Raw genomic sequence first — 72,089 nt, 5'->3', positions numbered from 1 at the left:
CATTACTCTACGCGACACTGGCATGCTCAACGGAGATCTACATGAAACAGAGCTTAAATGTGACCCGGACAAGCGGATTACTGTGATATCAACTGCGTTACGGAACTACGACGATACTTGCTTCACACTTTAGCTTATATGCAACAGCGGCCCGCACTCGCCGCATCCTGTTCGAGTGTACTTTCACTAGCAAGAGCCCACATGCATGGAAGCCGACAGAAGCAACTGTCTTTTCGAGTTCAGATTGTTCCGAGAAATACGAGCAGCTTACTTTAGCACGTACTCGAATTCAAGTTCTCAGCCTGTGTGTCACGTACGGTGACGATGGCGTCGAGGACGAGCTTAAGAATCGCCTTAACGTGGCCGCAAAGCAGCCGGTATCCCAAGCATTCGTGCGCTAATTGTTGTTCACCTGTACTGCGAACGTGCGCTCAGTCGCAGGCCAGCCGCTAGCTGCTCGATTTGCCAGCCTTGCGAGTACAATTCGCAAGTTTCTGAGCCAATCTGTGAGCGAGCCGAGCTTTCAGCAATGACGCTGCTCGCGAGCGCGCCGCGCGACGAGCTTCGGCCTGCTCCCTGGCTGCCGTATTCGTAGCTAAGCCTAGGAGGTTTCACTTCGATGCCAGAGCTGAGAGCGCTTCGAAACTGGCTAGCGCTGAGGTGCTACTCTTTACATTGTAAGTACGTTTTATTGTGAACTATGTCTCGTAGTGAAATAAAGATATGCTCGGGTCCACCCGAACGGTGATGATGGCGTCGAGGACGAGCTTAAGGATCGCCGCAACGCAGCCGATATTCCATGCATACATGTGTGCTAAATTTGTTCACCTGTGCTGCAAACGTGGGTATAAAGGCTCGCTCAATCGCAGGCCAGTCGCTGCTCGATTTTCCAGCCTTGCGTGCGCGATTCGCAAGCTGCGGAGTGAATCATTGAGCGAGCCGAGCTTTCGGCAACGACGCCGCCCGCGGTCGCGCCGGGCGACGAACTGTGCGCTGCTCGCTGGCTGCCCTTGTTGTCGCTAAACCTAGCCGATTTCACATAGATGCTGTAGCTGAATGCGCTTCGAAACTGGCCAGCACTTAGGTGCTACCCTCGGCACCGTTTTACTCTGAACCCCGCGTCATAGGGAAATAAATATATGCTCGGTTTCCGCGACCCCTTCAGGAGCGGAGCTATAGCAGAGGCCAGGCGAACTCCAGAGCAGCAGCAAAGCGGCTATGGGAGGAAATTTGTATGGCTGTTATCGCTTCTACCAACAACTCGACATTGGCTAATGATACTCTATCCCAGAGCTTTCGTCGTGAACAAACAATACCAGTGCATTTTTCTGACGCCGGCAGCCGGCATCCAGGCTGGCAGGCCGGCCCCGAGAAGCTAGCGCGCCCTTACGATTGTATGGCCGTGGCGCACATCAAAACCGCCACGATATTCTCCTCTTCGCTCAGGTTGTAGCAGCACACTGCTAATAACGAGGAACCAGACCACTTTAAAAGACCGAGCGCGAGTGCGCAGGAGCCTGGGCCAAAGCGCGTGACTGACGTCATTCCCGAGACCTCATTTCACGTGAGAATCAAACGAGCAGGCGACCCGCAGCTCACCCTTGTAGGTGTGAGGAACGGTGTCGTGGAGCTGCTGCCTGGTCGCAAGCGACTGCTGGTCGCATGCCCTTTGCTACTTGCAAGTGTGAATGGGCATTCAATGCCCGTTTGCAGTAGCGAGTCCCTTAGTTCACGTAGTTCACGTATACGTATGTATACGTAGTTCACATATACGTATATAGTAAGTGCTTCCGCGAAAATACAGTTAAACGCAAGTTTGAAGGAATGCATGGCGAGCGCTGTTAGCAAAATGAACAACGCGTCCTCGCTGTAGATTATTATTTGCGGCATAAGAAAATAATACGAGTTGCTTGCTACGATGAGCAATGATATCTATTGTGCAGCCTGTGGAGCCGCATGAACGTTATCATTTGTTTGTTAATTCCGTTGGCGGAGGAGTAAAACAAGCACTGAACTCCCTTTGGGTATGCAGGAGTGGAAATGCCATTTTACTCTTTTGTCAAGGGGAGTGAACAGGACCTTTCACTCTTTCTCGTTTGTAGAGAGAGTAGATTGAGACCTGCAGGAGTAGCGAGGCTCTTTTACTCTTAATGCAGGAGTAGCAGTTCTTAGAGTGTAGTAAATGTTCGATAACGGTGGGCTCATTCCTTTCCGAACAAGTTTGATTTCTTCTGGCGTCGTCATTGCACAAGTGGCGGTGTGTTTTTGTTCCAATGTCTTTGTGCACCTTAGCAGTGGAAGTGAAATGAAAATGTGGGTATAAAGTATGAGTTATTTGCATATGTTAAATGTTGGCAGTGTGCAGAATTATTGAAAGGTCTGTGTCGAGCCAAAGTTTGTGACTTGGCATTTTACTGATTTCGCAAAAGTGTATGCCATGCACCTCTGGCAAGGAAACACATTTTTATTGAGGGCACATTGCAGTCGCGTAGCATTACGATCAGCGTCTAGAGCAGGCACTGTGTGTTTGCAGCAGACGGCAGCTGCAGCAAGGTAGTATTTTTTGTTTCACATGCAAGTGCTGAAGCCACCTGCACATGGTCATACATGTATGCATCATCAGCAGTACGCTAGCATAACAGTGACGCTTTTGTAGTGCTCAGTACAAACAACAGGCAGTCAGGCAAACATCATTCACCTTCATACTGCATGCAAACGTGAACTGACTGGTGAAGAAATGCACATGCACCACTGTTTGCATTGCTGTTCCAACTATGAAGGCTCTAATTTGCCAACTGCTGCATTCTCTCAGTACTACTGAGCTGTAGGTGTGAGGTGCACCGTTACGTTATTATCCACGTCGAAAACGCACATCCAGGGTTATAAAAAGGATGTCCGCGTAATAAGAACCAGGCCACCGCAATCTCTATGGAGTTTGCCCACCGAGAAACCCAACGGCAGTCATACTTCTTTGAGTGTCGAAGTTAGCGACTATGGCAGGAATGGGTGCACTTCTGCACCGCTTATATAATATATATATATATATATATATATATATATATATATATATATATATATATATATATATATATATATATATATATATATACAACAACAATATTAGAATAAATACAAATGGCACGCGAGATAATACAGGCGCCCAAAAAATTTTTTTGGGCGCCATTTGTATTTATTCTAATATTGGTGTTGTGTTATTCCTAAGCGGTGTTTCCTGTAATGAAATTTGCCTTTTTGGTACACTTTCTAACACTCTGGCGCTGCCTTTAACATAATTTGTGGGCTTTTACGCATTTCCCCACATATCCTCTGCTAAAGAATGCTACAAAAGTGACACAATTTTGTGTATATTCTGTGTATTCATGTCGCCTCTGCGTGTGTGTGTTTTTGTTCCTTTCGGCCATCGCAGTGCCATTTTCTGTCTTTATTTATACTTTTTTTCCCACTCCTGTAAAGAAGGAGCCTATCCATGTGGTTCTCACGTGCGACCCTCATGTGGTTTTGTTTCCTTCGGCCATCACAGTGCCATTTTTTGTCTTTACTTATTCTTTTTTTCTACTCCTGTAAAGAAGGAGCTTTCCATATGGTCTTCATATGCAACCTCATCTGGTTTTGGGAGTCCGCGTGCCACCCGTGGAGACACTTAGCTCAACCGCAACCTGTGCGTTCTCGTGCTTTCTTCTGGAGTCGCGCGGTGCCACACAGAGGTGGCTAGAGGCGATACTTACGCACACAATTGGCAGGCACTTGCCTTCTTTTGTTAACCACCCCTACGCTTTTTTTCCCCTTAACTAGTCGCGTGCCCGCCCAGGCCCACCACCCTCTTTCACCTCTTTCACGGCGGCGCCTTTGCTGGCGCAACTTGGCGTTTGGGTTTCGTGTCTCGGCTGTCTTCCTCTTTCCCCTTTGATTTTTTCTCATTTTTCTTTTTCAAGCCCTGTGTGTGCCATGTTCACTGCTATAAGAAGACCCTTCCATGCACTGTATGATAATTCTTGAAAAAGACCAGTCCCTGGTCGAAACGTTGAATAAATCTGTTAAGTTTTTCAATGTGACTTCCCCAACTTATTATATTTTTAATCATTTGATTTGAAGATTTTGTTATCCCTTATACATATATATATATATATATATATATATATATATATATATGCAGTCGAGCGAAGTTTTATCAATCGTACCCGTCGCAGGGATGGCATTTATTGTAAGGAATATTGTACGAAGTGTTTCGCCACTAGAAAATGTGGTGTTTTTTTTAGGCCGGTCATTCAATGCATGTACTTCGATTCAAATCACAACGGTATCAGGCCGCTTTTTAATCTCTCCCGCAAAGCCATGTTCTTCTTGCCTAGAACATTGTTGGCAACATCATGCTGCAGGACGCAACATATATTTTCGTGGTTAAAGAGCTCCCAGCAGCTGGCGGCAGGTTAGGCACCTCAATCAAATTTGTAGACGTAGAGGAGTGTTGTTTCTTCACATTCAAATGGTCTGTGACAGCGTCTGCGACGGTAGCGCACGTGCCAATGACGTCACCTCCGGCAGCATACCGACAGCGACGTTTTATTGGAGGTTTGCCACTAATTCACATGCTTCTAATGATGTCTGTTTCAGATAGCATTATGTCGTTTCTGCACTAATGCAGCGAGGGTGGTACCACAAACCTGTAATACCTGCTCTATGCAGGCTGACCCAGCACAGTAGGCGAACAAATGTGCACTGAGCAGGTGATGCATACTGGATGACCAACGCGGCCAGCTGGGCGTTCGAACTTTTGAGGTTGGTGCCCACAGTTGAAGCGAGACTATGTGCAGTGCTTCTGTTTTCGGCACTCCCTGTCTCACCCCTACCGTGCGTCTGCGTCCACTCTTAGATGCTTTATCTGGCCGGCACATGCATGCAGTGGCTCGCCTTGTTATCACAATGCGCTTTGCTGGCGTTCATGTAGTTTCGGTACCGCCTTTTTAAAGCCACTCTGAGCCTCCATTGTTATGGTGTCGAAGGCATGCTCAAGACAGGATACAAAACATTTAGTGCCTATAAAGCAAGCGGCTCTGCATTCACTCTCTGCGCATTTCCGTGTATCGCGTAACCTCAACTTCTGTCCACCGACTATGGTCTTTTAAGGTGCTGTAGGCGGCAGATAGATGATGTTCGTTCTCTGCGCAGGCTGGAAGCATAATTTTTTTTTACCTGTAGGGGTGCATTTACCACTCGTCCGTATTTGTTGTAGCCGGCTGGTAGTGGCCACACTTGTTCGTTGGAAATCAGAAAAGCTCACATTCCTGTCAGAAAACATGGTTTTACTGGTTTCAGCAAAGGCTAATTTTCTTAAATAGGCTCCGTGAGGTATGAAGACTGTTTTTGTCGCAGAATAGTACCAGCATTGACGAAAATAACAGTACAGGTGAAGAAAAGTAAACAGGAACGTCGAAATTCGGGCTTCTTGGTTCATGCTTTGAAACAATAGCGCAAAGAGTGTGTTCCTCCTCGTTTCATGGTCCCTTGTCTTTTTGCGTTACAGTTTTGAGATAATAGCCAATTAATTTCTGATAATCCATTTTTTTTAACTATCACAGGCACCTTGCTGGAATTGGAAATTTTTGGCCAATGGTTTATAGTAGCCATATGAATCTTCAGAATTTCGAAAGTGCAATTCTCAGCGCTATGGCCAAACAAATTTTGGCTGCATCTTGCCAAAATACACTCTTTTGAAAGACATGAAGGCAAAGCAACTCCTTCAGTGCACGTAACTAGTTGAAAGCTCAATTTTATTGAGCCACAGCGCGACGATAATCGTGCTATCGAAACTTTAAAACCCAGTGAGGCTCATATTAACGACTGGCTACTAATGATTAATTGCAACTAGGTGCCTTGTTCTCGTAATGAGTTAATTATCAAATGTAGTTATTCGGCAAACTAGTTAGCTTCACTGACCTGTTTTCTGATGCGCACAGACTCTGGTATTGTGCCGCAGAAGTCTTCTTCATACCTCAAGAAGCCTATATTTTTAAAAAACAACTTCATCTTCCCTTCATGTGTCCATTACAGTATTTCCAAGTGACCAGATTCACTAGACTAGACTAGATTCACTAGGCAAGTGACTAGATCAGACTCGTAGCAACAAAATTCCAAACATTAAAATACTTCCTCAATGGTACACTTCTATTATTTCAACTGTAATGTTTGAGGTCATTCCGCCTGAAGTAACACTCTCACGGCTGACGAAGCCCTCAGTACAGATGAATGCTCAGGGCACAAGATAGGAATAATTTTTACTGCGATATACCACACTGCTGTGACCCATTATTTGCAAAAAATTAACACAACAATGTATTCTCACTTTGGAACACACAGTGCAATGTACGGGCTTAAAGATAATCTAACAGTGGAATCCAGTGATCACAGACGAAGGATTTTAGCACATATCAAAAATTGGAGAAAGGTGAAAACAAAATAGCAGTAAGAAGCTAAAACAATGTTGGAATAAAGAACTTGAAGTAAAAGCGATCCAGCTTTGGGATAAGCTCCCAAAGGAAAAGCTCATCGCGAAGTACACTTATTATCACTGACTGCTTGGGTGAATACACATACAGGAGTGATCTCTGTAAATTTAGTACATAAAATGATACTTGTAGCTGTGTGTAGTACTGATGTGTTTTCTTGAGGTGATTACGTTGTCAGTGAATGTGAGATAGGGGAGATGGCACATCCTCAGTTTATAGTCCACAAATGGACAGTCCTCAAAAATTGGAAGTGCACTTTATCTCGATGAGCACTGTTTCGTCCCCAATCCTGACCAGTCCGTCAGGGCTACAACAGAGCCAAGGCTGCTGCGGCAGCACCACCAATCCTGTCTGCAAAATCCAACATGGTTATTAGTATTTCTAAAAAAATTTACAATACTCACATTGTTTAATAAAAGTGGAGGGCATGGATTGCAAAACAAAGCAGCTACACACCTGGACAATACGTGCTTCAAGTTTCTGTTCCAAGCTCTGTCGCGTTGCGCTTTCTGTCTTGACGCCTGTCAAATAGTAACGCATGATAGTTAAGTACTAAAAATTTAGTACACGGATGAACTCCAATAAGCGAACAAATCATGACTGGCAATAGGCTACCATACTTGAACATCATTTCCAATTTACCGGGTTATCATGGATTTAGGAAACCAACCGTAGCGCATTGCAGGACTTGTGTAGGAGGTCACTTTTGAAAGTTGGTGAGCAGCCTTGAGAACACCCTCATCACATTTTTTTGTCATGACTGCGTGAGCTTTAGAAGCGCTGATCCTGAGCCTCCGTTCCACATGCCACCTAGATAGCAAAAGAGAAGTACGCAATGTTGACGGTCTGATATTCACGCTTTGTGCAATTTCTCTGTTAAAATCCACTATACCTCGCACAGTTCGCCTGGCCCTGGGTAAGAATAGGCAGGTCGGCAAAACTCCCATGTACCAGTATTTTTTTGCTTGTATTTTTCTTTTTGATCCAAACTGAGGTCAGATAAGAAGTCCTGCGGTCTCGTCTTCTCGTCGTCTATAACTTCAAGGTGATGGTAGACTGGCCTCGTCAGCATCGGCGCCAGCAGGTCTTCCAGGAGCTCTCTTTCGACAGCTTCCGAAGCTCTCTCAATAATGCCATCCAGGACTTCTTTGCAGATCAATTCGTCTGTGTGTTGGGTCGTGAGCTCTAGCACTTCTTGTAGTGGACACACAATCTCTGGATACTTGAGCAGCACAGTACGTGTGGCAGGCTTCACATCTACGTACCTGGCTTTCTGACCTGTTTAATAATGCGAGGAAGATGAAATGACATCACACTTTGTGTCTGCAAACTAAAAGTGTTCAGAACACACCATTGGTAGAATGCACTAGCCTTATCGGAGGACTAACTATATAAAAGTCTATTTGACAAAATACGTATGACCAGCCACAGAAATGTGGTTAGAAGAAAATGAGGAACTTTTTGAAACGGGCTGGCTAAGCAAACTTACTAGGCAACAAGTCCATCAAGTTGTCTGATGAAGGCCTCATGTTCTTGCTGCTTGGTTTGCCCCATTTTTTGAGGCTGGCTTGTGCATGACTGCTCTTCATAAGAATTGATGAAAAAGCACACAGCAGCAGCGTGCTTACAGTGCCCCTTGATTCCAGCCTTGCAAGTGCACTTGGCACGGCAAATTGTAAGCTGGCGTTTTAGAGGACATGACCATGCAAGCTGCAAAAAAAAATTGCGGAGTGCACTTGAGACTACTTACATTCTCTAAGTGCGGAAGGATTTGTCTCATTGTGGGCTACTATATATATTTAGCTATATTTGTTTACTAGTTCGCAACTAATCACATTTTAAAAGCCTCAGCTTTTAGACCTTTCCACTAAAGGCCTTTATGTTAAATACCCTTAGGTAAAGGTCCTTAGGTCACTCATTTAGCATGAAAGCCTTTGTGTCAAAGGCATTTACGCTGAAATTCTCAATCTAAGGCCCAAGAATTCAGAGTGAATGCATTTGGCCCCACGGCCTTCATCCTAAAGGCATTTCACCTAAAGCTCTTCAACCGAAAGGCCTCCCTTTTCCATCGGAAAAGCTTTTGAACTCTTACTTCACGTGCCACTGTATCTAAGAAATGTCATCGATAGGAAAGGCCTCGACATAAAGAAGCAAGGCTAGAACTGACAAGGGAATGGAAACTGGTGGACATCGCACAAAAATTGTTCTGGATGGTCGTGCGCAATGATCATTTGTATATCGAAGTTCGGCACTGGTGCCCCTCACGAACACATTTATTTATTTTAGGTATCTAACAGTGCTCTTAAACCACATTTGTTTACTTTGTTTCTTCGCGTGCAACGACCGAGACACACATCGAAACTAAGCGCACCGAATGGTTGCGGTCGCCGTACATACAAAGCTGAACGTACTCTTGCTAAACTTCTGATGCTGAAAGGTAAAAAGATTTACCTCAAATTCCACGTCGTAAACGATGTTGTCAGTCACCTGTGACACACACTTCGCCTTTACGAGTACACTGTTCTCCTCAACAATTTGCTCAACGCAGTGTACATGGTGGCCGCCGCGGTGGCTCAGTGGCTATGGTGCTCGGCTGCTGACCCAAAAGACGCGGGTTCGATCCCGGCCGCGGCGGCTGGAATTTCTTTGGAGGAGAAATTCTAGAGGCCCGTGTACTGTGCGATGTCAGTGCACGTTAAAGAACCCCAGGTGGTCGAAATTTCCGGAGCCCTCCACTACGGCGTCTCTCATAGCCTTAGTCGCTTTGGGACGTTAAACCCCATAAACCAAACCAAACCAGTGTACATGGGCCACCAGCAGCTCTCCCTTTTTTATGTTCGCACTGCGAAAAAAGCACTCACTGTCAACTATTTTCTTGAAACCACATCTAAGTGTGTACATTGTTGCACACTCGACGCACTACGGTGTTCAAGAGCGAGCGAAAGAGCACGAGCATCAAGCGCGCGTGCGAAACAAGCCGCTTTCACAGAGGCGCGAAAGACCAAGCGAACAAAGCAGGAGCGCGAGCGCGCAAAAGAGATTTCGCCGACAACGGCATTCAAGCGCGAGTCCGCGCGCGCGAGAATCAAATTTCTCTCAACGACGGCATCTTCGCGCGATCGGCGCGTGCGGAGGAGGACGAGCGCGCGCGCGCACAGCTTTTTTTTTTCCGCGCGTCGACACGCAAGCGAGCAGGAGCGCTGGTCGTCCTGCCCGCCCAGTTACGAGGAGTTGCTCAGAGAGGGCGCTTTTCACTGGCGTCCGCGGCGCCCTCTGGCCGAGGTTGTGTCCCCTATACAATGAGCTCCTTTCTGGTGTCCAGGTTTGAATATTCGTGTTTGTTCACCGCAACTTTCAGGCGCGGTTGTCATTAAAATACGCGATACCAACTAGGTCAGTTCGTATTCTGCTGGCTTGATCGGTTTAGTTCAGAGAAAATGTTCGACACAGCTATGTCTCAGATATTCTATCAGTTCTACATTGCTTGGATAGTACTTCTGCACCTGCAGCGAGTAGGTCACTGCGCCGAATAGGTACCAGGGCCGATACACTCGGAAAGTTCGAAAAAGAGTGCGAGATGCGACATTCGTTTCCTCCAACAAAATAAGTTGTCGGAACTATTTACTTCTCTCAGTTCATTAAGACCTCGTGACAACAGGCGGTACGAGGTCAGCAGGACCACAGTGCAAGAACACTGAGGTGTTGACACTGCGCCCGCTCGAGCGTCCCAATTATGTTCGGCCGCGGCGGGGCGGGCCTTGCAGTTCGGCTGGAAACCGACAGATGGCGCCGATGTCAGCGGGCCCAGTTGAGCGGTGCTGGCGCCTTGAGTATAGCGAATAGCCTTGAGGTTTCGCTGCTCCAGCTCGATTCTCGCTATGGTGGCGTGAATTGAATTCAAAACTGTAAGGAAATTCCTTGGTTGAAATTAAAATCAGTAGTGTGCCAGTCTGAAAACTATGTTTGTAAGAAATTATCGTGTGTAAAGCAGTTAAAGATATGGACTCGGTCGAACAGCACTCGAAGCCCATTCACGTTTCGCTTCCTCGCTCGGTTCCTGTTTCATTCGATCTACTCATAGCTCTAGGCACAATGAATGTAAGTGGGGGTCCTGGTACCATTTTCCGCTCGCAATGGTAGAAAATTGCCGCACCGGAAATTTTCTTGCTCCATTCTTATCGGCCGCCGCGGTGGCTCAGTAGTTATGGTGGTCGGCTGCTGACCGGAAAGACGCGGTTTCGACCCCGGCCGCGGCGGTCGAATTTCTATGGAGGCTAAATTCTAGGGGATCGTGTACTGTGCGCTGTCAGCGTACGTTAGAACGGGCATAATTTGCATTAAGCTCCTTTCTACAGGAGGCTAAATGGCTCTTGAAGGACTACGTGTCCAGGGGTCAGCGTTCAGCCAAGTACGCTTTCGAAACTAACAATGAGTTGAAAAAATAAGAGGAAATCACCATCTCAGATGCTTGGACTGTCCTGTACTCTCACAATTTAAAAACAATAAAAAAAATTTCAGAACTTTATTAGACACCATATGCCCAGGGCAAACAAAAAATGCTGTATTAACACTTCTTCTTGGGCGAGTTGGAGCATACTTGATTTGAAGAAAATAGCGCCAGAGCATGCAAACCACGAAAAGACAAGGACGAGACACAAAGCGCTAACTCACAACTAATTTTATTTAAACCAGGCAGCGCCTTTATATGGCGAAGTTTCACTGAAAAAGAAGGAGGAGGGCAGGAAAGGTAAAGACATCGAAGCGACCATCACAGCGAGCACACATGAGCAAGCGGTAACCAAAACAAAAACAAAAAAGTTAACAAAGATTATTTAAGGGCGGCATCTAAGAATTCGAACTCGGATGAAAAAAGTGAAACAGATGGGGTGCTGACACACCCATTGCCAAGTTTCCTTATGTGAAAAGCCTCCAGACATTCACGTGCCTTCTTATCTGCGCTTTTCCCAAGAATCTTAGTCTGACTCAATCGTGCCTCGCATCCGTCGCAACCCATAATATGCGCTACCAAATGTGCATATTTATCCTTTAAATCTGATAAATTTCGGGCATGTTCCCCCAAGCGCTCGTTGATGCAGCGCCCAGTCTGGCCAACATAGGTCTTCCCACACGTTAAGGGGATAGCATAGACCACTCTTTACCTTTCTTGCCCTCCTCCTTCTTTTTCAGTGAAACTTCGCCATATAAAGGCGCTGCCTGGTTTCAATAAAATTAGTTGTGAGTTAGCGCTTTGTGTCTCGTCCTTGTCTTTTCGTGGTTTGCATGCTCTGGCGCTATTTTCTTCAAATCAAAAAATGCTGTAACTGGGTGCATGTTCAAGATATAATCAGTGTCACAGCGCGATAACAGCAGTTTTCGATGTCACCTAAACAGCAAATGTAGCAAAAATTGTGGCATGTTAAAACATATTAATGACAATTCCGGATAAAAGGAATTTTCTAGGTGGCTTCCGAGGTGGCTTTCTAGGTATCTCTTGCCGCGTGAGATACTTGAGACAGTTCAAACATAAGGTAGGAACTGCATTTCTGGAAAGCACGGGCCTCTTTTCCGCGTCAAGTAGCACTCTTCCATTGAACTCCGCGTAATATGCCCCGGATATCGCGTCCTGTGCAAAATGCTTGGCGCACACATGGTCAGTAGGCATTAAAGTCCGGTCTGCTCTAGGCATCGCACGGCGGCACTTCTCGGAACACTGTCGGAAGTAGCTTTGAGTAATGGCATACGCAGCGCACAAGTCCAGTAGCCCGAACTGCAGTTGGGCACGACGCACTTTCTTCCCATTGCGCAGCACTCGCAAGATGTGGGCTACTCTGTTGACGATAGCAAAACATACGGTCTTGTTGCAAAATAAAAGAACGCGTTTAAAACAGCACAGAAGTGCAGCCGCACACTCATAAATGTGGCAGGAACACATGCGCAGAGCCGCGCCACGCCGGACCGAGCCGCCAAGCGTGGGCCCGCCTTTCGCAGCGCCCTCTAGGTTAGCGACCGGTTGCCATGGCAACACCCGCTCCCTCCCCCGAACATATTGTGGCCGCGAGCAGGCGGCGCGCTCGCACGCGGCGGGAGGAGAGTGTCAACACCTCAGTATATTATTCTTGCACCGTGGCCAGGACCACATATACAAAGAGGACCTTTCCATGTCCTCCTTTCCACAGGCATGACGCCACCGCCATAAGATCGAAAAGTGATCGAGCAACAAGGAACACCGTAGCAATATTTTTCTTTTCGTACACGTGTGTTGCAAGCGTTGCGTGCATCTTCGGATATCACCTCGATGGAGTTCTCGGGGAGAAATACATCACAGCAGGCGAGCGAAGAGATTTCACATTAGACCTATTTTCGCGTCAAGCAAAGGCCTGGGAACGTGTTGTGCGTGAATGAGTGGTGGTTACTGAAACGAACTAAAAATTGTAAAATGTGTCCTAAAGTGCTAGCTTTCTTTCTGATGAATGTACAAACATTTCCGCTGCAAGTTGAATAACGCGGTTGGCAAAAACGAATGTGGTAATAGAAAACAGACAAAGCCTGAGCGCATCAGCGTCTGGCTGTCCGCTTTGGGCCATGTCTGTGCATGATTCTTCAGGAATGTGCAAAACGAAGTTCATATACTAACTACATTGCGAGCGTTGTTGTGTGGGTATACCGCGAATGCATCTTGTATAGAGCTTTTTATCGAAAACAAGCAAAATTACTATTTGTGAGCCATGTGAGGAGGTGCAACAGCCTCTGCTGCTATGCCTGTTCGCTGGACAGGTGTATGAACTTAATGAACTTATGAACTTAATGCCACGCATGGCGTTACTATCTGCGAAACCTGCGAATGTAATTCTGCGCCCCTAAGGTCGAAACATATATAAACACATGTCAGCTATAGGTTTTCTTGGGATCGACGCGCACTTGTTTTCTTTTATTTCTTGATCTCTCGAGCAATGTACAATTTGTATGATGGGGGTTTGCTAAAGGCACTGGGACCCCAGGAGAAGGGCGGCAACAATCCGTGGTCGGCGAAGGCGAGATCACAGCACGCGCAGCGATGGCAATGCTGCCGCTAAACAGAACGGTCGTCTTCGTCTTTACAATTGCCCCCGGGGAAAAGAGCCAACCTGGCGACTTAGGGCGCGGGCAGGATGGCTGGGTCGTAGAATGGCTTGAGGCGCTGGACGTGAACAGTCTCGCGTCCACGGCAGCGGCGGTCAGAAGACGGCACGAGAGGTTCGACTGTGTAATTAACTGGAGATGTACGCTCCAGGACACGGTATGGGCCATGGTATTTGGCGAGAAATTTTTTCGACAGGCCCGGAGTATTTGTCGAAATCCAGAGCCACACAAGGAAGCCATTGGAGAAGTGTGGCGTTGTTTGATTGAGGTCGTGGCGGGATTTCTCTCTGCACTGGGTGTCAGTCGTGAGAGCACGGGCGATGCGGCGACGTTCTTCAGCGTGCCGGGCGGATTCAGAAAGGTGTATACTCGGAAGCATCGGGTTGGTAGGATAGAATGGTGCCGATGGCAGCAGAACGGTGACGGCCGTAAAGGAGAAAGAAAGGAGAAAAGCCGGTAGTGGACTGCGTTGAGGTATTGTACGCGTAGGTTACATACGGCAGGACAAGATCCCAGTTTGACTGAACTGAAGAGACATACATAGACAACATGTCAGCGAGGGTACGGTTAAAGCGCTCGGTGAGACCGTTCGTGTGCGGATGATATGCGGAGGTGGTTCGACGAATTATATTGCACTTGGTGAGCAGTGCTTTCACGACATCCGACAAGAAGACGCGGCCTCTGTCGTTCAGGAATTCGCGAGGGGCGCCGTGACGAAGGATGAATCGGTTTAAAATGAACGAGGCAACCTGTGAGGTTGTGGCAGCTGGAAGGGCGGCGGTTTCGGCATACCTTGTGAAATGGTCAACCGCGACGATAGCCCAACGATTGCCGGCCGAAGTGTACGGGAGGGGACCGTATAAGCTAATGCCGACGCGGTCAAATGGGCTTGGCGGGCAAGGTAGCGGCTGCAATTCTCCAGCAGAACGATGAGGAGGTGGCTTGCGACGTTCACAGGTAAGGCATGACCACACGTATTTGCGGATGAATATGTACATGCCACGCCAATAATATCTTAGTCGGATCCGATCTAAGGTCTTGAACACTCCGACATGACCACACGCCGGGTCCGCATGAAAATGGGCGCAGGCTTCCGAGCGAAGGTGACGGGGAATAACTAGCAACCACTTGCGGCCGTCTGAGGTGTAGTTGCGTCGATAAAGGAGGTTATCACGAATTGAGAAATGGAAAGCATAGCGGCAAAGAGCGTGCAAAGGCGAAGCAGCCGTAGGGTTGGTGCGGAAGTAAATAAGAGAAGAGATCCATAGGTCGGCACGCTGCGAGGAAGGCATGGCGCTGATGTGAAGCATCGGTGAGGAGGCGTCGAAGGTGGAAAGACTGGAAATATTGGATGGAAGTGGGCAGCGGGATAGAGCATCGGCGTCTTGATATTTGCGGACAGTACGATACACGACGCGGATATCGTATTCCTGGAGGCGAAGGGCCCACCTCGCGAGGCTACCGGATGGGTCTTTCAGAGAGGAAAGCCAGCATAGCGCATGGTGATCGGTCACGACTTCAAACAGGCAGCCGTAGAGGTAGAGGCGGAACTTGGTAAGGGCCCAAACTATCGCTCGACACTCTTTTTCATCGACCGAGTAGTTCGGTTCAGGCTTTGTCATCATGCGGCTGGCATAGGGAACGACGTATCCGACGAAGCCAGATTTGCGTTGTGCGAGTACGGCGCCGATGCCTACCCCACTGGCGTCAATATGGACCTCGGTAGGTGCGGTTGGGTCGAAATGGCGCAGTATCGGTGGTGCGGTGAGGATACGGCGCAAGGAACCGAAGGCGTCGTCACAAACTTGGGACCACAGAGAAAGATCGGAACTGGCGGACAGAAGTTGTGTCACAGGTGCAGCATTTGAGGCAAAGTTTCGTATAAACCTACGGAAGTAGGAGCACAGACCCAGGAAGCTGCGCAGATCTTTGATAGAAGTAGGTCGAGGAAACGCAGCCACAGCACGAAGTTTAGCCGGGTCTGGACGGACTCCATCCTTGGAAACAACGTGGCCTAATATGGGAAGTTGGCGGGCGGCAAAATGACACTTCTGTAAGTTGAGCTGAAGGCCGGCGTCAGAGAGAGAGGTCTAAACGTGCTTCAGGCGGTAAAGGTGAGTGTCAAAGTCAGGCGAAAACACGACGATGTCGTTGAGGTAACAGAGGCATGTCTTCCACTTCAGCCAACGCAGAATGGTATCCATCACCCGCTCAAAGGTGGCAGGAGCATTACAAAGGCCGAAAGGCATCACAGTAAATTCATATAGGCCGTCAGGAGTTCCAAAGGCTGTGTTGGGGCGATCGACCTCTTTCATGGGTATCTGCTAGTACCCGGAACGTAAATCTGAAGAAGAAAATATTTCGGCACCTTGCAAGCAGTCTAACGCGTCATCTATACGTGGCAGGGGATAGACGTCCTTGCGCGTAATCTGTAGACGTCCTTGCGCGTAGACAGAAACGGATGGAGCCGTCTTTCTTTTTGACAAGCACAACTGGCGAAGCCCAAGGACTGCTTGAGGGCTGGATGACGCCGCTCTTGAGCATTTGGTCGACTTGATCTTCAATGACTTGGCGCTCGGTTGTCGCCCCACGATAGGGGCGTTGCCGTAAAGGAGCGTGGGCACCTGTGTCGATGCAATGTGTGACAGTCGAAGTTTGGCCCAGTGAGCTGTGATGGCAGTCGAAGGAGGCGCTGAACTGGTGGAGCAAGTGGAGAAGCTGCGTGCGCTGCGGCGGAGGAAGATCTGTGTCGATGGAGCGGAGAAACGTTTTTTTGTAGAGGAAGGAGTGGGTGTAGAAGATGGTGGGCTGAGCGCAGTGAGATTGATGTGCGATGCATTGTCAGTCTCTTCACGGGTTAGAATAGATGCGATGGGTTGGACACTGCCAACACATTCGCCACGGCGCAAAGCACTAGGGCAGGAGAACGGGTTACAGACTCACAGTATGGAGAGGCCAGCAGAAATAGTCAATACGGCGTAAGGCAGGGGAATACACTTGCGGTGGAGAAAAGTATGGGCTGGAGTGAAAATTAGTGTCATCACGGAGAGGGTCACAAGAGAGGCGCACAAAGACGGGAGAGGAAGGAGGCAGGTCAATGTCTTCGGCGACGAGGGTTTTAACACATGGCGACGAGAGAGAAGCGTCCGGCAGTGATTGGGGCAGAGCAGAGAACCCGACTTCAGCGCGAGCGCAATCTATGACAGCAGCATGACGACACAGGAAATCCCAGCCCAAAAAAACATCGTGAGAACAAAACGGTAGGACGACAAACTCGATCGTATATAGGACGCCTTGAATTAAAACTCGAGCGATGCAAGCTGCTGATGGCTTGATGTGCTGAGCGCTGGAAGTGCGAAGCGAAAGACCGGCAATTGGCGTCTTAACTTTCTCCAAGCGGCGACAAAGCTGTGCGTCTATTACTGGAATTGCGGCGCCAGTGTCGACAAGGGCCATGACAAATTCCCTCCACCGAAACGTCAATAAGGTTCGCAGGTGACACCTCAGCTCTTTGGTAGTTCGACGGGGACGCAGTTCTTGTGTCAGGAACTGCGGCATCTAGTTTTCCTCTTGAGAATTATTTAGGCGGCGACGCAGCGGGGAAATGGAGCGGCGTCGCGGTGAAGGGGAACGGCGGTTGGTAAGCGCTGAACGGTCGGGGGAGGAACGACGAGTCAACTGACGGGGCTCAGCAGACGCGGAGTACTGACGCGCTGGAGGCCAGTACCAGACAGGCGGTGCCGAAACTGGTAGACGGCGTTGTCAATGGCGGGCTACGTGCCATTACGCACGTGCCATTACGGCTACGGCTACGCAGGTGTAGCAAATAGGCCGGTTATCCGTTGTGCGCCAGCGATCTCGGTCTCGTGGAGAGGGTCGCAGATAAGGTGCCGGCGCCGGTACGGGCACTGACACTGTAGGGTACGTAGGCGGCTGAAGCATTAAGTCGGCGTAAGTCAGTGGACGGGCGAGAGGTCTTGGGACGACGTTGCCATAACTCAGAGGCGTGGCGACAGATCTGGGGGCGGCGTCAGCGTACGTCAGCGGAGCAGCGACATGTGATGGTTAATGGGCGGACGGAAGCGCCTCAGCAACCTGCTCTCGAATAGCATGTTGAAGAGCCGGGTCCAAAATGGTGGCGACCCCTGAGGGCTAGGCAAAAGAGAAAGCTGACGGGCCACCTCCTCACGCACAGAGTCTTTGACTTGCTGCAGCAAAGAGGAGTTTTCAGCTGCGGGTGTCAGTCCACCAAGTATGGGCAAGACGCCTAACAAACATCCCAAGCCAGAAGTTGCTGCAGTGGCTCAGTGGTTATGGTTCTCAGCTGCTGACCCCAAACGCAAGGGTCAGATCCAGGTTGAAGGAATCGCATTTCGATGAAGGCGAGATGTTAGAGGCCTATGTACTGTGCGATGACAGCGCATGGTAAAGAACCCCAGGCGGTCTAAATTATCTGGATTCCTCCACTATGACACCCTCATAGCCTGAGTCACTTTAGGTCATTAAACCCCATAAACCAAAGTTTTTCTCCAGCGACACTGGACTGAATCTGGGTTTACACAATACTGGAATCCAGTCTCTGAAATTTGGCAAAATGGAAAGGAGACAGGCAAACCTCTAAGAGCTAACCTGTGTGCAGTAGGGGTATAACTATCAGCTTCTGTCACAAAGGGGTCTGGGCTGCCTTCTTTGACAGAGGAAGCCTCACTAGCTTTTGAATGTTGTAATGTTGCCAGTGCTTTGTGTCGGAAACCTCAGACGCGACAAGGACACCAATATTGCCCGAATCGAATGGCTTTTCAAGGAAGTTCTCTTTGACCCTGTATTCATGGTTTTTCAAGGAAGTTCTCTTTGACCCTGTATTCACGGCCAATGATGCATGGTATCGATGTTGATGCCAGGCTTGCGAAATTGTCAATAACATTGGTTGTATCATTAACCACGCAACAGTTATCTGGAATCACAACCGTGAGCACAAGATTTGAAAACTGGGCTTATTTGTACCGGGGTGGCCTGCAAGCAATTGGAAGAGGGACGTCTGCTTGCTCTCTTCTGAAGGTGACACCTGGTGAAGATGAATTGGTCAGTGCATCTCTTCCTTCTCATTCTTTTAAGCGATTATACAACTGAGCAAGCGGGGTGTTGTGGCTTCTGAGGAGGCGTTTGAAGAATTGCAGGTTGTTTTCGTACCGAAAATCACTGAAGCAGTCAAGTGGCCCCTGATTTCGGACATCGTTCGCGAGATGCAATACACAGTGTATGTTGTATGATACTTGGTCTTCTCTGGGTTTATTGGAACGTTAAACCCCAATAAACCAAACCAACCAAAATTCAAGCAAACGTCTCCACAAAGTAGCAAAAAAGATGTTCTGCATAGTCAACGTGTTCTCCCCAGCGATTTGAAGCTGCAAAAAGAACAGAACTACAGTGCAAGCTGAGCAAATTGTTCTACAGTGCTCGAGGCAGGACTGATCTGAGAGTCACCACCCCAGCATAGAATAGAAAAAAAACCTAAACTCATCACCTTCCACCTCTCAAATTCTGCTCCGCTCCTTGTCTTCCAGACCGATTCACATGGAATATATGCAGCAAATGCAACATTTTGCGCTGACAACTCCCTCCACTTCTGAGGTCCGAGGCGCACATGCAAGGACCCACATAGCCAGAGATGTAGCAATGTCTTGGTGACTCCGAGACAGAGAAGGTACATATAATCAAGAGGAGCAGTGTTGATGTAGTCGATTGGAAGAGTCGTTAATACTGAAGTGTCGTTACGGTGATCCGGGTCAGTTTGCTGCCGAAAGGAATCATCTGTCCGTAATACTGGACTTTTTGAAGAGCAAACAAGCCGCCTGTTTACGTATGCACCTTCCGCAATGCACTTTGGGCACCCGGAATAGCCCATGTGGCCCTTAATGCCAAGCACGAAAGAACGGGCTGGTGCGTCAGAAATGAAGCTTTTCACAGACATCTGGAATATTTTCCCCTTCATGTCCATCCCACGTGACATCAGGTGCTTTAGTTCGGCCACAAATGGTCCCAAGAAATCTTTAGCCGAATCTGGCTTTGACGGCCCAGCAAGGACTCCAAAAACTAAAAGGGACATCTTCTCAATCTCAGCAATCCTCCACTGAGTAGCTCAAACCTGCATTCTAGAGCTTCTCGAAATAGGCAGTCCATCAATGTTAAAAGCAATGGTGATTTATGAGATTTTGGGAGCTGCCTGACCATGAATGAGGCTCAACTGATGCTCGAAACCAAAATGGCAGTAGCTACCAGGGGGCATTTGAGTTACTTGCGAGGTACCGTGTGTGTCGCAGGCTGTTTTCAGCAAAGTGCGAGCATCGCTCGGTAGAGTAGCTGGGTCCAGTGGGTTAGAGTTTACAGCGGCATCAAAGAACTGTGCGGTGTATTCTCATCAAGAGCCCAACGCCTTAAAGATGCAAACCCGTCACTGGATTCGGCAGATGAATCTGCATTCGCGCAATCAGCCTCGGAAACTTGGCAACATCTAAGCGGCGATGCAAGAAAACCTCTAGGAGCATATTTCTGGAGGCCTATTTGTCATGGAGGACGTTGTGTGTCTGAGATCAGATGCATGTGACAGCTCAACATCGATGTGACCAGTATCCAAGCTGTCAAAATTAGAGGCACTGTCACTGTCATCGGAAGAATCTAGATCATGTTGAGCTGGATCCAGCATTTCCTGCTCCTCTGCGGTGTTATGGCACGGTCGCCCAATGCTTTCAATGGTCGCCTTCGTCAACTTGTATGCCTTCTTGCGTATATGCAACTTTTCCTTGTACTTAGGCACGATGACCTGCGAGTGAAGGGCATGCGTTACCAAAAGGCTCCGAAACGTCAACGGGGTTAGTTTTTTTACAAACATTTTTATCACACTTTAATTAACTGCTTATTGACTCCTGGCAATAAATTCTTTTGATATTCAATTCACAGTTTATATACTTTTTGTGTCCAGTTTCAATTTACAATTGGCCATCATATTCCAATTAGCTGTTTATTAACTCAACTCGATAGACCGGCAACTCATATTTAGTTACATGTTTATAAACTTTCAGTTCACATTTAGTTGCATGTTTATTAACTGTCAACTCATCTTTAATTGATCTGCAGTTCACATTTAATTGACAGTTTATTTATAATGTAAATGCATGCAGTCGAGAGTTTATTAACTCTCAGTTCACATTTTGTTGTGTGAAATTTATTAATTCTCAATTCATATTTAATTGAAATGTAGTTCGCACTTCATTGACTGTTTGTTGATAGATGCAAATGCATGCAGTCGAGAGTTTATTAAATCTCAGTTCGCATTTTGTTGCATGTTTGTTACCTCTCAATTCATATTTAATTTCCTGGGAGTTAACATTTAATTGCCTCTTCATTCCAATTTTTATTTAATTGACCTGCAGTTACAGTTAAATGACTGTTTATGGATAGACCAAAATACATTCAGTCGAGAGTTTATTAGATGTTTATAAATTGTTCTGAGTTACATAGTGCATCCCCTATATGCATGTGCTGTGCTCAAAATCACAGTACAGTGGTACTTTTGCAAAAAAGGAAATTCACAAAATTTGTTGGTCTTATGTGCACACCTCTGCTCAAGATCACTTGCTGTGCAAATTTCACACAGCATTCATGCCCATAAAGAGTTTCTTTTCCGCGACTGTACACTTGCTGATTGAGCACATTTTACAAGCATAGCGAGTGAAATCTAGAAAGGTAAGCAAGAAACATTACAACAGACTGCATCTGTAATAAATTGCTAAAAAGTTTCCAATGAGGCAAACAAAGAATACAAGGAATGGACAAAGATGTAAACGAAAATCACATATCAGTTAGGAGCCACAACCATAAAAGCATTTTTTTCATACAACTCTGTAATATCAGTCAGTAATAAATGGAACAAAAAACGTGACCCTTCATGTTCTACCATATTTAGTAGAAATTTCGGGCAGCAAAAGCCATTTCATATACCGAAGTGCACATGTGGTACCATTTTAAATCTGAAAGGCGCGATGGAAATCATTTGCACATACCATGACAACACAAACAGCACATGATTGGGAAGAATGTCCACAGTGTATGATATCTAAGACTTGCTCGCGATATTGAGTAACGTAAGATTTATGGCAATTTTATGTAGGATGCAATTGATACATTTAGCTCACATCTAGACCTTAACCCCCAAATGTAGCACTATATTTGGTTTGAGCATTTGTACATCTTTTTCTTGCTGAAAAATCACATGAACATCAGAATGCATAGAGGCATATGCCAATAGAATGCAACCATTATACCACTTCCATCAGTTTGTCCCCCGGAATTAGGTATCATCAAAAGACAGATCAAAGCATTTCGCGGTTGTAATTCCAACAGATGGGTCACCCCTCACAGGCAGCTAGTGCCGTGAAGGTAAAGAAAGTGGCCTGACACAAAACTTTTATTGAACTTAAAACATTTATTTAACTTCCCTTGCCAGCAGCGTTGCTATACTGGTCTTCAGGCGAGCGGGATCACAGCCCTTGTACTCTCTTGCAGTGAAACCTAAAAAAATAGAGGTTGGCATCCAATTACAAACCAATCCGTTCCCTCAACAAACGCTTCAGTACACTGTTTCTATGAGTTTGATGGACAAGAATAAATTATATATTCAGCAGATTAGTTTTCAAATCACGACAGGACAATCCAGCAGCATGGTGTAAATGCCACAGATGTATAATTTAGGTAATTTTAACACAAATGCTATATCAGCAGTACGAATACTTTCTTTCCTGAAAACAAAATAAATGGAACAACCAAGTCATGTAACTATAAACACCTACACATGCCCAAAAAGTGCTCCACAAGAGCTGCAATGATAGTAAGTAGCTAAGGCCAATGATTGGTCAGTGGCAGCGCCACCGGCAACAAGTGAATGCATCTGAAACAAACTGATTTGTCAAAGAAAACATACACTCGTCAATGCTGCACAGGAAACAAAAGGAATTGACGCTTCGGTGCCAGTACGGGTGCCTTGATTACAGTGAAGCGAAGGAGAGGAAGGGGAGCTATATATGTTCGATTTTTCGAAGGGTGCGCAGGTATATCTCTGGGAGATTGAAACAGATCCGTTTAATCGTTTATGGCGTTGGCTGAATGTACAATGATTCTATGAGAAGGCTTTTTGGCAATGATTTTTCCTTTGCAATCACACATGCTGCGTCCCAGTCGATGATATGGCCAGTTTTCTGATGGTGTTGCACTAAACCGTTTCAGTTAGTTTTACCTCTGGCGACATCATTTTTGTGCTGTTTGAGCCTTGCCTTCAATTTTCCTGTTTATCCAATATTGGAAGCGTGACAATCACGACAAATGATCTTGCAGATCACACCCGGATAGATATCGAGGTCAAAAGGGTCCATGACTCGCAAGAGTCGTTGCTGAAGTTTCCATGAAGGAACGTGGGCCACTTGAACGTCATAATCTGAAAAGATCCGAGCAAGGTTCTCACTCACTCATGTGGGTATACGGAATCGGCGGCACCCGCTTCTTTGCACATTCCACAGTTCGGATTGCCAGAGCAGAGGCGCGTCGTTTTTGTGATCAAAGTGTTTGGGCTGGATAACCGTTCCGTATGACGTCTTGCCTGACCTGTTTTACTTCTGCTGCTCTGCACGTAGAACTTGAGGTTGAACAGAGACGCAGCGACTGAGCGCTTGTGCCCGATGGGATGGAATGACTGAAAGTTAGGTACCTTCCGGTGTGAGTGCGCTTATGATAGACGGTGGTTTGCAGAGAATGTGGTGAGCGTTCCACGAGGACGTCGAGGAAAGCGATGTGGCCACCCACCTCCTCCTCTAGGGTAAACTGAATGCTTTGCGTGTTCAGATGAGCTAGAAACCTGTGTACGTCTGGCCGGTTGATGATACAGAAGCAGTCATCGACATAGCGTGCAAAAAGCTGCGATGGAGGATCGAATGAGGAAAGTGCTGCAGATTCTATTGATTCTAAGGCAAGGTTAGCTCATACTACAGAAACTGCGGCACCCATGGCTGTTCCAAAAGTTTGTCTGTAGAAGTTCTCGTTGAAGGTGAAGTATTGGAGAGGCAGAATTCAACCGCGCTTTTAGGATATGCTCAAGTCCTAAGCGCAGAGCAGCAGAAATAAAACAGGTCAGGCAAAACCTGATACGGAACGGTTATCCAGCCCAAATACTACGATCACAGGAACGACGTGCCTCTGCTTTGAAAATCCCAACTGTGGCATGCGCAAAGAAGCAGGTGCCGATTCCGTATGCCCACATGGGTGAGTGAGAACTTTGCTCGGATCTTTTCAGATTATGACATTGTAGTGGCCGACGTTCCTTCATGGAAACTTCAGCAACGACTCTTGCTAGTCAAGGACCCCCTTGACCCCGATATCTATTCAGGTGTGATCTACAAGATTCCCTGTCGTGATTGTGACGCTTCCTATATCGGAGAAACAGGAAAATTCAAGACAAGGCTCAAGCAGCACCAAAATGACGTCGCCAAAAGGAAAACTAACTAAACGCTTTAGTGCAACATCATCAGGAAACTGACCATACCATCGATTGGGACGCAGCATGTGTGATTGCAAAGGAAAAATTATTGCCAAAACGCCTTCTCATAGAATCATTGTACATTCAATCAACGCACCACACGATTAACCGGACCCGCGGCAATCTCCATGAGCTGCACCTCGCACCCTTCGAAAAATTACCCATACAGGCGCCGAAACGTCAATTGCTTTCGTTTTCTGTGCATCAATGGCGAGTGTATGTTTTCTTTGACAAATCAGTATGAATTTCCTTCGCCAGACGGGATTCCGTCGAACCCTAGATTTCGTCTGACACAAAGTGCACATCGTTGGCTTGGCAGCGCTATCTGTGGATTCTGCAAAACTGTGAACTACCTGAATAGCTTTTCCTGAGCAAACTTCCAATTAAATATAGCACTTCCAATATTTCCCTCGCTTTATTACTGCTTTACTTTGTTTTTACTTACTGCTGCTACTCTAGCACCACCTGTCGGATATGGTCCCATGCTCACTACTCATCCTCACTGAAATTAACGTTGTGGCAGTGGTGTATCTCGATGGCCACCGAAAATTCCAATGGAGAGTGGCTCAGTGGGAATTGAGAGTGGCCGTGTGATGGGTATAAACACACATTTGTAAACTAGAGGAGAGTCTGCCATGTCATCCACAATGAGAAAATCATGAGGCATGGATGCCTGCTATTTCTGCTTGCATGCAGGCTACCTTAATTTTAGCTGTCCTCACCATTTATAAGGACTCAAAATCTAATTTTTGAAGTCTGCATACAAGTACGCCTAATGGCACCAACATTCAGTGCGCTGTTAAACAAGTAAAACAACCTTTTTACAGAATGAATACTACTTCCTATAGTCAACTGCAAGGCTAGTCTTATATAGTTTGACACAGCTTACCCTGCTTACATCATGCAGTTATTTGAGGACTGAAACATACCAAGAACAGCGCTCAGTCTGGCCGGATCCAGGGCCTCCTTAGGCTCAAGGTCTTTGCGGTCATTGGATTGTCGCCCGTAAAGTGATTTTCCCCGCAGCTCTTCTGCTGGGAAGACCAGGCGGAGCAAACCCCTGGCGAATTTCGAAGCGCTGCCAGGGTCATGCGCTAAGCAGCCGCTCCAGGGCACCCTCTTCCACTAGAATGCCCCCGCCAATGTCCACTTGTACAAATAAGTCATGGAGTGGTGAAACATGTTGATTTTCACATACACTTGTAAACCACAGTGTGCTAGCAAATGAAAAACACAAAATGGGACCAATCTTTTAACAAGCCATCATTACAAAATTAAAAAATTGCGTAAATGTTATCGGTTGTTATGTTTACCCAAAGCTGACCAATAAAAAATGCAGTAAATGTGTGCCTCACAATGTCGAGGACAGTACTATACGCAATGGCCACAGAGGGACACACTCTGTAATTTTTTTTTCGGTCACAAAATCCCATTGTTCGGCATTTGATGGCTTTGGTGTCATTAGTCCATTGCTAAAAGATGCATTTATTGTTAAGAGACTTCAATTCGAAGTTGAAAAACTTTTCCCCAACACTGATTCAAACTTGTCAATCTCTGATAACAATTGCCGAAAAGTGATGTAAACTGACACTAGCGTGGACACCGTGATTACCGGTGGCAAGTGGTGCAGCCTAGCTGAAAATGAAATGAAAACTACTTCCGGCCAGACGTTGAAGGCCTGAACAGCCGTCACTTCATTGATGCTTGCACCAGAAATACAATGGATCCTTTCCTGACCCCGACAATAACATTCTCACAAAACGATCCTGCCAGCACTTCAGTGACCTTAACCCCACATAGCGTGCGATACTTATTAGGGCTGAGGCAGCCAGTCTGGCAGGATAGCCCAAGCACACAGGAATCGGGAGCATTGACAGCAAGCCAGGCTACTGGTGCGGCAGCTGTCCCCGCCGAGCCACTGTCATGATTCATGAGTAGAGACTGGTATGTGAGGACATACTATAAGAATTTTGTAATAATAGTCATCATAGGGCTCGTTATGCAGTACAGTGTCTTGGTATGTTGACGAAGCAAATGTGCTGAGTGGTGCGTCTCGTGTAACATCAGCTAGCCACACTTGTTTTCATTGCTGTAGGTGCATGCTGCGATATGAACTTCGCCTGAGGAGCACCTAAAGGGGCACTTCTAGTTCTTCTGCTCCTCCGTACTTGCAAATCAAGGCGTGTAAACACCAAAACAACAAGGGCAAGCAACGCACCAGAACATAGAGAAACTCAGCTGGTTGTGCAAAATGGTGCAAACGGCACAGCTAGGCCACCACTGAACTGGCCAGGGCAGCAGTCGGTCCTATCATGCAACAGAGGGTTCCAAAAATCACTGGATCCAAGCGGGCTGCCATTGGAAACAGCCTGGCAACGTTTAATGGAAAGACCTTGCTGGGTGAGGCAGGCCTAGCAGTAGCGTTTGATAAGCGATCAATTATTGAATGAGATATCAGAGGGTTAGCAAAATTATGGGAACAGATGACACACTTACATCAATACGGAGTAGGCAAGTATTTTATCACTTTTTGCAGGAGAGTTGGGTTGTGTGAATAGTACGGAGTAGGCAAGTATTTTATCACTGCTTCCAGGAGAGTAGGGTTGTCCGAGTAGTACTTTTTTCGGAACTGAATCGAATACAAATAGCGAAGTCAAACTAAGAACCGAGTAGTGAAAGAACCAAATAGATACGAATAGAATATTTCTGTGATCATTCCATACTTGTGTGAATACTCGTACAAAACATATCCATGCGAAACAGTGAAGTACTAAGAGCGGCTAAGTCACAGGACTCTGTCGCTATCGGAAGATGCAATGGTGATCTCCGATTGAGGACACACGGCATTAATTAGGGCAGTATATTAAATCTGCAATCATCATGTCACATGCACAGGAAGCTTTCCTTTGGTATTAATTATGAGTGAACAACCTCGCACCAAATCCCGGTCAATGAGAAGGATGAGGTTTTAGCTATGGCCTCTGACATCAGACATGAATGCAGGGTTTGCTCAATCGGCCTGATGCCTGTCGCACTACTCAATATTAAAGCCATATCTATGAGTATAATAAACATCTCCACACAAATGGGCAAAGCCGCTCCGCTGAACCCTCCTTCCTGCAAAATTACCGTGGCTGCATGCTATGCGGCGTCAGAGTGAGCGCACTTTTTGAAACAGTCGTCAAAATAATAATAATAATAATAAATAAATAAATAATGGCGTGCCCATCCAAGCTTCCCCATACAAATTGAACTCGAGAAGCTCAAACCTGATTTGATTCATTTCCGAATAATTTTGAGCATGCACTATTTGAGTCACTATTTCAATTTTTTAAATGGCTGTGCGCCCCTAGCAGAGAGGCAAGAACTGTGTACACGATACTTGATCAATACAGAAGGCAAGGAGACGGCTGAAAGAAAGAAGATTGAGCACCGAAGCCACGATCACTAAGTTGTGGCTGAGGTTACAGCATTTTATGTCTCAACACGCCTATATTTAATGGGGGACGAAGGTCTTAAAACTAACATTTTTATCTATGGCTAGAATCTCATGAAATTTTGCACCCTGAGGCGTTTTTCTCTTCTGATTCCAAAAATGTAATCATAATTAAGCTGGTGCTCTTAGATGAAAAGTTATTCTAAATTTTAGAGTGTAATTAGGTAATTTCTTATGCAGCTTTAATGAACTTTCTAATTGCATTTTGTTGCTTTCAATTACATGAATTGATAGCCAGCGAATTCCCATACCCGATGACATTCTTACTTTTTTGTTTAGGCCACGTAAAAGTAGCAATTCACAATTAGCTTAACAAATTGCAGTGTAAAATACTGTGACCTTTTACTCTCGACACAATATATCACGATGACATGCCCTTAGAGAAAAACAAAGACTGTCAGCGGGTATGGGATCTCTCTGGCTATCAACTCATGTAAATAAAAGCAACAGAATGCAATGAGAAATTTCATTAAAGCTGCATAAGAAATTACTTAACTACATTCCAGGCTTTGTAAAATTTAAGACCATTAGCTGAATTGTGATTACATATTTGGAATCAGAAGTGAAAGATGCATCTGTGTGCAAAATTTCACGAAATCCTAACCATAAATGAAGGAGTAAGTTTTAAGACCCTCGTCCCCCATTAAACCAGGCTAGCATCAAAAGGTGTGGATGTGCAAAGCATCTAAAATTAACCAGATGTTAAACACCGCTTAGTGTACCTTGAATAAACCAGATTTCAGCCACGCCTTTATCTCCGGTTTCTTGGGCAAGCAGCTGCTATCATGTGCAGAGCGCTGCATTTATAATGAACTGCTGCTAAAAAATCACACCATCGTCAAATACCTAATGCAAAAAAATCTGCAAAAGCAGTTGGATTTACCCTCAATATGTAGTTGGACACTTTTACTCAAAGCTGAGGCATCACACGCGACAAAAATTACCTGGAGAGTGAAAGCGGGTCTAGAGTGCTGGTGGGTGGGTATCCCATCATGGTCGCAGCTGTTTCTAGAGGGCGGCTAGCTAACCCACTGTGTCCTTGAACTCAATTTGCCCATCAGTTTTTCATTCTGATGCTGCGTGGGCTTCAAGCTGATGTAGGAAGCAGGTGGGTTGCTGGTGAGTGGGGCGTTGGACCCTGCGTGACGATGGGTGGGTGGACAGCCCTTAAAGCCAAGGGTGCATGTGTGGGAGGTAGATGCTGCTAGTGGGGGGTGTAGGCTGCTCGCGAGGCGGCCAAGAGGGGAAGTGACACTAGCACTGCTTTCAGAGTAAAAGGCCTAAATTTAACTAATTCTCCACAGTAGGGCACACAGACTGGCTGCTGCATCAACAGGCATAAATTTACCTGTTTGGAGTGCAAGGTTGTCGAACACTTCCCCAGTAGCACAAGGTGGCGGGCCCCTGTGGGTCCGACATGGGCAATGAGGGCTGGTGGCTGCCCGCAGTAAACCCACAGAGGTCCCCTGTGGGTGCAGTGCTGGCACAAAACGCTGGGGCTGCCCACTTCGTGCCTGAATTGGACCCTCGTCGGCTAGGCATGGGCTTAAACAGACTGGGCAGCCCACCTAGGTCCCACCGCAGATACACGCGGGTTAGGATGTGGGCTCTATTATGGTGAAGCGCGGGCAACCCACAAAAGGGGCTGCCGTACACCCCCGTGAGGGAGCCGCAGTGTTTTTGTGTGGGCAAAGAGCTAGCATTCCCGCCTTCAGCCAACATGGGTCCCGCGTAGGAAATACAGGGGCTAAACTATGGGCTTCACAGTGGCGAAGCGTTTCAGGCATGCAGTTTGGGCAGTCTTAGCAACACCGCCGAAGGTCCCGCGTGGGCTGAGCATGGGCACATTTGCCATTCCGACGTCTTCACCGGCTGTATTCTAAATCGGGTGTGAAAGGGGTAAGCATGGGCTTCGTGCAGTTCGTTTGCGTAAAAGATGGGGCTACATGACGGTGAAGTGCGGGCACACCCAACACGGGCTGCCCGTGCAGTGCCCTGTAGTGCCGGCTCCCACATTTCGCTGGCGGGCCTGTCTAAACCAGCGCTGCGCGCCCGCCGGCGCTCAAAGCAGGCCCAGACTTTCTCGGACAAGTCGCAACATGCAGCGTAACTCATCCGCCGCCGCGGCGCCGACACGGACCCTTCCTCCTCTCCTCCTCTCCGTCGGTGCGAACTCCTCCGACGCTCGCCGGCTCTCGACCATTGGTCTAATTTGAACGGTGGCCAGTGATTGGAGGATTTGAACGCCTGGCTGCCGTAACCGTTACCAGCGGCTTTAAAAGCGGAGCCGCGCTGAACCCGACCAGCAGACGGGCAGCAGAAGAGCCATCACGCCGGAGCTACGCTCGCCGCCGGGGCCGCCTTCTTCTTTGTGCTCGCCCGTGGTGCTCTTGGCCCTTGTATCATGTAAAAGCCCTTGTACATACTGTACATAAAAGTCGTTTGACTCACCGTCGCCTCGACCGTTTCCTCGCTCGGACACCCAGTCCCAACAGTGGTGGCAGCGGTGGGAAGCCCCAGTCCCAACAGTGGATGGCAGCTGCGGGATCGACCGGCGTCAGCTACCTCGGCGCGGTGAATGCCTGATGTTTTCCCCTCAATTCGCCAGACTGCTCTAGCACACGTGATTGTAGTCTAGAGTAGGGCTGTGTGTGTGTTGCACTGTAGAGAGCTTTGCAGTTTCGAGCCAAGTCGGAGCGCTTTGAAACGAAAGCTGGTGCAGAGGGAGTAAACGAGGCGTTGTTGGAAAGAATTACTTGCGCGTGTCGTACTAGTAGCGCTATAGTAGTGAACGGCAAGGGAATTCTAAGAAAAGGGCAAACTGCAAGAGGCTATTGTGCGCGATGGAGGGCTTCAAAGTGAAAGAACTCATCGAAATTTGTGAAGAGTTGGGCATTGATTTGGGCCCCGCAAAACGAAAGCATGCGGTTCTTGAGGTCATGCGGAAGGAGAATGTAACGGCTGAGGAAGCCAATGAGGCCTGGGAGGAGATCACTGAACGCCGTGATCGCGAAGAGGAGATAAAACGGCGTGCTAGGAAACTGAGGGGCCTTGAGCTTGAAGCGCATGAGATCGAATATGATAGATATAAAACATTGTCCGCTCTGCATGAGACTAACGGTCAGCAGCCGAGAGACATGCCGCGGCCCTTCGTGATCGCCGAAGGTATGGCGAAATATCTTGCGGAGTTCGAGCGCGTCTGCGAGAGAAAGCGCGTTGAGCGGAATGGTTGGGCACAGAAGTTGGTAGCCCTGCTTTCCAGCGAAGCGTACGACGTTGTCAAGCGCCTGTTGGACGACGGCTTGGCGGGCTACGATGAGCTGAAAAGCTTCTTACTGGCGAAATATGACGTGTCACCGCTGGACCTTCGCCAAAGGTACCTGCGAGAGAATAGCACTCCATCGTTTTACGATTTTCCCTACCAGTTTAAAGCCGACATTTTAGAGTGGCTCGAAAATGCTGAAGGGTCGGAAGATCGTGACACAGAGGTAGAGTGCGTCGCTGTAGAGCAGCCCTGCCAGTGCGGCACAGAGGAAGGTAGTCCGTACGTGGCAGATGTAACTGCTGCTATAACAGTGGAAGTTGCCCCGCATTCGTCACCTGAGGAAACCTCACTACCTTCGGATAAGGTAGCCATTGCATCGGACGGCGAAATCACAGAGGTCTCGCCCGTTGACATTGTGGCGGAGTTACCGGAAAGCGGATCTCCTAGCGAGTCAAAAGCAGGAGAAGTTGCAGAGCAGGGCAGAGAGGATGTCCGTCTGGACCTTAATGAAAGCGCCAGTGCCAACGCTAGCGAAGTAAACTAGGATGACACACCGCGGTGTGCATCGCATTCAACAGAAATGCAGAAACCTGAGACTTCCGATCAACGGATGCGGACGCATATAGAGTTTGCGGACGCGGAGTTGTGCGCTAGTGTTTGCAGCGAGCGATGCGAAACAAGTCCCGTCCTTTCGCACTGCTCTGAGCTCGGCGACATTCCAGAAAGCAGCTGCAGTAGCGGGAACACCGCGACTGAGTGCACAGCCGACCCTCATCCGAAATTGGCTGAAACGCGTAAGGAGCATGACGAGAGCTGCGTGTCAGCAGTAAAGTCAGTAGAAAACACTGGTTCGTCTGCGCCTGAAGAAACTAAGGGGCTGGACGACAGTGGAGAACAGAACGTTCCAGACGACATAGGGGCGGTAGACGTCATTCCGTCCAAGAAAGATGAGGACGAATGTGCACTCGTAGAGGCTGACGAGGAAGAACGCAGTTTGGAGGACGCTAGTAAAGGCGCTAAAGACAGGTCTGATCTAGGTAGCGCACGTGAATCGGCTGAGAATCAGTTACATTGTCAGAGAGCAGAAACCTAGGCGACGGAAGCGGCATGTGCTTCCTCAGGAGAAAATGAAAGGAAAGCACAAGAAAGAAAGCTGCAACCGGAAGGAAAGTAACAGCAAGTTCCGAAAAGTGAGCTATCACCACAAGGTCATAGACAAGCAGTGCTGCCGCCGAAAGGACAGTAAAGGGAAGCTCAAGAGAGAGAGCTGTCACCGAAAGACGGGGAAAGGCAGGCAAAAGAAAGAGTGGTGCCGCCGAGAGATGAAAGGCAGGCATAAGAAAGACGGGCGCTGCCGAAAAGAGAGAAAGGGCAAGCGCGCGGAGACGGGTTGCCACCATCGGAAGCGCCAACGTCGCCGGCGAAATGACTCTAGTAAAGTCAGTCACGTGGTTAGCCCTGAAACTAACGTCAGAACCAGAGCTAGAGAAATGTGCGAGGCATCACTATCGCGCAAAGCGAAGCGCATAAGTGGGTCGAGGCACATAGATCTTGGCAGTAATATAAACTGCAAAAAGAAATCGTACGAACATTCGCGCGGGAAAGAGTATCTTGGGAGGAAACCGAGATACAAGAGAGCGCTGCCCGTGAGGCGAAAAATTAAGGAGCGGGATAAGTGTGAATCTTGCCGCCAGCACAGAGAGAGCGAGACGCGCAAAGGCGCGTGTTCTCAGCACGGCTCTCTCTTTCCGCTGCAGTCACGGGAGAAACCGCGCTCCCACAGAAAGCGGCACGCGCGCGCAGGGAAAACGTGAGGACGGCTCAAAAAGCGAAAGATTGTACGAGGCCGCAGTGACAGGGGCAAGAAAATTTGCAAGAAACCGTCTAAGCGCCCGGCCAAGCACAGTTATCGCGTTGAAAAGCCGCGTGTCAGGATAACGCTATTCGGTAGGCGTGAAATCAAAAGGCCGTGTAGATACGAACCTCACATTCAGCGGAGAGGCAAAAAGGTGCGCGAGAAATTGAAGACTCGTGGATCTCGCTTGCCACCACGAACAAAGAGAAAGAAAGAACGGTCCCATCGGAAGTGTTGCGCACTCGCTATGGGACGTCGCGACTGGCGCGCGAAGCGCAAAGAAAGGGACAAGTCGCGAGTGAGTGAAAGCGAATTGCTCTCGTACTGTACCTCCCCTGGAAACTGGAAAGACAAGTACAGAGAGAGAGAAAAGCGCGTATACCGCGAAAGAGGCAGAGATATTAGCTACCACGGTAGTAGAGAGAGAGAGAAAAGCGCAGCTACAGCGAAAGAGGCTGAGTCATTAGCTTCCGCGGTAACGGGTGCAGTTTAACCGAGTTAAACGCTGACGTGAACGCACTAAGCCGTGTGTTCCAAGCAAGGCTGCCTTCGCCTCCTCGTGACCTCTATTTTGTCACTTCGCGTGCGGTTATCAAGTTCGCTCGTAAATTGGGGCAAAATTGATATCCTCATTTGTGGCCTCAGCTGAGTGTTTTCTTGGCCGAGTGATCTCAAGAGAGCGAATTTATTTTGCATTCATTTCATTCCGAGTGTTTCATGCGTTTGACACTTTGTTTGAGTTTATTATTTTAAGAGTTCTGGTATCCCACATGTGTCTCTTGTTGAAGAGGGAGCGAAAAGGGGACAGAACTATTGCTAGCGCAGTTTTGTGACCTTTAAGTCTGGTGTATTGACGGGTGACAGAGGGCACTTGCTCGTGTTGGGTGTTGCCTGTTGTCGGTCGGTTCTTCGCAACATGCAGAATGATCAACGACCGATGCTGAGAAGCAAGCTCTTCCGAAGGACCGAGCGAAGCTGATCAAGTCACCTGGGCGACAAGGCTGCGGAGCAGTGATCCTGTCCTGACGAGCGGGACCCGTTCTCGGAAAGGAGCCTGGAGCTACCTGCGGCTGAACACCGGACGAGAACTTGGAGGAGCCTGGCGTACGAGCGCGCCCCGCATCCGAGCCACGCGGAAGTAGCTCGTCTTCGTGGCGCATTGTCTGGCGGCGGTGGTGCTGTAGTGCCGACGCCCACATTTCGCTGGCGGGCCTGTCTAAACCAGCGCTGCGCGCCCGCCGGCGCTCAAAGCAGGCCCAGACTTTCTCGGACAAGTCGCAACATGCAGCGTGACTCATCCCGCCGCCGCGGCGCCGACACGGACCCTTCCTCCTCTCCTCCTCTCCGTCGGTGCAAACTCCTCCGACGCTCGCCGCCTCTCGACCATTGGTCTAATTTGAACGGTGGCCAGTGATTGGAGGATTTGAACGGCTGGCTGCCGTAACCGTTACCAGCGGCTATAAAAACGGAGCCGCGCTGAACCCGAGCAGCAGACGGGCAGCAGAAGAGCCATCACGCCGGAGCTACGCTCGCCGCCGGGGCCGCTCTTCTTCTTTGTGCTAGCCCGTGGTGCTCTTGGCCCTTGTATCATGTAAAAGCCCTTGTACATACTGTACATAAAAGTTATTTGACTCACCGTCGCCTCGACCGTTTCCTGGCTCGGACCACCAGTCTCAACATTGCCCACCTGGCGCAGTGGGGCTATTTTCTTTTTCTATTTACAAGAATTTGTTTTTTTTCTGACGGGCGGAGCAGGGATTTCTCCTGAACGAGCTCCTTACGCTGTCGCTTAATACTGGCGACTCTCCAGTATACCTTTCCCGGAATGCATCAGAGCTCGTGTTTCTGGTTCGATGGGCAAAAAATAGCGCGCACCGAGGTGGCTCTAACAAGGAGAAGAAATTGGGCGGGGGAGCGATCGTCCCAAGGAAAACCGGTTGAGAAGCAAAAGTGGACTGTTTTGCCTGTGGAAGAAGTCCAGATTGGGCTAATTAGTGTATATTCATAATGGTGGTTCAACAGCGCGAATACACCATGACCAAGAAAGAGAGAGGACACACACACCAGCGATGAATTCAGCGCTGGTGTTGTGTCCTGTCTCTTTATTGGTCTGTGTGTGTTTGCCTGTGGGCCGAACTTAGGCTAGCCCAAGTCCGGTCCACGTGGGCTAGCCCATGTGGGCCGGACCTGGGCTAGCCCACGTGGGCCGGACTTGGGCTTGCCCATGTGGGCCGAGCATGGGTTAGCCCATATGGGCCGAACTTGGGCTAGCCCGTGTGGGTCCCCGCTGCACTGCCGCCTAAGCCCCCCTGGAGGTCCCCTCTGAGAAGCCCATTACTGCCCCTATGGGTCCCACAAAGGACCGAGGAAAGCCCCCTTTATCGTTTTTATGCATGCAGACCATAGGGGTCCCCTGCTGGTCCTATGTAGCAAGCCCACTAGGCTGCCCCTGTGGGTCCCGCGCGATGCCGAGTTACAAATCCCACACATATCCCACAGCGGGCCCCCATGGGCTGCCCGTGTAGGGCCCACGAGGGCCCGCAATTCCGAGCCCCGTTTGTGCTACTGGGGTTATATCTGCAGTTCAATCCAGCTGAAAATAACATGCATATCATTAAGCGCATAGACAAACTACCCAGCACGAATGCTTTCTGGTTTTCATGACATTGTTAAAGGACACAAGCTTCGCAGAATTGGTCATGCATGCCTGCTTACATCTATGAACAGTTTTTACTTTCTCAACACATTGTATTTAAGTAGCAAGTCCTCACTGAAGTGGAAAAGCAAATGCATTTTTTTCTATCCCCAGCCTGCGATAGGTTTACACGGCCGAACATGCAAACTGCTATGTTCGAGCTTAAAGAAGTCTAATGGAATATTCACTAACAGGGTGCGAAAATAATGCATAATCAATATGGAAAGCGGAAGCGTTCAGGTAGCATCTAGGGTATCAATATATAAAATGACTGCATGGGAACCAGCCCCAGAAATTATAACCCGCAACTCCACAGCAGAAGGAAAAGTTTGTTGCAGGGGCGCCATGTCGTGGCATCCATGCGGAAAATGGGCCACCTGCGTGGAGCCGTTTCTGCCTCTACAATATATTATAGTTCACTACTGCATACACTAAAAATACCACACTGAACTAATTGCCACCTGCGTGGAGCCGTTTCTGCCTCTACAATACATTATACTCACTACTGCATAAACTAAAAATACCACACTGTACTAATTGGCTACTGCACGTCAAAGCAGGCATAGGGTCCGCACCCTGGGGATGAGTTGCTACCACAATTTGCAGAATGATTAGTGAGTTTGCAGGTTGGAATGGCTGCAGCTGGTGCAAAACTGGGGTAATTGGTGATCAGCTGAAAGTCATCCCGAAGTGGATGCTGTTGGGCAGATAATGATAATACATTTCCGACATCCCTGTTGACAGAACTGCTTTGACATCACTAAACCCAGTCAAAAATTCCTTCAGCCTATCGGTCTGAAGGCTGAAGGAACCCGTAATTTGGGCCTGTTGGTGATGGGCCTGTTAGTGATGAACCTGATGGTGATGGACCTGTCGGTGTCAGACCTGTTGGTTCTAATGGCGTCGGCCTGTTGGCACAGATCCTGCTTGCAGGTATCGGGGTAGTGTTAGGCCTAATGAGGGACGGCAGTCCTAATGGCGCACCATAGATAAGTTTTTTCATCACTCAGAAATGTGTGCTGCACATTGCGCATGATAGCATAGCTTCTTCGATTAGTGCATCGCAAGCTGTTGCAAAAAGGCAGCGCCTGCTACTAATCATATTTTCCAATTAAGCTGGCCAAAAGGGTCTGTAATGCCCTACGATATATATACTGACAACCAGATTTAGGGCAAACGAAAGCTTTATTATAAAATAAATAAACCTGTAAAGAGGAAGATGATCAGCAGTCAGAGCAGCAGAACCGAGGCGAGGCGCGAGACGAGAAGACGACGATTGGCACCCAGCTGAAGCAGCAGAGCCAACGCGCGGCGCGAGACGAGAGCGTGAACTGTTCCGGGACCGGACCTGTCCTTGCCCGCTCTAACCGACCTTCACAACTATCAATGAAGGCCGTTACATCTTGGTGGAGGTGCGGGGTAGCGGAGAGACGTCTTTTCGGGTGATTTTGTTGAGGCGCCGGTAGTCAACGCAAAAGCCGATAGAGCCGTCTTTCTTGGTGACAAGGACGACGGGGGAAGCCCAAGGACTGTGTGATGGTTGTATGACGCCACGCTGCAGCATATCATTGACCTGGGTGTCGATAACCTGGCGTTCGGTGGCCGAGACGCGATATGGGCGTTGGCGCAACGGCGAATGGGCGCCAGTGTCCATCCGATGGGTAACAGCTGAAGTGCGACCAAAACGGTGGTGAGAGAAGTCAAACGATGACCGAAACTTATCTAGCAGGGCCGCAAGCGGGGTCTTCTCCGGTGCCGAAAGATTTGCATCGATTGAGCCCGCAAAGACGGCCTCGGGAGCGGGATCAGAAGACGGGGGGGGGGGGGGAGAGGTAAGTGACGACACTTGCAGGCGGCAGGAGTCGTCCTCAGAAGGGTCCCAGGCGACGACGGAGGCGAAAGGCTGGACACATCCCAAGCATTCACCGCGAAGAAGAGTGGAGGGGCACAGGAATGGATTCGTCAGGGGCAAGGCGCTGCAGCCGGCTGAGACGGTAAGCACGGCGAATGGCAGGGGTAGACAGTGGCGAGAAGCGAAGGAGTCGGACGGGATGAAGATGACAGGGCCGTTGGATCCAGAGTCGCAATGAACAGAGGCGAGCACAGCACGACGGGATCATGACGTCATGAGCCACAGTCAGCTTGGAGCACAAGTTAGTGGAAGCGTTCACAGAGTCGTCGCCGAAGGGAAGAAGGGCGACTTCGGAACTGGTGCAGTCAATGACAACGTCATGTTGGGAGAGAAAGTCCCAGCCTAAGATGACGTCGTGAGACGGCCATGGGAAGACGATGAATTCAACAATATACAGAACGTCCTGAATAGTAACTCGGGCTGTACATGCCCCCAAAGGCGCAATAAGTTGCGAATTAGCGGCGCGAAGCATAAAACCATATAGCGGAGTCATCACTTTTCGTAACTGGCGGCACAATTTCTCACTTAGTACAGATACAGCAGCACCGGTGTCAACAAGCGCGAAAGCATCGGTGCCCTCCACAGAAACGGCGATCAAATTTGTCGGAGAAAGTCGAGGTCTTGAGCTTGGCGACGAGCACGCAGTTCTTGCCTCCGCCGGAACTGCCGGCACTAGTTTTCCGAAGGGGAAGAGGGACGACGGCGCATCGGGAAACCGAGCGACGACGCGGAGATGGAGAACGGCGGCGAATAGACGGCCTGAGATCGGAGGAAGCAGTTGTCTCAGAAGGCGAAGTGCGGTGAAAAGGCTGGGGAGGGGCGTAGGCGTAACCTAGAGGGTCGGGATCGGCAGCCGGGGACAACAGTTGGCGGCGGCAGTGACGCATCACGTGACCAGGAATGCCGCAGGCATAACAAATGGGTAAAGTGTCCGGTGTCCGCCATGGACGGAAACGTTGCGGTGGTGGCCAGGCAGGACGAAATGGTGTCGACTGCGGTGGATGCTGATACGAAACGAACGTTTCTGGCCGGGGACGCCTGACGGCTTCGGCGTAGGTAAGTGGCGAAATGAATTTATACATCATGACCTCCAATTTTTCGTTGCACGTCCCCCAGCTTCTGTGAGAGGTGCTTGCGCACGGCTTTCAGTCTCTTCTCTGCAAGCTCCTTTGGTATGTCTCCCATGTAGATATGAAACAGAGCTGCACAATAGAACACAAAATAGACCACATTTGAACACAACTAGATACATGATAAATGCAAAAGTGAGATTCAGAATTACCACTCTCATTGTAAAAATACAGAAACGAATGTTCACCATTAAAGGGGCCATGAAGCCTACTTTCGTGCATACCCTTGTTGTAGCATTTAATTCCCAACACATTAAATTACAATACCCAAAACTTTCAGTTGATTCCGTGCGGCAGATATCTTTAACACGATTTTCGTTTCCTTTGCGAACTGACTGCTTGTCTGGCAACCTCTGATTGCTGACGACACATGGGCCTACCCACTCCGCGTCTGCTGTGTGTTGTTGGATGCATTGAGATGCTTGCATGAAAACCAAAGACAGAGATTACTCGAAACAACGGGCAATGCTATTTATACATTCTGTGCAGATATGTCAATTGCACTATCTTTGTCGCAGCAAGATCGGAGAACGCGCACAATGACTTGCCACCAGTCGTTGAGAACGCTAATTTCACAACCAAATAGATAAATCAGGTTACTGGCAGAACGGATCTTAGCGAGAGCCACACAAACAGTGTGGAGATCTCTGAAAGTGCCGTGATAGAGCCTGCATGAAGAAACGTATGGGCATAACACACCTTGCAAAAACTAAACGTCACTTTTGCCCGACTTTTCAGTTTTGGCTGCAATAAGGACAGTGCAGTTGTTACAAACCTCGGATACAATGAACAGGATCTCCATGACTATGACGCTTTTGTAAGTGAGCGCGACTGTATTTGGCTGAAGCAAAGTTTGATTGCCTAGGTGTTACTCAAAGCAAAGAAAAAAAAAAGCACTAGCACCTTTCAGAGAAGAGACTTTTTCCGGTGTAAGTGCCGGTTTCGCCTCTGTTCTGCCAAGAGACCGGCACTTATTTGAAAGCACGCCGGTCACGCTGCTGCTCTTCCGCTCATCAGGTGTCCAATACACCTGAGTAGCACCGCGGCAGAACATTGAGTCTGTTGGTGCTCTCAGGAGCATCTGCCAGGCACCAGGCTCCATCCAGAGCCCACTGCCTGCATAGACCTGCAGCAAACGTGGAGAATTTCGCATTTGTACACATTAACAGCAATGAATCAAGGGATTTTAAATATTGCAGAAATTAAAACAAACAGCTGAAAAACGTAAAAATTTTGTAGGCATGAATGCACTTTTTTACAGCGAGCAGTGTCCAAAATCAGTAGATTTTCTATTTCTAGCCTTATAATTCGAAAAAAAAAAGAAATTGCTTGCGTGCGACATGAAATATATAGCACAATCTTCTGACAGTTCTGCCTTCTCTTCATTCCGAGTCAAATACTGCCAAAAGTTGAAGTAACGTTCTCTGCCCTAATTCAAACAAAGTTCAGAAATAAGAATAAATTTCACATACCAACAACTAGGCATACCTGACAGAACAAGGCAGCCTCCTCATGATCAAAAATTATTTGTGTACTAAGAATTTTCTCAGGACAAGAATAACTGCAGACCCATTATGGCATCGTCAGGTAATGAAGTACAAAAATGACAAATTAGAAATGCTGACCTGTGCCTTACATGATATTGTCTAAAACCACACATCTATGCTTTGCACACTACCCTTTTCGGCACACTTACTGGGACTAGTACAAGTTTGTAGTGTAAGCTAGCATCATCCTCTAAACTGTACCCCTTTCACTATGTACAAGCCCCAATTTAATTAAGAATCATTCACTCACTCCACTACGGTATTTGATACACTATATGACTTAATAACATGCACAATCACCTTTCCATCATCCCTAGCAGAACCTATCGCAGTGTCCTGCCCACCAGGCAGCTGGAGCTGGCAGTCCGCGGCGCTCTCCATCTCCTCGGCTGAGCATACTTTTTTGACAAGAAAAAGAAGTACACAAATATCAATGCACCTCAGCAGCACATATAAGGAAAAAGCAAACTGAGTTCAGTTTGACATTGTGGGCTATGAAGTAAATGAAAAAAAATTAAGTATTTTGCTCTCAAGGTAACAGTGAAAGCTTTGCACAGTAGAACGTCGCTGCTGAATTGATGGGTGCTGCATTTTCCTGGCTGCTACACATTGTAGTGGTCTAGATCTGGCATGATGATAATAGGGTTCCATGCATTATAAACCCTGCTGTTCGTTGCAATGTAACCTCGGCCACATTCCTACACAGTAATACTTGTGAAATAACACCCCATGCCAGCCTAAATGAGAAACGGTGGCGGTCATATGTTTACTTCTAAAGCGGCTTTACTTGGCCTGGCATGTCTAGCACCACTTTGTTAGGCAGACGGCATTCAGACAGGCTGTGCCATCATCATCAACAGCGGTTGCACTTTTTTGAAGCAGTAGCTTCACTGCTACAGGTGCACGGCTGAGATCGCCATGTACGCAACATGACCTTCAAGTCTCCCACAAATAAAATAAACAAACAAATAAACCTCACAATCAGCGGGATTCAAACTTAGGTCCATTGGGCGAGAGCCAGGTGCGCTAACCACTAAGCTTCAGACCCACGGCGTGACAATTCAATAAAACTGGAGATATACAGGGTGTCCCAGCTAAAAGTAACCAAGCTTGTTAAAAAGAGGATGATCCCTAGCCGAGTGAGACCAACTGAGGGTTGTTGATAGTCGCGTGTCCTAGTCTGCAGTATTTTTTTATTATGCAAACGTGATTAATTAGCAAAGACTAATTAGCTAACTTTTTAATTATTGCTTTCAGGAAGAAAGTGTCAATGCAGGAGTTGTAGATCCCATAGAAAAATAATCGTTTGCCTTGTTTGCAGCTAAGTACCACTGATACAACTTCTTTTATCTGACTTAAAAGAAAGCCCGCAAAATACAAAAAGAACCACGTGATAGGGAAGCAGTTACAGCGCTCCCAAACGAGCGATCAAGCAACGACATCTGCTTATTTTTGCAACGCTGTCCCGAACAGCGTTTGGCGTCTTGAGGAGGTGGCGAGATATGCGCCAGGAACTGCTTATGCGTCATGGAAAGTGAGCGGGTACTGCTTTGCAAGGAAGTGAAGCGCGGCTCGCATGGAGCGCTTTTTCACGCGTGACCTCGCCTCGAGTGATAGGAATGTGGCCGTGCCGCTAACTTGCACCGTTACGCGCTGAAGAAACGGTCGCCCTAGCGCCGATACGAGAGTTGCTGGCGTATATCTCGCAACGATCGCAAAACGCCGAACCCGTTCGGGACAACGTTGCAAAGATAAGCGAATGTCTTTGCTTGGCCGGTCGTCTGGGAGCGCTGAAACTGCTTCCCTATCACGTGGCTCTTTTTGTATTTCGCGGGCTTTCTTTTAAGTCAAATAAAAGAAGCTGTATCAGTGGTACTTGGCTGCAAACACGGGAAACAGTTATTTTTCTAAGGGATCTACAACTCCTGCATTGACTGACTCTCAGCTGTCCAGTGCGGCCTGCTCCAAGAAAACTGCCGCCAAAGGCTATTTGATTAGGATGACATGCAGATGAGGCACAAGGAATGATTATAAGGCAGATTACCAATATGCCAAATTTTATCCAGTTAAACTTTATCCAGCCAGCTTATGGAACAATTTGCAGTTGGTTTCAACTCGAGCCCACTGGGAATTATGTGGACGAAACTTACGTACTTCATGTACTTACCAAAATGTAGCACCATCTGGTCAACTACCATTTTAACGGCCAGAGTTTACAAGCTGTAACTACAAAACGGCAGAAACAGGAAAAGGTTATTTCGATATGTTTGGCTGATGTGGTTGACATTGTCTACACTGTCGGCGTTGGAGCAGTGTTCACCACACCCAAGTGACGAAGTCATTTAATGTTGCCATGTGTGGGTTCAACACGAAACCGAAATGGATTCGAAAACAAAGAGAATCTGAAAACAAAACCACAACGTATATCAGGGCCATTTTCTTCAAAATAGGGCATTTTTAGGCATCAACGTTGGAAATCGGCATTTATAGGCGCTGACACCCAAAATAGGCATATATAGGCACCATCAAATGCGTATTAAACATGTCGTGAACACCTAATTCATGCTCATATGTAAAAATGGTGCGCCTATGATGCCTTGCAAAAAATAGGCATTTGCCTAAAATCTGGTCTCTAGACATAAGGATATACCTGGCCTTGCAGCCTGATAGCAAGATGCTTTGTCATCGTTGTTTTTTCATGTGTTTAAAATGTTTGCTGCTCTTAAGTGTAAAGAATAATGCACGTTCCTGTCCAACATTTATTACTCCCTCTGCTTTGTTGTTGTGGCCTAGTGTGTGTAATAAATCATGTTTGTAGATCACATCACTTTATTTTCCTTAAAGACCCTTTTTCAGGTGGTCTAAATTTCCGGAGCCCTCCACTACGGCGTCTCTCATAGCCTTAGTCGCTTTGGGACGTTAAACCCCATATCCCAAACCAAACGAAACCTTTTCCAGGGTGTTACATAAGGGGTGGGGTTTACAAAATGCAGGAATCAACAGTGCTTGAAAATGATGATGAACATGTTATGGCAGCAATATTATGGGGAAGGCCGTTCCAGTCAGCTGCTGCACGAGAAAAAAATGAGTTGGCAAAAACAGTGGTACGGCCACGTGGACGCAAAACTTGAAGAGAATGACCGATGCGGTGGGACCTGCGTTGTGGAAGTGCGCAAATGTATGGTTCTTGTTTTAGTGGTGAATAAAAGAACTTGTGAAACCGGACAAGACTGGCTATGCGACAGCGACTAGAAAGATTAGCTAGACCTGACTACGATTTGAGGGATGATATGCTGACGTCGTACTAGTATGAGGAGTGCATGAATCTGATAGCCCTGTTTTGAACAGATTCGATAGCGTGTGTTAAATATTGTTGATAAGGGCTCCAGATTGGTGATGCGTATTCAAGTTTAGTTCTAATGAATGAGATGTACGCTTGTTGTCTTACGTGTTGTGGGGCTTCCCGTAGGTGACGTTTTAAAAAACCTAGTGTTTTATTAGCAGATGATATCAGGTTAGTCACGTGCAAACGCCAAGATAAATCATTAGAAATGGTGACTCCTAAGTATTTATATGACTGGACGAGGTCAACTGGGGAATTTGCAGACTGTGTATTTGAAAACAAGAGGATTTCGACGGCGGTGAAAGGACATGCACTTGCATTTGTTAGAGTTGAGCAACATCATCCACTGGGAGCACCAGTCTTGCACATGGCGCAGGTCTGCCTGAAGGGATTCTTGGTCAGAATGGTTAGTCACTGAGCGATAAATGACGCAATCATTGGCGAATAAGCGGATGTGACAAGAGACATGCTGGGATAAATCATTAATGTATATGAGAAATAACAAAGGACCGAGAGCAGAACCCTGTGGGACGCCAGAGGTTACTGGAAGCGGGTTGGAAGGTTGGTTACTAATGACGACGGACTGAGAGCGATGCGTGAGGAAAGCTTTAATCCATGCAATTATGTTTGGATGTACGTTCAACTGGGAGAGTTTAAAAAGCAAGCGTTGATGAGGTACTTTGTCGAATGCCTTAGCGAAATCTAGGAAAATGGAGTCAGTTTGCAGGTTAGTATCAAGGTTGGCGTGAATATCATGTAGAAAAATGGCTAGTTGAGTTTCGGAGGAGAACCCCTTGCGAAATCCATGCTGTGATGGATGGAAGAAATTATTTGAATCCAAAAATTGCATGATTTGAGAGTAAATGACATGTTCCATGATTTTGCACGGTACACTTGTTAATGAAATGGGGCGATAATTAAGAGGTGAATCAGTACTACCTGATTTGTGGACGGGAACGGCCTTCCCCACTTCCCAGTCGTCTGGAATGGTACCTTCGGAGAGTGATTGCGAGAACAATCCTCAAAACCTCGAAGCCTCAAAACTGGCTGCACTTAATTTTGATGCAGCGTTACATGTTCCATGGGTGTGTTCCGGGAACCAAAATTCTGTTACTGCTGTCAATTAAGTTGCCGTATACCCTACAGTGATACGAAGCATTTTTACGCAAATGCTCTTCAAAGAAGGTCCTCCAGCCAGTGGAGCTGGCCAGTTGGTGTGATGTGATGGTTAATCCCCATTCACTTAGTGTGACATATAACAGGGGGCTGGGAATTAACTGCATAGAGATCATGAATCCAGCGTCAAGGAATATGTTCACTTGACATCGCGGTGCTAGGTGGGCGAGTTTAATGTTTCCAACGATACACATCGCCAGAGAGAGAGAGACTCTTTAATGAAATACAGAGAATTTAGCCGGCGTTTCAATATCGCTGGCAGGCTACTCTGCGTAGGGAGGGGAGTTTGGGAGATAAAGACTGAAGGAGAGCCGCACATGAGTTGTGCGGCTTCTCATGACAACACTAGATGCCTCGAGGGGACTTCAGTGTACTCACTGCGCTTGGCTTGAACAGTCAATGCAAGTGCAGGGCGCTTTCCTGCTTGGTGAAAATTATTTAAATAGAAACGTCGCGCCGTGGCCTATATAGAGCTATGGAAAAAAAAAATATTTGCGCTGTCGTTCAGCGCGAGCAATTCGCTGCACGTCTTTGCCGCGCTTATAGCGCTGTGCGCTGCATTCAGTCACCTTAATCCACGACTGAAAGGTGCGCTGGCGTATGAATTCCTCGTGACTACGAAAATCGGTGCGGGCACGCGCCCCCGCGTAGAATATGGGCACTGGTTTCGTTGCCCGATCGAGCATGCATGCAGCTTCTCCACCTTGCTGAAAGGATGATCGAGGATCGAGGGAAGGCTATGCGCAGTAGAAAAAGTTAATTCCGACTGGCGCAGTTCCTGGCCGGTGTATACCGCACACAAACATGCGTACGTGTACTGGCTATCAGATAGGCAAATCTGCCCTGATAGCGGGCGGGTTCACTGCACGCGGTGCGCAGCATATGCATAGCGGAAAGGTCGAACATAATCAGTTTTTAGTATGAAGTATGATCGACGTACGTACCGAAACCACATTTGCTCTACTTATTGCGCGCAACGCGCGCAAACGCGTTAAGCTAGAATTAATTGTGCAGCACCTTTTAAAAATTCATTCGCCTCAATTGATGGTTCTCCCTAGATTAAAATTAACTGCGCAGCTAACACACATTTTTTTCACTTGGCCGTAGTTTATGTCGTGCGCCTGGAATCGCCTGCGCCGAGGACGAGGGAAGAAAAGTCAGCAAAGCGGAATAGCGGCCGGCCGTATTTGCATGGGTGGCCATATATGCTTCGCACGAAACGCAGAAGTACTTCAGTTATGCGAACCGCTTGGTTGGTACGCATCAGTTGTCAAGTTCACTACGAGACAACGTTTACCGTCCAATATTGATATTTGATATGTGTACAGTTTTTGCCGAAAATGAGCCAGGATCGAGTGAAGCCGGCCGGATGATCCTTGAAAGCTGAGCATATGATCGAGAGCGCGATCTCTACAGCGATTCATGGCCTCCGTGCAAAGAATTTTCAGGCACTATCGGAAGGGCGCGCAGCTCACATATACTTAATGCGTGCTTGCAAGAACCATGCAATTTGCACGAATATTGTATGTGTTTGAGCATGCGTACGTGCGTTTCAGCTATGTCCCCGCTAATTTCGTAAGCTGCTTTCTGGCCAAATAAATCTCCACCGGTGAGCGGTTGTGCTGCGGTTTTACAAGATGTGTGCTACACAAACCGATTAAAACGTACAATTAAGCTTCTTGCCAGTATTATAACTTTCCCGAAGCGATTCGCAGCTATGCCGACCGGTGACGGTCGAAGCTAACGTCGCCCGCAGACAGAGCAGCTGCATGCAGATTTCTGCAGGACCGTCAGAGTCACGCCGGTAAACAGAGCTGCTAATGGAAATACCTTCAGCACCTTCAAAGTCGTGCCGGTACAAACAGAGGTGCTGACGGAGATCCCTTCAGCACCTACAGAGACGCGCCGGTGCAAACAGAGCTGCTAACGGAGATGCCTTCAGCACCGTCAGAGTCACGCCGGTACAAACAGAGGTGCTGACGGAGATCCCTTCAGCAACTTCAGAGTCGCGCCGGTACAACCACAGCTGCTAATGGAGATGCCTTCAGCCCCGTCAGAGTCGCGCCATTGCAAACAGATCATCCATACAGATTCCTTCAGGACCATCAGGTGCATGTAGAGGTGACAGTCAAGAATCTTGTTGGCTCCCTGAAGGAAATTTGAAAGATTTTTTGACCGGGTTTAGTCATGAGATGTCAATGAAAGCAAAATAAAACTTTTGTTTGTTTGTTTATGGGGTTTAACGTCCCAAAGCGACGAAGGCTATGAGAGACGCCGTAGTGGAGGGCTCCGGAAATTTCGACCACCTGGGGTTCTTTAACGTGCACTGACATCGCACAGTACACGGGCCTCGAATTTCTCCTCCAAAGAAATTCAGCCGCCGCGGCCAGGAACGAACCCGCGTCTTTCGGGCCAGCAGCCGAGCACCATAGCCACTGAGCCACCGCGGCGGCGCAAAATAACACTTGATGCCACACCAAATCTCAAGAGAGTTACGGAAGACAGATCTTTATGTGACCGTAAGATTTCGAGCTAAGTGTTTTAGATGAGATGTGAAGGCAATAAATTACTTCGCCATGCTGATTTTCAACAAGGATTGCATTAAAAGCACACTTCAATCAACAAAACGAAGAGAGAATGGAGCCGCCGCGGTGGCTCAGTGGCTATGGTGATCGGCTGCTGACCCAAAAGACGCGGGTTCGATTCCGGCCGCGGCGGCTAGAATTTCTTTGGAGGAGAAATTCTTGAGGCCCGTGTACTGTGCGATGTCAGTGCACGTTAAAGAACCCCAGGTGGTCGAAATTTCCGGAGCCCTCCACTACGGCGTCTCTCATAGCCTTAGTCACTTTGGGACGTTAAACCCCATAAACTAAACCAAACCAAGAGAGAATGACAGAAAAAAAGTGTTCAGGCTTACCGTAGGATGCGGCTGTGGCATAGCCTCCTTTGGTATTGCCTCCCTTTCGGTCTTATCTAGGATGATCTTTAGCCGTTTCACCAGCTTTGATGATGCTAAAATTTGGCAGTAAAACAACCTCCTGACATGCAAGAAAAGCAACGTTCAAGTGTTCAGAAACATAACATGTGGACTGCAGCCACTTCAGTGACATAAAGAGACAGTTTGCTGGTGAAAGCTTTCACTGTTGACATAACTGAACGTATTCTCTCTCACTGCCATCTACACACGTCTTCCAGTACGGAATGCATTCAGTATCATTCAATTTACAAAGATTTTACATAACTACTTTGCTTTCATGTCATACCATGGCCATTTAGCACTCAAAAATCAGTGAAACAAAGAACCACTGCTGACTCACCCCGGAAATTCTCCATGCTGGCCAATTGTCGCTTCAGAGCTGCGTTTTCAACGCGAAGCAACTCATTCTCACTCTGCAGCTTCTCAACAATGGATCCACTACTTGGAGGGTCGGGCTGCAGAAATATTTAGCACATATTGTTAAATCCACTGCTAAATCATCTCCACTGCCATATAGCACAACACAGAAAACTTAACCGAGGTGGAATGATGTGCATGACAAACTCGCTGAAGCTGGGCTAGAAGAGTTATTCATGATGTGCAGAACAGCACAAAATTAGTCAAAGACAACACGAAGGACAACGACTAGATATTTGTCCACTTTTCTTGACACACAGGGCATAATTTGCCAGCTCTTCAGTTCCAATTCAGGTGGGTTCACACCATGGACCATTTGCCCAAGGTGCTACACGATGTTTCATTGTGACAGGTGGCAGGAGCGGATCAGGCATGCACACGGTATTTCACTATATAACGTTAATTACCATCACAAGCCAAGATAGAAGTTGAATTTCACGTGATGCCTAGTCTGCAGGTCCATCGTGAATCCACACTTAAAGTTGGTCACAACTGAAAATTTATTGTTTATGGGGGTTTAACATCCCAGAATGACTCAGGCTAAGAGAGACGCCGTAGTGAAGGGCTCCGGAAATTTCGACCACCTGGGGTTCTTTAACGTGCACTGACATCGCACAGTACACGGGCGTCTAGAATTTTGGCTCCATCGAAATTCGACCACTGTGGCCGGGATCGAACCCGCGTCTTTCAGGTCAGCAGCAGAGCACAATAACCACAGAGCCACAGCGGCGGGGCAAGTCAAAATTGACTGGTGGAACTAGGAGGGCAGTGACACAGTGGTATCACTGGACTAAATAATATGGCTTTTGATCTTTGAGGCATTTCTCCACAAACTCAAACGCCCAGGCAGATTAGGAGGCTCTATCTATCTCCTTGCCAAGTGTTGTCTCTACCAGATTCATCACCATCTTCGGGCTATCATTTGGTTAAGCAAATTTTTCCACGGCATACAAAAGCACTCACAACTTTTGCAACCATAAAAAGCCGCTGTTAACACGAAACTGTACATGAGTGTTCCGAAAATATACCATGTTCTGGCTTCCACGATAAGTCACCAGAAGTTCCTTTGCTGCCTTCATCACACCAATCACATAACACACAGCCCTCTTTTTCAACACAATGCAATAAGAACAAGGCAACAAAGTTTTTAAAACTGAACTTCCCCTATGCTTTTGATCACAACATGAAAACTTGACCCGTTCATTTTTACTTGTTTTGGGGCAAAAGGATTTCCTTTTTCAAGGATATCTTCGTGTGTTAATTAGCTGCTCATACTCACAAAATGGCCAAGAGAAACTCTACATCGCTTTTGTCTCCTTAGTGACATCATATATTTCACTTATACAGTAAATTTTATTTACCAAAGAAAAAAAATTTGTTTTCAAATTAACAAAGGACCCCAAATTTTGAAAAAAAAATTGGAGAACGAGAAGCCCAATGCCTACATATAAGCATGCAGATTTTTCAAAGTACATGTTTTAGACAATTGTTAGACTCGGCGCCCGAACTGAAATAAATAATTGGCTGCCCAGCTCACACTGCCTAGGGCACAATGGGCTGCTTAATTCCGACAGTAGCAATGCACATAATGGTGTCAATACAATGAACCCATAGAAGACAACATGCTCTATGGGTTGCATTACAGGGGCCATAATAGCTGCTGCAGTGGCTCAGTGGTTACGGTGCTAGGCTGCTGACCTGAAAAACACGTTCGATCCCAGCCATGGCAGTCGCATTTCGATGGAAGCGAAATGCTAGAGAGGGCCGTGCACTGTGCGATATCAGTGCACATTAAAGAAGCCCAGGTGGTCGAAAGAATATGTTTTGGCTACATCACAATAGCTACTACACTATAGGCTGCAAGAAAACAACACATTTGACTGTCTTTATTTTTATTTATTCAAAGTACCTACAGCGCCCATGCGGCATTATTGTAGGGGGTTATCACTATGCAAAGAAGATATTGGAAAACATGTCAGCAAGGTAACACAACATATTAAAAGAAGACTAAATGAGTTTACAACTAGTATGAGTGATGGCACAGTGCTGGTAAACACACGAGACCTGGAAAAAAAATACATCAGACTATCGCTTCAACCGCACTTTCCAAATCATGTGCACAAACCACATCATTCGGAAGCTTATTCCAGCCCAGGATTGTGTTAGGGAAAACGAATACTTAAATGCATTAATGCGGCATTGATAACTATTAATCTTTTTCGTGTTATCGAGTGTCTCCGAAATGTAATATGGCTGCTTTAGATAAGTGTTTTTATTAATACCGGTACAATGATTGTAAATGCTGTGCAAGAACTTCAGCCTGAAGATTTTTCTTCGGGTTGCAAAAGTCTTCCAACCAATACTGTCGCGAAGTTCGGAGCTCTTTATATGAAAATTAAAATTTCTAGTCACAAAGCTTGCAGCGCGTTTCTGTACCCTTTCTAACTTGTCAATGAGTGTACCCGTGAAAGGGACCCATGCTACACATGCATATTCTAATAGTGGCCTGACATTTGTTAAATATAATGTGTCTTTTAGTACCTGGGGAGAGCTTTTGAAATTTCGTTGGAAACAATGCAAAAGACGAGAAGCTTTGGCAGTTATCATGTCAACATGGGCTATCCAGTCGAGGGATGCTGTGAGTATAACACCAAGATATTTAACCTTATCAGTAGTTTGGATAGTGTCATGGTTTAAAAGGTACGATCCAATAATTTTCTTTTTTTTTATTTGTATATTGCATATGGAAACACTTAGATACATTAAATTCCAAGCCCCACTTCAAGCACCAGTCACAAACTCTGTCAAGGTCACCCTGTAATACACAAACATCATCAAGGCACGTGACAGGGGAATACAAAACGCAATCGTCAGCATACAGTCTGACAGTGGATCTGAGGCCGACAGGTATGTCATTGATGAATATGAGGAACAGTAATGGTCAGAGCACCGAACCCTGTGGCACTCCAGATAAAACATCCACAGGCGAGGATGATGCACCATTGATTACCACCTGCTGCTGGCGTGCCCTTAAATAATCTGGTAGCCAACCGAACAGATAGTCAGGGAGTCCAAGGCATGATATTTTTTTTAAAGAAGGTGGTGCGGCACAACGTCAAAGGCATTCTTAAAATCTAGAAAAATAGCATCAATCTGAAAACAGTCGTTCATTCCGGATGCAATGTCATGAATGAACTCAGTTAGCTGCGTTGCACATGACAGCCCTGATCGAAAGCCATGCTGCGCTGATGTGAAAAAACTGTTGTCTTGAAGGTGTTTTACAAGTCCAGAATAGATTATGTGCTCCAGGGTTTTGCAACAAACAGATGTCAAAGATATGGGGCGGTAATTGGAAACCTGGCTGCGATCACCCTTTTTGTGAACTAGTGTAACATTGGCTGGCATTGTCAACGAAGCAAACCAAGCTGTGCTTTTACTTCTATACTTAGCTTGCACATGACATCACTTCCGCCTCCATCAAGCGCTGGCAGCAATGCTGCGGAACCATTTGGCCATCCCCGCCTGTTCGCCCTGTGATGCCCGACTGCTACTGGGATGCTTTGAATTATTTTCTTAAACTTTTTGGGCGTGATGCTTACTCCACAGAGGATTGAGCCATTCAGTACAGCTACTGTTCTGAACTTATTCGATCGGTGCGCGTACGCTATGCAGACAAAGTGAATAATTCAGATATGGATCCGAGCGCTGCGACCGGGAGTCGACAAGACAATGGACGTTGGTGTGTTCCCTACAGTGACCCACGGGGATATCGTGTACTCTTCCAGCTTTGGGATATTGGAAGAAATGAAAGCCTTCAAATCATTGGAGTTCGTGTTAATCGTTCAAAGTTCGTGTTAATTGGCTTCTCTTTTCGCCTGAAGCTGTCGCTATGGTTGGAGCAGGCAAGAGTGGCACACAAAACCATATTGAAGCTACGGATGGACGAGAACCAACACGATGCCAGCTAACAGAAACGGTCTCGCAGTGTGGTTTGGCAGCATGGCCGACTGGCATGCCATGGGCGCTGGATGTGACATCGGTGCAAGCTATGTATATACCCTGCACTGCGAGTCAGCTAAACCGTGTCCTTTCATTATATGCAGCTATACTGTGACAATGATTCCGCACTTTTCTCTTCAGGTATCACATCTCATTCCACCACACACTTAGATATTGTCAATCTCAACTTAACACAGAGCACGTCAAGAATGTGTGGCAGATTGAAGTGCTTGGTAGCCGCCGTGGTGGCTCAGTGGCTATGGTGCTCGGCTGCTGGCCCGAAAGACGCGGGTTCGATCCCGGCCGCGGCGGCTGAATTTCTTTGGAGGAGAAATTCGAGGTCCGTGTACTGTGCGATGTCAGTGCACGTTAAAGAACCCCAGGTGGTCGAAATTTCCGGAGCCCTCCACTACGGCGTCTCTCATAGCCTTAGTTGCTTTGGGACGTTAAACCCCATAAACCAAACCAAACCAAGTGCTTGGTGGTTCATGAGGTGCCTTATAATGCCTTATGGTGGTGACATATAACGTACTGCTGCTGTTCGCAGCGTGCCTGTGAACTGCTAGCACGTATCAGTACTCTGTTGGCTGACGAATGTTGAATGCTGTTTTTAATACAATGCAAGCTACATAGAAGATGTTCTTCTCATAAATTCATGCTATCGGGTCACTGGTAAGGCGTGTCGACTGTGCACCTTGGCACTGTAGAGCATGAAAGAAAAGTAACACCATCACTAAGGCATATGCACTTTTGCATAGTTTTTTGCTGATGTTCTGCTCTTAAAATACATGCAAGGAAGGTTGGGGAAGCTAAGATTTCATCTGACTGGTGTCCATATTAGTGCAACACAATTACATGGGCCCTACTATATGTTCTGTGCATTGCCACTCTATACATTATCTGGACAGTGGGTTTCCGTATTGTCACAGAAGCAGGTAGGCAGGTTTGTATTTGCCACAACGTCCAAGCGCCAGCGGAAAACGGCCCGGCCGGCTAACCGACTAGCGAGCGAGCTTACGGGCGAAGAAGAGCGCGCGCCAGCCTACTGAGCGCGACTACTAGGCGGCGCCAGTAATGCGTTGCGGCATTGCCCCTCCCGGTGGAAAAAGCATCGTCCCGATGCTGCGTGGCGAGGTCAGGCAGAACCGTAGGCTTGACCTAGCGGGCGTGGAAGGGCTTCATCCGGACAACGTGTACGACTTCCGACTGTGTTTGCCGTCGGGACGTACGAACAGTTCCTTGCGGAATCACTTCGTAGGTGACGTCGCTGAGTTTGCGCAGCACTTCGTACGGGCCGAAGTAGCGGCGCAGAAGCTTCTCGGAGCGACCCCGCTGGCGAACAGGAACCCACACCCAGACTTTATCGCCAGGGTTGTAAATTACCTCCCTGTGACGAAGGTTATAACGTTGAGCGTCTTTAACCTGCTGCGTCCGGAGTCTCGTTCGAGCAAGCTGACGGGCGGCCTCAGCGTGCTGGACGAATTGGGCAGCGCCGGCAACTGATGGAAGGGCGACATCGGGCGGTAACATTGCATCCAGCATGGTAACTGCTTCGCGACCGTACACCAAACGAAACGGGGTGAAGCGGGTCGTTTCCTGGACTGCGGTATTATACGCAAATGTTGTATACGGTAGTACCTGGTCCCAGTTCTTATGGTCTTCGTCGACGTACATTGAAAGCATATCGGCGATGGTCTTATTGAGTCGCTCAGTAAGGCCATTCGTCTGAGGATGGTAAGCTGTTGTTCTGCGATGACAAGTGCCACTGAGCCGCATAACTTCGTGGGTGAGAGCTGAAGTAAATGCAGTGCCTCTGTCAGTTAAAACGACCGCAGAGGCATCTTGACGGAGGACTAGGTTAAAGATGAAAAAGTTCGCAATATCAGTAGAAGTGCCGCTGGGAAGAGCTTTGGTTTCACAATAACGGGTGAGGTAATCAGTGGCGACCATTATGTAGCGGTTGCCCAAAGATGACGTAGGAAACGGCCCGAGCAAGTCCATACCGACTTGGTGAAAGGGTACTCGAGGAGGACCAATAGGCTGCAGCACACCGGCCGGCTTGAGAGGCGGCGTCTTCCGACGTTGGCAATCACGGCACGTCTTAATATAGCGCCGGACAATAGCAGCAAGCTTGGGTCAGTAGTATTTTTGTCGTACGCGAGCCAAGGTCCGTGAGAAACCGAAATGGCCGGCAGAAAGCTCGTCGTGGCATGCCTGCAAAACGTCGGGACGGAGCGGCGTTGGGACCACCAGCAGGTACCGAATGTCTGTGGAAGCGTAGTTTTTCTTGTAAAGGACGCCGTCCCGCAAGCAGAACGACGACAGGCCACGCGTAAAAAGGCGACGTGGCGATGAGGCGGTTCCCTCGAGTAATCGATGAGGGGCCGCAGTTCGGTGTCATCTCGCTGTTGTTGAGCGAGATCAGGCGTCGTGAGAGCGCCGAGAAAAACGAAGTCATCTGTTTCAGGTGAAGAACACGGGATAGGGGCTCGGGATAGACAGTCAGCGTCACTGTGTTTCTTGCCGGACTTGTACACAATAGTGACGTCGAACTCCTGCAAGCGGAGACTCCAGCGGGCTAAGCGGCCAGAAGGATCTTTAAGGTTGGCTAGCCAGCAGAGAGAGTGGTGATCACTGACCACTCTAAACGGCCGACCATACAAATACGGCCGAAATTTTGTCACCGCCCAGACAATTGCAAGGCACTCCTTTTCGGTAGTAGAATAATTCACTTCGGCACGAGAGAGGGTGCGACTGGCGTAAGCAATGACCCGCTCAGCACCATCTTGCCTCTGAACGAGAACTGCTCCGAGGCCAACGTTACTGGCGTCGGTATGCAATGCTGTATCCGCCTCCTCGTCGAAGTGGCCAAGTATGGGCGTTGTTTGAAGGCGCGTGCGAAGCTCCTAGAAAGCCCTTTGCTGCTCGTCGGCCCAGATGAAAGGTTGGTCGTCCTTTGTCAGACGAGTCAGTGGTTCGGCTATCCGGGAGAAGTCATTGACAAAGCGTCTGTAATATGCACAGAGGCCCAAAAACCGTCGAACAGAACTTTTATCAGCAGGAGTCGGAAAAGCAGCTACGGCAGCCGTCCTCTCTGGATCAGGGCTAATACCCTCAGCGCTGACGACATGGCCCAGCAACTTCAGCTGTTGGAATGCAAAGTGGCATTTTTCCGGTTTTAGTGAGAGGCCGGCCGCGCGGATGGCATTTAGGACGGCCATCAAGCGCTGGAGATGCTCGTCGTAAGTCGCAGAGACAATGACGACGTCGTCAAGGTAGACGAGGCACGTCTGCCATTTCAGGCCGGCTAGGACAGTGTCCATCATTCTTTGGAAGGTCGCGGGGGCGGAGCACAAACCAAAGGGAAGCACCTTAAAGTCGTAGAGGCCGTCAGGAGTAATGAACGCCGTCTTTTCACGATCGCGTTCATCGACTTCGATCTGCCAATAGCCACTGCGTAGATCGAGCGATGAAAAGTATCGGGCATGGCGGAGTCGGTCGAACGAGTCGTCGATTCGAGGCAGTGGGTAGACGTCTTTTTTTGTAATTTTGTTGAGCCTCCTGTAGTCGACGCAGAATCTGAGTGTTCCATCCTTTTTAGCGACCAGCACAACAGGCGAGGCCCATGGGCTTGTGGACGGTTGGATCACATCATCGCGAAACATTTCATCAACTTGCGCCTGAATAGCCTCGCGTTCCTTAGTCGACACTCGGTAGGGGTGTTGGCGGATAGGGCGTTCGGTGGGGTCAACTATAATGCGATGCTTTGCTACTGACGTCTGTCCCACCCTGGACGTGACGGCAAAGCAGTCATGGTAAGAGTCAAGAATTGCTTGAAGGCGGCGTTTCCGGTCAAAAGGCAAAGCAGGATTCACGTCAGTTCGAACTGTATGGGCAGTGCTCTCGGGAGGGTTCTTGGTGAGCAACGATAGGGCGCAGTGGGCTGAGGGCTCGCCGACTTCATCAAAGTAGGCGATGGCTGCCCCTTGCGGTAAATGGCGGTATTCGGCGCTAAAGTTCGTTAAAAGCAGTTCAGTTCGGTTATTACTCAAGGAAAAGACCCCACGAGCGACGCAGACTTGTAGGCTGAACAATAAATTCACATTCATTTCCGCGAGGCCTTGAAGGGCGGGAGGGTTGTCGCAGTGCACTGTAACAAACATGCTGGTGCGTGGAGGTAGTGTGACATGATCATCGCATACCCGGAAAACTGGCCTGTCTGCTGTGTAGTCGTCGGAAACTGCGCGCTGGGTCGAAAAAGTCACCATGAGGTCACGGAGGTCGATGATTGCGCCGTTTTCTCGAAGAAAATCAAGACCGAGGATCAGGTTCTTGGAGCACTCCGCCAGCACAGCAAAGCAACAAGAGAAAGTTACGTGGCGAATCTCGACTCGGGCGGAGCACACTCCTAGCGGCGTCAGCACATGTCCTCCGGCTGTCCTTATCGGCGCGCCGTGCCAAGGAGTCAGGACTTTGCGTAGGATTGTAGCAAGGCTACGACTCTTAACGCAAAAATCAGCGCCGGTATCTACAAGGGCAGTCGTATGGTGGTTGTCAACGGCGATCGGTATCTCAGCGGAAAGAAGCTCACCGTCGACGAAGTGCGCCGTATCACGGATCGTCGGACTGACGGGTCGTTCAGTGCGTCGAAGTGCGGCGTCGAAGGTAAGCTTCTGTGATCGTCGGGAGGTCGTCGGACTCGTTGGTCGTTCGGTGCGTCGATTGGGGGCGTCGGGGGAAAACTGCGGCGATCGTCGGAAAGTGGTCGGACTGCTGGTCGGTGCGGGGGGTCGGAGGTCGGAATGTTTGATCGAATCGGCGAATGGAGGATGTTGGTCGCAGTGCTCATCGACGGCGGCTCTACCTCCGAAAGTCGCCGTCCTCAGTTTTCCCGGCGCGGACTTGGGGACTGCCTGAAGGAAGTACGCCGATTGGGGGAAAACTGTCGCGGCAATGGCGACCTGGACTGGCGTCCCGGTGGGGACGCAGGTGGGACGTTGGCGCTGAGGTACTGGTCGATGTTCCGAGGTCGTTCACCATAGCGCGGCCGAGGGGCATCCGGTGAGAATCCGCGCAAGCCCATCCGACGGTATGGACAGTGGCGCAGTACGTGTCCGGCTTCGCCGCAGTGGAAGCACAGAGGTAGATTGTTCGGCGTACGCCACACGTGTGCTTTGCGAACGGGCGGTCGAGTGTCGGGCGCATCAGCCGGAGCTGGATGTCGGGGTGCAGGACGGACGAGAGGAGCGGGCCTGTAGGGTGCCGGTGGTGCTGGCGCAGGGGTACGCAACGCGTCACTGTAGGACATGACGTGCGGAGCTGGCGGCTGGGGGGATGGCATTGATGGCACTACTTGCCGGAGCTCTTCACGTATAACATTCGAGATGCCTCCAACACGCGGGTGTTGCTCGAGAAAGGGCAGCTTTTGAAGTTCTTCACGTACGATGCTTCGGACAAGCTCGCGAAGGACGCCACCCTCGTTGTCGTTCATCGGCAAGCGGAAGTCCACAGCAGTGATGTTCGCAGAACGATCAAATTGTACGAATCGCTGTTGTAGGGCACGCTCCATACTTGTCGCCTCCTTCTTAAAATCAGCCACAGTACATGGAGGGTCACGTACAAGGCCGCCGAAGATCTGTTCTTTAACGCCACGCATAAGATGGCGCACCTTCTTTGCCTCCGACATGGACGGATCCGCGCGGTTGAAAAGCCGAGTCATTTCATCTACAAACATGGCGACGCTCTCATTGGGCCGCTGCGCTCGGGACTGTAGAGCCAGTTCAGCCATCTCTTTTCTTGCGTCGTTGCCGAATGTGCTGAGCAGCTTTTGCCGGCAATCTTGCCAGGTGGTGATGGTAGCCTCGTGGTTTTCGAACCACATCTTGGCGGCGTCTTCAAGTGAAAAATAAATGTTCCGCAACTTTCGCTCCTCGTCCCACGCATTAAATGCAGCGACACGGTCGTAGTTGGTCAACCAGTCCTCAACATCCTCAAATTTGTCGCCATGGAACGGCGTGGGCATACGCGGAGCATGGAAGAACAGCGGCTGGGCACTTACTGGAAGGTGAACGGGCTGGCTTGCCTCTGTAGTCGTCATGGTTCGCGGTAAGGAAAAAAGGGGACCACACTCGGGAGCTAAGCCTCTCAAGCGGCGGCTGGCCCTGTGCAGAGGTGTGTCCGCGGTGTGTAGCGGGGCTTCGGAGGCACCCAAAAGCTCTTCGGACATGGGATGTACCCAGCACCTCCACCAAAATGTCACAGCCCAGTTGAAAAATACACCAGGATGGCTTGGTGTGTTCTGGTGTTTCCTAGTGTGAACACCAGCTTCTGTAGTGTGTTCTGATGTTAACACCAGACTGGGCTGGTGTGTCGTAGTGTGCACACCAGCCCGGTTTGGTGTGTCGTAGTGTGCACACCAGCCCGGTTTGGTGTGTCGTAGTGTGCACACCAGCCCGGTTTGGTGTGTCGTAGTGTGCACACCAGACTGGGTTGGTGTGTTGTAGTGTGCACACCAGACTGGGTTGGTGTGTTGCAGCGTGCACGCCAGACTGGGCTGGTGTGGTGCAATGTGCACACCAGACTGGGTTGGTGTGCTGCAGCAGGCACACCACAACGGGTTGGCGTGTTGCAGCGTGCACACCAGAAAGCGTTGGTGAGTTGTAGCATGCACACCACACTTGATTGGTGTATTTTGGTACCCACAGCGTGCAGTGTTAGTGTGCTGTAGTGCATACACCAGACTGCATGGGTTGTGGTGTGCACACTGTTTTGGTCGCCAATTGCACTTAAGAGTGGATTGGTTAATTTTGGCATGCAAAACACTTTGAATAGGCATTAAGGTTTGGACAACAATCAACCACATTCTGGCTGACACACACAGGAACTTAGTGTGCTGTTGTAAACGTATACAACTACACTGCAGTACCTAATTTTTACTTCAGTTTGGGGGCATACACAGCAAAGACAAATATTGGTAGAGTGCATCCATCCTAATCTAGACTTCTAGTCTAACGCGCGTCGCACTGATCACAAAGTGCAGTATAGAACTATACCAACTGTAATGTGGGGACTCGCACAGGTAGTGTGGACGGCCACAGTCCTTGTTCCAGCATTGCTTCTCAGCAGGCCGGCGTTCGCAAGCGCGCACCAGAGCTTGCTTGAGCTTCGTCAACTTTGTCTTCTATCTTCTTCCTCTCCTTCATCGGCGCTAGCCGCTGGGGCAGCAAGCCCCAACTCTCTTTCTTACAATACCCCCGGGATGAAAAGGCGCCATACTGGAGGCCTAAGGGCACGAGATGATGGCTGGGTCGTAGTACGGCTTCAGGCGGTCTAAGTGCACAATTTCACGGCCGCGGCGGTGATGATCAGACGAAGGCGTGATGGGCTCCACAAGATAGTTAACTGGCGATGTCTGCTGCACAACGCGATAGAAGCCCTGGTATTTGCTCAGCAGTTTTGTAGACTGTCCTGGGCTGGAGGAGGGCACGTAAAGCCAAACCAAGGATTCAGGAAGATAGGGCGGCGGCAGACCGGGAGAAGCGGCGCAGGAGCTTTTCTGACGGTGCTGGTCGTGTGAAGTAAAAGAACGGGCGAGTTGGCGGCATTCTTCGGCATGCGCAGCGGCCTGAGAAACGGTTGTAAATTCGGACGAATCGGGGCGGTAAGGAAGTACGGTGTCCATGATGGAGGAAGGCTCGCGTCCGTACAGAAGAAAATACGGGGAAAAACCAGTAGTGGCTTGCGTTGCAGAGTTGTAGGCGTATGTAACGAAAGGTAGAACGCGGTCCCAGTCTGAGTGATCGGCAGAAATGTACTTGGTCATCATGTCGCCGAGGGTCCGGTTAAAGCGCTCGGTCATGCCGTTTGTCTGCGGATGGTACGAAGACGTCGTGCGGTGAACGATATGACACTCCCGAAGGAGGGCTTCCACGACACCGGACAAGAAGACGCGACCCCGGTCGCTGAGCAATTCCTGAGGTGCACCGTGACGAAGAATGATGTGCTGAAGTATGAAACCGGCTACGTCAGAGGCCGTCGCAGCTGGCAACGGGGCAGTTTCGGCAGAGCGCGTGAGATGATCAATGGTGACGATGATCCAGTGGTGCCCTGCGGCAGTGCTGGGAAGAGGGCCATAAATGTCAATTCCAACACGGTCGAATGGCCGGGTCGGACACGGTAACGGTTGCAGAGGAGCAGGTGAGTGCGGTGGTGGGTTCTTGCGCCGCTGACGTTTCAGAGAAGAGCGTATGTACTGGCGGACAAAAGGGTACATGCCCCGCCAATAATACCGAAGGCGCAGGCGGGTAAAAATTTTCAGCACACCGGCATGAGTGTATTGCGGGTCGTCGTGATAACTGGCACAAATGGCGGAGCGGAGATGCCTGGGGATCACGAGCAGCCACTTGCGACCATCGGGGAGGTAGTTTCGACGGTACAGCAGCTGGTCACGCACGACAAAGTGATGAGCTTGACGACGGAGCGCTCGAGAAGGGAGGCGGGCTGATCGGTTGTCTGAGAAATCCAGAAGAGAAGTAATCCAAGGATCTTTGCGCTGCTCTGAAGCCATATCAATAGTGTCAAGAGAAGGTGTGAGGCCGGAAATAGATGGCAAGTCAGGCTCAGAGGTCACAGGGGAGCGCGAGAGAGCGTCGGCGTAGGAGTGTTCACGACCGCAACGATAAATGACTCGAATATCGTAATCTTGTAAACGCAGAGCCCAACGAGCGAGGCGGCCAGATGGATCTTTGAGTGACGACAGCCAACAAAGGGCATGGTGATCTGTAATTACATCAAACGGGCGCCCATATAAATAAGGACTAAATTTTGTGATCGCCCAAATAATCGCCAAACATTCTTTTTCTGTGACGGAATAATTAAGTCTCTGCTTTTGTGAGCGCATGGCTGGCGTAAGCAACGACGTGCTCATTGAAACCAGGTTTCCGCTGAGCTAGAACGGCACCGAGACCGATGCCACTGGCGTTTGTGTGCAGTTTCTGTAGGTGCGGAAGGGTCGAAATGGCGCTAGATCGGAGGAGAGATGAGGAGCTGGCGCAGCATAACAAAAGCTTCGTCACATGCAGGGGACCAAGCCGAAAAGTTGTGGCGACCAGCGAGAAGTTGCGTCAGCGGGGCGATAATGGCAGCAAAATTCTTGACGAACCGGCGAAAGTAGGAGCAAAGGCCAAGAAAGCTTCTGAGTTTTTTCAGGGATGTGGGCTTCGGGAAATCAGTAACTGCACAGAGCTTGGCAGGGTCCAGGAGTACACCATCCTTGGACACGACGTGGCCTAGGATAGTCAGCTGGCGAGCGCCGAAGCGAAACTTTTTCAAGTTCAGCTGCAGGCCAGCGTCACTGAGACAGTGGAGAACACTTTCCAGGCGAAGAAGATGAGACGGAAAATTCTGGGAGAAGATGACATCGTCCAAGTAGCAGAGGCATGACTGCCATTTAAGCCCACGGAGGATGTTGTCCATCATACGCTCAAAAGTGGCAGGCGCGTTGCACAGACCGAAGGGCATCACATTAAATTCATACAGCCCATCAGGCGTGATGAAAGCTGTTTTCGGGCGATCGACGTCGGCCATCGGCACCTGCCAGTACCCAAAGCGCAGATCCAACGAAGAAAAGTACTCCGCTCCCTGCAGGCAATCCAGCGTGTCATCTATACGAGGCAGGGGGTAGACGTCCTTCCGAGTAATTTTGTTTAGCCGGCAGTAGTCTACGCAGAATCGAATGGAGCCGTCCTTTTTCTTGACGAGCACGACTGGAGAAGCCCACGGGCTGTGAGAGGGCTGGATCACGCCGCGGTTTAGCATATCGTTCACCTGTTCATCAATGATGCGGCGCTCGGCGGAGGAGACGCGATAGGGGCGTTGGCGCAAGGGTCTATGGGTGCCAGTGTCGATATGGTGGCGAACCGCTGTTGCACGACCCAACGGTGCTTGAGGAGAGTCGAAGGATGCGCGGAAGCGCTGCAGCAAAGCGATGAGCTGGGCGCATTGGTGAGGTGGTAGAGCGGCATCGACAGAATGGGAAAACATATCCGGGGAGGACGGGTCGGCGACGTCGGCGGGAGGGGTGAGGGCGTTGATGTCATGGGCGTCAGGGTCATCAAGGACAGGAGAAGCGTCGTCCAGATCGATGACATCAACCGTGCCAAGCAATTCTCCCCGAAGTAAAGTGGTGGGGAAAGGCAATGGGTTCGCGACGTACAGAGCGCCACAACCACCAGCAAGTGTGAGCATGGCATGAGGGAGCATGACAGATTTGCGGTGCGCACAAAGAGGAGAGGGTGAATAAAGAACAGTAGCGTCAGAGAGGGCAGCACAAGTCAGCGGCACAAGAACAGTAGAGAAAGCTGGCACGTCGACGTCGGCAGCGGCGAGAATAGGCGCGGCGGTAACAGGGGCGGCGTCCACAAGAGCATCACACAGCGGCGACAAATCAATTTCAGCACGTGCACAGTCAATGATGGCGCGATGCGCGGACAGAAAGTCCCACCCGAGGATGATGTCATGAGAGGAGCGGGCGAGAACGAAGAACTCAATGGTGTAGGAGAGACCTTGGATGACGAGGCGGGCAGTGCACGCTGCGAGAAGGCGAATGGGGTCAGCGCTGGCAGTGCGAAGCGAAAGGTCAGAAAGCGGCGTCATCACTTTTTTTAATTTGCGGCACAAGTTGCGACTAATGATGGACACGGCAGCACCAGTGTCAATAAGCGCGTCAACAGTAATACCTTCAACGATCACTTCAATAACGTTCATAGGAGTGGCGATAGGGCTTGAGACGGTCGTTGACGGCGCAGTTCTTGCCTCCGGAACTGCGGCGCCTAGTTTTCCGCTTGAAGTGGTGGGGACCGGCGGCGCATAGGAGAGAGCGAACGACGTCGAGGAGACGGCGACCGATGGCTTCGGTTGTAGGAGTCGGAGCGAGGCGGAGAGGGATTCGGAGGCGGCAGAGGAGAAGTGACAGGGACGGAAGGCAACGGAACGTCGTACGTCGGTGGGCGCCCGCAGTCGTAAGGACGGGATCAGCGCGTGCGGCACCAGCGGGCCACATGACCAGCGAGGCCGCAAGCATAGCATATCGGGCGGTTATCTGGGGTGCGCCACGGATTCACAGGGCGGGGACCAGTGCGAGGCAGAGGATGGTGAGTGAGTGGCAGTGCAGGGGCGAGCTGCTGCTGAGGGTATACGTTGACAGGTGGAACATAAGCAGGCATAACTGGCTGAGGTCGTGGCCGGGCGACTGCTTCAGCAATATGTCAGCGGTGCAGTGACCAGAGGGGGTGGATTAGCAGGCGGCAGGACCTCAGCTACCTGCTCCTGGATGACACGCTGAATAGAGGGCGACAGCGATGGCGTTGGAGCGGGTTGGCAGGTAACCAGCGATAATTGACAAGCGACCTCCTCCCGCACAAACTGCTTGATGTGGTGAAGAAGTGTCGGCTGATCGTGGGCAGGACTGCCTGCTGCCAAGCTCGAAATGGTGTCGTCCGAGCAAGTGGTACGGCGGGTGACATGTCGCTGCTTGCGGAGCTCATCGTAGCTCTGACACAAAGACACCACGTCGGAGACGGTTTGGGGATCTTTAGACAACAACATTTGAAACGCATCGTCCTCAATCCCTTTCAGAATGTGTCGGATTTTGTCAGGCTGGCTCATAGATGGATTGAGCCGCTTACACAAATCAACGACGTCCTCGATATAACTCGTGAAGTTCTCGCCGTTCTGCTGGGCACGACAGCGCAACCGTTGTTCAGCACGAAGTTTTCGGACAGCGGGGCGGCCAAAGACGTCAGTCAGGCTGGTTTTTAGAGCCGCCCAGGTAGTAAAATCCGCTTCGTGGTTGCGGAACCACAAATTGGCAACATCGTTCAAATAGAAGATGACATTCGTGAGCTTAACGACATCATCCCATTTGTTGTAAGCACTCGCGTTCGTAGGAGGCCAGCCAATCTTCAACATCGGTGTCGTCAGTGCCGCTGAAAATCGCAGGGTCGCGCTGACGGACGGCACCGGAACAGACGACAGCGGTGGGGACAGGTTGGGCCGAAGTTTTGGTTGTCGTGGTAGAGCCGGGTAGCCTGCGCATCGTGGCGTAGCTCCAGGAGAAGAGCAAGCAGCACCTCCACCAAGTGTAATGTGGGGACTCGCACAGATAGTGTGGACGGCCACAGTCCTTGTTCCAGCAGTGCTTCTCAGCAGGCCGGCGTTCGCAAGCGCACACCCGAGCTTGGAGCTTCGTCAACTTTGTCTTCTGTCTTCTTCCTATCCTTCATCGGCGCTAGCCGCTGGGGCAGCAAACCCCAACTCTCTTTCTTACACAACCATTTTTCAGGTAAAGCGAAGGGCAGAAGTGTTTCATGCTTAAGCATGCCCAAACTTTGCTTCACTGGATGTTATGTGCTGATGCAAATGCCTCAACATACCATTTCAAGCAGAACGTATGCAGCAGAAGGTCGCCCTTCTAGATATAATCGCCTCTGTGAAACAATGTTGAGTAGAATGATAATTAAGGTAACCTCCTAACATGTTTTCATAAACATATGTGAAAATTAGATATCAACACCATAATTCTTTACAAATCAAGTGTGCTTTTAACAAACCTCAGATAATAAACTCAGACAACAAACCAACACACGTACATTTCTACCTTAGGCCAAATATGGCATATGAAAAATGCGATTACAAGCCACATTCAGCTTCAGTAATTACAAACAAGACTACACACTGGACATTTTCTAGAATGCTTCTATATACAATGACCTATAACATGTGGAACACAGAGATGCAGAGGTGTTTCACAATAATCGAGAACAACACAAGGAAATAAACTTCAAATGACATATGCAGCAAAAGGTGCACACCTTCCATACAACTGAGGCAAATATTGTCACAGAGTGGTGACTGCAGTCCGGAGAGCAGGAAGACAGCGAAAATGGCTTCTAAACGAAACTCCTTTTGTGCTGACTTGCACAAGCAAAGAACTGAATAACTCCGCGGAGGCATAGCAAAAGGCGAACTCTGCGGTCGTTGGACAGATTGCCCGCCGCTCTTGGCCATGCTGAATTTAAAGCTGATAGCAAACTTTCGAGAAAAAGCGTGGAGTTACTAGAACATTCTGCAACAACGCAGAAGCGGCTCCGCCAAGATGTGATCAATCTAGAAACCTGGTTGCGTCTTGCATCATAGCCAAAGCGATAAAGCGGCACACCGGCAACACTGCAGAATAAACAAACACTACAAAGGTTTGCGGAATTACTCCCCTCTCAAAGAAGCATCGACCCAATGCTTTAAAACATAAGACTACAAACAAATAAAATGGACTGTGCAAAAAAAAACACCGAGTGTGGGAACAGTGTCCTTGAGCATGCATAGTAGGGCTTTAGACGGACGACATGGAAAACTTCTAGTCGTACGCAGTGTCGCAGAGATTGGCTATCATCATCATCAGCTGACCACCTACTGCAGGGCAAAGGCCTCTCCCATGTCTCTCCAATTAACCCTGTCCTTTGCCAGTTGTGGCCACTGTATCTCCGCAAACTTCTTAATCTCGTCTGCCCACCTAACTTTGTGCCGTCCCCAGCTACGTTTGCTTTCTCTTGGAATCCACTCCGTTACCCTTAAGGACCAGAGGTTATCCTGCCTTCGCATCCCTGCCCAAGCCCATTTCTTCCTCTTGATTTCAACTAAGATGTCATTAACCCGCGTTTGTTCCCTCACCCACTCCGCCCTCTCCCGATCTCTTAACGTTACACCTATCATTTTCCTTTCCATAGCTCGCTGCGTTGTTCTTACCTTAAGCTGAACCCTCTTTGTTAGCCTCCACGTTTGTGCCCCATAGGTGAGTACCGGCAAGATAACAGCTGTTGTATACTTTTCTCTTCAGGGATATTGGTAAGCTACCATTCGTGACCTGAGAGAACCTGCCATATGCACTCCACCCCATTCTTATTCTTCTAGTTATTTCACTCTCATGATCCGGATCTGCAGTCACTACCTGCCCTAAGTAGACATATTCTCTTACTACTTCCAGCACCTCGCTACCAATTGCAAACTGCTGTTCCCTGGCTAGGCTGTTGAACATTACTTTGGTTTTCTGCATGTTAATTCTTAGCCCCACCGTTCTGCTCTGCCTGTCTAACTGATTGATCATGCTTTGCAGTTCTTGTCCTTGCCATGCCATGTTCTGGATTTGATCACCCAGACCATTGGTGCTGTGCCCAGTATGAGTTTAAATTTGGCTATAAGCCAATTTAAATTTGTCCCTGGCATCTGTTCCTAATCATTGAGTAAAGCAGGAATTTGGGCAAGTTGGTACGTATTCATTTTTGAAACAGCGCAACAAAGACGGGACGTGGAAACTGAGGGGTAAAGACAAACAGGCGCTGACTAACAACTGGGTTTATTGAAAACAACACACAAATATATAGACAGAGTTAGGAAAGATTAATCGCCACCATAGTCAACTCATGCCACATGTGAAGCCAGATACCCAATCTCCCCTTCGGAAAGGGCGACCGATAGGCAACTAATGCACGTTGTGCCTTCAATCAGCCATTGTGATAAGATGACGCGAGAAGTGATTGAAGCTTTTCTTATACGTGAGAAAGGCGCAATGTGCATTAGTTGCCCATCGGTCGCCCTTTCCGAAGGGGACATTGGGTATCTGGCTTCACATGTGGCATGAGTTGACTATGGTGGCGATTAATCTTTCCTAACTCTGTCTATATATTTGTGTGTTTTTTTCAATAAACCCAGTTGTTAGTCAGCGCCTGTTTGTCTTTACCCCTCAGTTTCCACGTCCCGTCTTTGTTGCGCTGTTTCAAAAATAAAAAGAAATGTTCCTAATCACTTTCATAGAGATTGGGCACCTTCACAATATACGATTGGTTATTCTGTGCCACAAGCACACAAGGTGAAATAACCTTCTGTTCACAAATTAGGCACAACCCAACATCAGTCGGAGGGTGTTCGGCAGTGGACATGAAAGGCATAAAGCTTTCTTCGGTAATTAGTTTTTGGCAGAGTAAGAAGATACTGTTTTCCACCAAAAAGATTTTGATCACTGGCAAGAACTTGCCATCGTTTGTTAGAATGTATTCAGAGCACGTTTTCTCAGTCCTGTTATAACTGGCACTATGTACAGTGATCCCTTTAATACGTGCCCTGAGGTATTCACTCATACTGGGCACAGCACCAATGGTCTGGCTGATCAAATCCAGAACATGGCATTCAAGACTGCCAGGCTGCAATGGCGAACCTAATACTCCTGACTGGAGCTTATTGCCTTGCTTCCCTGAGATCAGCTTTTGCTGCTTGTTCAGGTAGGGTGGCAGTAGTACCAGACGCTTCAGGGACCTCTGCACCTCTCGCATGATGAAGCGCTCTGCTATTTGATGTGGCACACCTTTCGCTGCAGAAACTAGCTTCCGAATGTCGCCATTCCCTCCTTCAAATGGGAAGGTAGAGGTTGCCCACAGTGGCCCAGTCATGCGCACAGATTTTGCAAGGTGCACAAGTTGGTGCACATTGAATGTCAGGGTGTGTTCACCATACAGAACTGGCATCTGCTCAACAAACTGCACAAGAAGCCTTTCGGCACAAAAAATATCTGTCTCTTCAACACTTGCTTGTAAGAGTAAAAATAAACTCTGTGCAAGAAGGCAGAAATGTGTGAAATATCTCTGCGGGAGTATATTGAAGAGGCAAGGTGCACTGTAATAAAGAAGCCAATATCTCCATTCTGTAGCTTTCCAAAACGAGCGCTCAGTTACTGGCCTGGGCAGTCTGGTGAAAGAAATTGGCGGCCGAATTTTCAACAGGCGGTCATTCAATTCCCTCACACGATTCCCAATGTGCCAGGCGCTTCCTGGTGAACACAGCCAAAGTTCCATAAGCTGCGATGTGACACCTTCGAGTACACAGTGCATGTAGTCCGGTGGAAAGCCCCACACCAGGTCCAATGTGCTGAGGGCTGCGACGGCTGACAAACCCTTTAAGCCGTCCACAGGACGGTCTCGCTTGGCTTCAAGCTTCATTGCACTGTACACCGTGTCGTGGCATCTCTCCACCATATCGCGCCCCTCCATGATATACTTCAGAGTGCCTGAAAAAAGAAATGACAGATAATTTGTTATAGTACTATGCATAATAAACAAAGAAATACATGCTAAAGAACAGACAGGAGGGAACGACATGGACATGTATGTGATGGTTATGAAATGCTACAATAATTTAAACTACATACAACGGTACCATATTTACCTTTAGTCAATGCACAAGCCCATTTTACAAAATTAGGCTTTTCATGTTACACTCAGCATATGTACATGGGCAATAGGTCAACATGTGGAGCTTGAATACCCTATTTTTCACTGCAGAACCCAACTTCCAAGAGGTAGACCTAGGGTATGAGAGATGCTAATGAAAAGCTCTGGATTATTATGATCACCACGGAATCTGACCGGCATAGTCAATCTTTCTGACCTTTTATGTGCACAGCTTATGCAGGAAGAGGAACACAAGTTTACAAGAGTGCTTGTGTAAGAACTTCCAAGTGACAATTTTTCCCATTCTGAATCCATACATGTGCGTCACAGGTGACAACTGTGATTCCAGTCTTCACACCTCATAAGTCTTGGATCATCAGGCAATAAAAATATCAACAGTTTAAACAGACAGCAAAGACATTTTGCTCACATAATTAACAGCACCCAATCTCCTCGTAGCTAGAAAGAAGTGCCCTGTGCATATCTGCACATATTTCTCACGGTAAACACAAAGCTAAATGCGACTGCTCACCAACGTGCAAAATGTCCTTCCTTTATTATGCATGCTAGAAAGCAAACTAAGCATCTCACAACAGCCTTTAGTTTCAGAATACTTATGAGGAGTTTAAGAAGACCCGTGATCCCTAAGGTCGGAAACTGCTATACCATGGCAGTTTTCAGTCTCCGTCTTTGGAATATGTGAACAGAAAAATTTCTTTAAAAGACTAAGCACCAGAGTTACAGCTGTCACAATCAAGTAACTTTGCCGTACTTTTCTCTGCCATACCATCTTCAAGTCTCTCTCTCCCACATATGGGTGATAATTCTTCACAAGTGAAACTTGTTTCAGTGCTTTTATGGGGAAGCACAGATTGTCACGTCATCATCATGGCCCTGCATCACCAAGTTGTTGTTATTGCATTAGAACAAAACCTGGTTCAAACTGATATGGACCAGTATTTTTATACCGGTAACAGTTGATACCAACCCCATGGGATACCAGTAACAGTAAATAGTCAAGCTTGAGAAGGGTATATGCTTGTTGGTTCATATTTGAAAGGTAAAAACGTAGCGCAGAAACAAGAACACAGAAAGACAGAGAACACACGGCGCTACAACACACAGTGCCGTGTGTTGTCTGTCTTTCTGTGTTCTTGTCTCTTTGCGCTACGGTTTTACCTATTCAAACTTGTTGCATGTGAATGCATTTAAGCAACAAAATTATAGAGCTGTACAGTGTGCAGAAAGCAGAAGAGGCAAAGCTTGTAATATGACTGAAACAATTCTTACCATCAACAAGCGTTCCTTTTTGAAGGCACCAAGAACAGCCATAGTATCCGTTGTACTGCTTAGCATTCAGCAGTGAAGCGCGAGCTGGCGAGTCAACACAAAAGCACAACACATTCACTGTTGACTGCACAACTTTGCCAGCAAATGACCATGTGAAGTTGCCCATAGCGCGGAATTTCTCGACAAATGTCTTCAAGTAGAGGTGAGTAGGTGGGTGACCTTTGGCAAACCAAATGGCGCCGATGAGGATGTTCTTCCAACGGTAGGGAAGAGGGAGCTCATTAAGCGCTACTTGAATTGGCCAGACTGACCCTTTGCTTGACTTAAATACTGGCGATCCATCGCTGTTAGCGGTAACAGTGAGGTCACTCCAATTCATGTTCCTTTCATGGCGGACTTTTCTGTACAGTTGGCCATCTGTGATAACCTTATAAGCTCCCTGATGAGATTCAGCTGTCAGTTTCTGGAGGTTTGCGCCAACTATATCCCCAAACTTCTTTAAGAGACACTGTAGCTGACGCTTGAGGTCGACAGTTATGAAAAAGCTTCCTTTTTTCACCAGCTGTGCCATAGTCGTCGTGGCTGCACAATTCGCGCAGCGCTGGAAATCTTGGCCGCAGCTTGATGTCAGGCACTCACACGTTGGGCAGTATGTATGGACTTCCACCATCCTTGATTTGTGCAAATCCCATAACTTCCTGAAACCATATTTTGTCGATGGGAAGACGCTCTGGCCAAGCAACGCATTCAACAGCTTCAACAAGCTGTCCACTTGTGTCCAAGGAAGGCCAGCAGCAACAACAAATGTTAATACAAGCAGCATCGCCTGCAGGTGGGTAGTGTTCTGGTGTGGAAGTCTCGACTCAGAGTTCACTCTTATAAATTCCGACAAGTCTTCGTCGGGGTCCTCTAGCAGATGGTTGTCAAGCCCATCGGTGTCCTCATCAAGCCTTGGCAATTGTGCATCAGAAATGCTGTCATCAAGATGCTGGCTTGAAGGCTCATCATCCAAATTGGGATGACTTGTAGAGGCGTTGTCATGCACCTCATCTTCAGTTTGCTACAAAAAACATTGGAAAGGCATCATCAGCAACAGAAGAAAAAACATCAGTATTCAAGTGAATGACTGCAACCTGTTCATGTATACCCCGAGTTGGTATCATTCTGCATGAACATCATTCCGATTCCCTCCACATTTTAATATTTTCATCACAGGTTGTATGTATTTTCTTTATAATGAACCATAAGAGATTAGTATACGTGGACCATCATGTGACATCAACCTACAATCACTAAATAATTTATAATCGAATTTCGTATCTCACCTGTTCAAGCTTCAACAGTCAAGTAATGGCTACGACGTGAAAGGTCAATATAAGTCACATGAGACACAAATAAAAAGTGCAACATAATCACTGCTTCGTAATTTTAATTCACTGTGATGCTAAAGACAGCTTGCTGCAAGAGCTGGAATGGCAATGGGTTTGGTGCATGGTTCATGGGAGTTGTGGTGTCCTAAAGCGACCCCGGCTACGAGGGATGCCATAGTGGAGGGCTCCAGATAGTTTCACTCACCTGGGGTTCTTGAATGTGTACTGACATCGCGCAACACATGAGACTCTAGCATTTCGCCTCCACTAAAATGTGATCATAGTGGCTGGGACTGAACCCCCGCTTTTTAGGTCAACAGTCGAGAACCATAAACACTGAGCCACCACAGCAGCAGAATCACAATCAACGAAGCAGCAGCGATTATACTGCAGCTGTCTTCATGCCTCATGTGACCTATACTGAACTGACATCGTAGCCATCGCTCTGCTTTTGGAACAGAAGCCGAATCAGGTGAGATGAAATTTGATCATTAATTATTTGGCAGCTGTAGCCAAATACCTCATGGTCTTCCATGTATAGTAATGTCTAACGCACCGTTACAAACAAGAAAACATAGCCAACCAAAATTTGGTCTCTATACTCCTTTAAATGTTATATGGGAAAGTGTCAAAAAGTAGGACCAAGAGTGAAAGTACGGCAAGTCGCCTTACAGTTCAGCATTGTCAGGTTCGTTGAGCATGATTTCACAAGTCCGACAAGGCAGACAACAACAAGAGACGCTAATAGTTTTTAAAATAGAGTTGCTCAACAGCGGCATAAGCCCATGCATAGAACAAGCATTAGCACAACTGAGTGGGCAGGAAACATAGGCAAATAAAATAATACATTTTCTCATAATACCGCATTTGCATGGTTCAAAGGCAGCTAACATTAAACTATCAAAAAGGGCCCACAAGAAACCAAACATGCATTTTCGGGCTCAGCTGCCAAGCACCTAACCACTTAGCCACCACAGCAAGTCTAAGTGCACATATCTATGTGGCTTCGCTTGAATGCAAGAATTGCCTCTGAACACCTCAACACCTACACGAAAATTCTGGGGCAAAGGGCAGTACATCAGTGTGTGCGTGTGTGTGTGGGGGGGGGGGGGGGGGCA

General features: G+C 48.4%; 2 pseudogenes; both read right to left on the bottom strand.

Moving 5' to 3' along the window:
- Positions 1 to 22,125: 22,125 nt before the first annotated feature.
- Positions 22,126 to 28,715, bottom strand: LOC149369520 (uncharacterized; annotated as a pseudogene).
- A 41,261-nt stretch (positions 28,716 to 69,976) lies between these two features.
- Positions 69,977 to 72,089, bottom strand: part of LOC149369519 (uncharacterized) — a 3,357-nt pseudogene continuing 1,244 nt past the window's right edge.

Source organism: Amblyomma mixtum, chromosome 1 (genome assembly GCF_055824585.1).
Source record: "Amblyomma mixtum isolate Tamu chromosome 1, ASM5582458v1, whole genome shotgun sequence".
NCBI lineage: Eukaryota > Metazoa > Arthropoda > Arachnida > Ixodida > Ixodidae > Amblyomma > Amblyomma mixtum.
This window is presented reverse-complemented; position numbering and strand designations above follow the sequence as displayed.